Source organism: Cetorhinus maximus, chromosome 31 (genome assembly GCF_964194155.1).
Source record: "Cetorhinus maximus chromosome 31, sCetMax3.hap1.1, whole genome shotgun sequence".
Classification (NCBI taxonomy): Eukaryota; Metazoa; Chordata; class Chondrichthyes; order Lamniformes; family Cetorhinidae; genus Cetorhinus; species Cetorhinus maximus.
Genome location: NC_135909.1, coordinates 16,662,797 through 16,734,885, shown reverse-complemented (window position 1 = coordinate 16,734,885; position 72,089 = coordinate 16,662,797). Strand labels below are relative to the sequence as shown.

The 72,089-nt window shown below is 44.9% G+C and overlaps 2 protein-coding genes, 5 non-coding genes and 1 pseudogene across 7 annotated transcripts; 6 read left to right on the top strand and 2 right to left on the bottom strand.

Moving 5' to 3' along the window:
* Window positions 1-4,428: 4,428 nt before the first annotated feature.
* Window positions 4,429-4,511, bottom strand: trnal-cag (transfer RNA leucine (anticodon CAG)). Its single transcript has one exon. It is a non-coding gene; the product is annotated as a tRNA-Leu (tRNA).
* Window positions 4,512-10,588: 6,077 nt separating this feature from the next.
* Window positions 10,589-10,670, top strand: trnas-gcu (transfer RNA serine (anticodon GCU)). The gene has a single exon. It is a non-coding gene; the product is annotated as a tRNA-Ser (tRNA).
* Window positions 10,671-11,230: 560 nt separating this feature from the next.
* Window positions 11,231-11,302, top strand: trnaw-cca (transfer RNA tryptophan (anticodon CCA)). Its single transcript has one exon. It is a non-coding gene; the product is annotated as a tRNA-Trp (tRNA).
* An 8,751-nt stretch (window positions 11,303-20,053) lies between these two features.
* Window positions 20,054-20,136, top strand: trnal-uag (transfer RNA leucine (anticodon UAG)). Its single transcript has one exon. It is a non-coding gene; the product is annotated as a tRNA-Leu (tRNA).
* A 9,289-nt stretch (window positions 20,137-29,425) lies between these two features.
* LOC144670429 (histone H2B type 1-M-like) lies at window positions 29,426-29,876 on the top strand. Its single transcript, XM_078532911.1, has one exon. The coding sequence runs from the start codon at window positions 29,426-29,428 to the stop codon at window positions 29,801-29,803; it is 378 nt and encodes a 125-aa protein (XP_078389037.1). The 3' UTR covers window positions 29,804-29,876.
* Window positions 29,877-34,504: 4,628 nt separating this feature from the next.
* LOC144670490 (histone H2A-like) lies at window positions 34,505-34,948 on the top strand (annotated as a pseudogene).
* A 1,476-nt stretch (window positions 34,949-36,424) lies between these two features.
* Window positions 36,425-37,379, bottom strand: LOC144670276 (histone H1.5-like). The gene is made up of 2 exons (XM_078532764.1): window positions 36,786-37,379; window positions 36,425-36,451 (listed from the first exon to the last, which is right to left on the bottom strand). Exons 1-2 carry the CDS (start codon window positions 37,377-37,379, stop codon window positions 36,425-36,427), a joined length of 621 nt encoding a protein of 206 aa, XP_078388890.1.
* Window positions 37,380-42,931: 5,552 nt separating this feature from the next.
* trnam-cau (transfer RNA methionine (anticodon CAU)) lies at window positions 42,932-43,003 on the top strand. Its single transcript has one exon. It is a non-coding gene; the product is annotated as a tRNA-Met (tRNA).
* Window positions 43,004-72,089: the final 29,086 nt, after the last annotated feature.

Below are 72,089 nucleotides of genomic sequence, written 5' to 3'. Positions count from 1 at the left end.
CAATTGTACAGGACCTTGGTGAGACCACATCTGGAATATTGCGTGCAGTTTTGGTCTCCCTATCTGAGGAAGGATTTACTTGCTATAGAGGGAGTGCAACGAATGTTTACCTGACTGGTTCCTGGGATGGCGGGACTGACATATGAGGAGACTGAGAGGAGGAGAAATTTCTTCACCCAGAGAGTGGTGAGCCTGTGGAATCCGTTACCACAGAAAGTAGTTGAGACTAAAACATTGCATGCTTTCAAGAAGGATTTAGGTATAGCTCTTGGGGCGAAAGAGATCAAAGGGTATGGGGAGAAAGCAGGAGCAGGTTATTGAGTTGGATGATCAGCCATGATCATAATGAATGGCGGAGCAGGCTCGAAGGGCCGAATGGCCTACTCCTGCTCCCAGTTTCTATGTTCCTATGACTCAAGTCAAACTCGAAAAACCCAGTGGATTTTTAGAGGAAAATTTAACCACTGGACAATGGCAGCTGAAATACAGACCAAAAAAGTTCCTGCACTAATTCCCTTTATTTCAAGTTGTTTACAATAAAATGAAGAAATAAAAACTGTTGGAGGGTATTTCCATGATTTATGGAAACACCAACAACCGCCAGTTGTCAATCACTCAGCCCCATCAGACCCACCCACACTGACGGGAGGTTCCTGCATCCAGCACTGGCCCTGTCGCACTCACCAGCTGCTCACCCAGACCCCACTCTCACAAACACTGAACATTTTTATCCAGGATCTTCAATTTATTTATAAAATGAGAAAAAAAAAATATTCACATTTCATCGCAGTTTGGTTGAACGGAACAAATGTTCAACTTTTCACCGTCACTCGGTAACCACGCTCGACATTCCTTCAATCAGTTGTATAAATTATCGGCTGTAAGGATTTATTTCACTGGGTTAAACAATTTCCATGTGAGGAATGTTCCAGCGTGAGAATAGAGGGGGCCGGGCTGACTGAGCTGTGTCTTCACCGCTTCTGGGCAGTGGGAATGTTCACCCTTCATTCTGCTCCGATTCACTTTCCCAAAGGGAATCTGCAGATTCTCCAATCTGGGCTCTGGGATTTATTCTTTGGTTCCTTTTGATTTGTCCCTTTTCCCGAATGACAATATTTTCCAAAGCTCGGGGTAAACATCCCGCTTGCATCGTGCCTTAGTCTCGGCTGGAAGCGGTCGATAGTGACCCTGAACTGGTCACCTCCACACTGACAGATACAACACTGTCACACTCTGCTTCACTGAGATTAATGCCGAGAGCGGTTTCTGGGTCCAATGCAACAGCGAATACATTTCATTTGAAGGAATTGTGGGTGGTTAAGGTGTTTTGAAAGTCCTGATTTTTTGTAGTGCATCCATCCCAAATGCTTTGGGATTTTCCTGGAGTGATACCAAATATCCCTCTTTGGCATAGATTAAAGTTAATTGGAACGTGTTGACCAGGTTGTGAGGATAACTCCTAGAAATTGTTACGTGCTGCCAGCTTAACAACACCTCAACACTTGATACTTTTATAAAAACAAAAAACCACTGCGGATGCTGGAAATCCAAAACAAAAACAGAATTACCTGGAAAAACTCAGCAGGTCTGGCAGCATCGGCGGAGAAGAAAAGAGTTGACGTTTCGAGTCCCCATGACCCCTCAGCAGAACTGAGTAAAGTTAGGAGAGGGGTGAAATATAAGCTGGTTTAAGGTGGGGTGGGGGCAGAGAAGTTGGGGGGGGCGGGGTGGTGCTGGTTGTAGGGACTAACAAGCAGTGATAGGAGCAGATAATCAAAAGATGTCACAGACAAAAGGATCAAAGAGGTGTTAAAGGTGGTGATATTATCTAAGAAAATGTGCTAATTAAGAATGGATGGCAGGACACTCAAGGTACAGCTCTAGTGGGGGTGGGGTGGAAAGACTGACAGGGTATTACAGTTATAGATTTAAAAATAATGGAAATAGTTGGGAAAAGAAAAATCTATATGAATTATTGGAAAAAACATAAGGGAGGGGGAAGAAACGGGAAGGGGGTGGGGATGGGGGAGGGAGTTTAAGTTCTAAAGTTGCTGAATTCAATATTCAGCCCGGAAGGCTGTAAAGTGCCTAGTCGGAAGATGAGGTGCTGTTCCTCCAGTTTGCGTTGAGCTTCACTGGAACAATGCAGCAAGCCAAAGACAGACAAGTGGGCAAGAGAGCAGGGTGGAGTGTTAAAATGGCAAGCGACGGGGAGGTTTGGGTCTTTCTTGTGGACAGACCACAGGTGTTCTGCAAAGCGGTCGCCCAGTTTGCGTTTGGTCTCTCCAATGTAGAGGAGACCGCATTGGGAGCAACGAATGCAGTAGACTAAGTTAGGGGAAATGCAAGTGAAATGCTGCTTCACTTGAAAGGAGTGTTTGGGCCCTTGGACGGTGAGGAGAGAGGAAGTGAAGGGGCAGGTGTTACATCTTCTGCGTGGGCAGGGGGAGGTGCCATAGGTGGGGGTTGAGGAGTAGTGGGTGATGGAGGAGTGGACCAGGGTGTCCCGGAGGGAACGATCCCTACGGAATGCCGTCAGGGGGAGTGAGGGGAAGATGTGTTTGGTGGTGGCATCATGCTGGAGTTGGCGGAAATGGCAAAATGGCAATAAATGGCAACTTGATACTTTTGTTCACAAATGAATTATAAACCAAATTTCGGCCCCGATGTAAATGCAGAATATTCAGTAGTTTAACCGGAGTCGGAAACAGGTTAATCACAGATATTCAGTGAGTTCCCGGACAACAGGATTTAGAAACTGCTTGTTCCAACGTTCATACAGTAATCTGCTTTGATCTCTCTTCCTCTTATTTCCCAGGGTGATGTTTGAATTCTGACCCAGTGATGTTCCCCTTGTCTTTCAAAATCTCGATGTTCGTGTTCCGGGCATCAATTGTTAAATAGAATTTAGCCCAGCTCTTCCAGTAGCGGCACACTGGGGAGAGTTTCTCATTGTGTGTGGTAACTTTCACAAGGTCTCTTCTTCGACGGTCACAGAAAGGAAAACCTGTCATTGTTAAAGCCTTTGCAGATAGTCCACTGTAAAAGGGGAGACCATTTTAACCTTAAATTCCAGATTTGGCCCTGTTATAAAGCAAGCGCCCAACTGCCCAGATGAAATCCAAGGAAGTCAAGTTCTGCTGGGATTTGGACCCAGGATCTCCTATTTACCCGGCAGGTGTTTTAACCAATTAAGCCACAGAACCTAACGATGCTCAATTGCCCGCAAGGAATTGCTAGAACCCCTTCACAGATCTGGTAGTATTTGTGAAGAGTGAAACAGTTTAAATTTCAGGGCGCGAACTTGCACCAAAAAGACCTGAAACGTGAATCTGTTTCACTCTCCACAGATGCTGCCAGATGTGCTGAGCAATTGCAGCATTTTTTGGCGTTGTTTCAGATTTCCAGCATCCGCGGTATTTTGCTTTTGTACCAAAGGACAATGAGCTGCCTTTCCTGCCCTGTGGGTTATTGCAGGACAAAACAAAAACCTTTAAAGATGCTGACCAGAGTCAGTCTGCTCAGCTTTCAGAAAGATTTCAAATGATGATGTGAATCTGCACCACTGAATATCAAGGCCATCACTGTTTAGACAGCTGTAATGAACAGCTCCTGTTACAGCTTTAAATCAGACAGTGGAGGATTATCACAGGCGCTCTGTCAGACTGCATGTTCCTTCAGACAGGTTTCCAACTGGACACATGGAATGAGCGGCTGTGTGAACATTAGTGGTTGAGGTGGAGATTTCTCATTGGCTGAACTGGAGTTCCAGTTCCATTCCCAGACATCTCCCTTTCTCTTTCTGAATCTATCTCTGTCCTCTTGCTCATTTACACTTTTCATTATTTCATCATTAGCGGCCACATCTTCAGCTGTCTGAGCCTTTAGCTCTGCAATTCCTTCTAGAAACATCCCCAGTTCACTCTCCCCCTTAAAATCTATCAGTTTTACGAAGGTTTTGTTCAGTTGTCCAAATATGTGACTCGATGTCGAATGTTGCTTGATAAAACTCCTTTGAAGCGCTTTGGGGAGTTTTATTAAATCTCGGAGCTGTTGCTGAAATCGATCAGTGAAATAAGCTGTGTTCTGGTGACCAAGAGCCTTTGTTTTATTCTTTCACGGGATGTGGGCGTCGATGGCTCGTCCAGCATTTATTACCCAACCGAAATTGTCCTTGAGAAGCTGGTGACCAGCTGCCATCTTGAACCGCTACAGTCCATGTGGTGTTGGTACACCCACTGTGCTGTTAGGGAGGGGGTTCCAGGGTTTTGCCCAAGCGACAGTGAAGGGACGGCGATCCAGTTCCAAGTCAGGATGGTTTGTGGCTCGGAGGGGAACTTGCTGCTGGTGGTGTTCCTAAGCATCTGCTGCCGTTTTCCTTCCAAGTGCTGGAGGCCTCGGGTTTGGAAGTTGCTGAAGGAAAATTAATGTCAGGAGTGGGATTCGAACCCACGCCTCCAGAGGAGACTGCGACCTGAACGCAGCGCCTTAGACCGCTCGGCCATCCTGACGCTTCTGTACCAGCTGCTCGGCCACTAAATCCATTGCATTCTGTACAAATGTTTCTGAGTTCCACATTCATCGTCACTGTTTTAAAACACTCGATGTGATTTTGCTTTTTTCAGCACCTGTCAGGTTCCTGTATCTGAGTCTCATCCTTCCCCAAGCCGCCGGGGGGTGAGGAGCTTCTCATTGCTGCATTGCTCTGTTTGCTCAAATCAACAAAGATCCAATTCCCGCCCGACCTGTTCCTCACACGAAGGTGTTGGGAGTGTAAGGTCTGAGCGGCATGAAGTATCCAATTGGAGAGTTACATCCTGGATTAGAAAGTTTGCGGATGACACAAAGATTGGCCGGGTGCTTAACTGTGAGGTTGAGTGTCTTGGGCTACAGGAAGATATAGAAAGGATGGTCAAATGGGCACATAAGTGGCAGATGGGATTTAACCCTGAAAAGTGTGAGGTGATACACTTTGGAAGGAGTAATTTTACAAGCAAGTATTCAATGCACGGCATGACATTATGAGGTTCTGAGGAACAAGGGGACCTTGGCGTGCGTTTCCATAGATCTCTAAAGGCAGAGGGGCAGGTTAGTGGGGTGGTGAATATGCATTTGAGACACTTGCCTTTATCAATCGTGGCATAGATTATAAAAGAAGGGAGGTCATGTTTAAGTTGTATAGAACCTTATTGAGGCAACAGCTGGAGTACTGTGTGCAGTTCTGGTCGCCACATTATAGGAAGGATGTGATTGCACTGGAGGGGGTGCAGAGGAGATTCACCAGGATGTTGCCTGGGATGAAACATTTAAATTATGAAGAGAGGTTGGATAGACTTGGGTTGTTTTCCAAGGAGCAGAGAAGACTGAGGGGCGACCTGATGGGCAGAGTGGATAGGGAGCAGCTGTTCCCGTTAGTTGAAGAGTTAGTCACAAGGGGACATAATTTCAAGGTTAGGGGCAGGAGGTTTAGGGGGGATGTGAGGAAAAACTTTTTTACCCAGAGGGTGGTGACGGTCTGGAATGCATTGCCTGGGAGGATGGTGGAGGCGGGTTGCCTCGCATCCTTTAAAAAGTACCTGGGTGAGCACTTGGCACGTCACAACATTCAAGGCTATGGTCCAAGTGCTGCTAAATGGGATGAGGTAGGTAGGTCAGGTGTTTCTCACGTGTCGGTGCAGACGCGATGGGCCGAAGGGCCTCTTATGCACTGTGATTCTGTGTGATTCCGTGACTGAGGAAAATCACCAGAAACTGCTGCACACAAAGAGCTTACTGAAAGGTCAAATTATATCCTCTCAGTGAGTCATTAAAGCCTCCTTCGAGCAGATTAAGCAGCATTTCCTGTGTTTCAGTGATACATTCTGATCTGAATTTAAAGGAAAGGGTAAATATTTCTCATACTCATAAGATCCGTCCGCCGCATGACTGAGGCGAGCTCACTTCTCGATCTCATCACTGACAGATACGAACACGAATAAAGCATAAAAAACGAGAGGGAAATGATAGATTACAATCCGCTCCCCCCGATTAATGTTAACCAAAGCACCAATGAAATGGATCAATCGGCAGATTTTTCAGGATTTACATTCCTAATGGTTGATCAAGGAATCAGCAGCTGGGAACATATAAGACCATAAGAGCATAAGACATAGGAGCAGAAATTAGGCCATTCGGCCCATCGAGTCTGCTCCACCATTCAATCATGGCTGATAAGTTTCTCAACCCCATTCTCCCGCCTTCTCCCCGTAACCTTTAATCCCTTTACAAATCAAGAACCTATCTATCTCGGTCTTAAATACACTCAATGAACTGGCCTCCACAGCGTTCTGTCGCAATGAATTGCATAGATTCTCCATTCCTGACTAAAGAAATTTCTCCTCATCTCTGTTCTAAAAGGTCTTCCCTTTACTCTGAGGCTGTGACCTCGGGTCATAGTCTCTCCTACGAATAGAAACATCTTCACCACGTCCACTCTATCCAGGCCTTTCAGTATTCTGTAAGTTTCAATCAGATCGTCCCTCATCCTTATAAACTCCATCGAGTATAGACCCAGAGTCCTAAAACGTTCCCCATATGTTAAGCCTTTCATTCCTGGGATTGTTCTCGTGAACCACCTCTGGACCCTCTCCAGGGTCAGAACATCCTTCCTGAGCTACGGGGCCCAAAGTTGCTCACATTATTCTAAATGTGGTCTGACCAGAGCCTTATAAAGCCTCAGCAGCACATTCCTGCTTTTATAATCTAGTCCTCTCGAAATAAATGCCACCATTGCATTTGCCTTCCTAACTACTGACTCAATCTGAAAGTGAAGCTTAAGAGAATCCTGGACTCCAGATTTCTGAATTATCTCCCCATTTAGAAAATAGTCTATGCCTCTATTCTTCCTACCAAAGTGCATGACCTCACACTTCCCCACATTGTATTCCATCTGCCACTTCTTTGCCCATTCTCCTAACCTGTCTAAATCATTCTGCAGCCTCCCCGCCTCCTCAATATGACCTGTCCCTCCACCTATCTTTGTAAAATCTGCAAACTTAGCCAGTATGTCCTCTGTTCCATTAGCTAGATCATTAGTGTATAAATTGAAAAGTTGTGGTCCAAACACTGACCCCTCCGGAACTCCACTAGTCACTGGCCGCCATCCTGAGAAGGACCCCTTTATCCCTGCACTCTGCCTCCTGCCTGACAGCCAATCTTCTATCCATGCTAGTACCTTGCCTGTAACACCATGGGCTCTTATCTTACTGAGCAGCCTCCTGTGCGGCACCTTGTCAAAAGCCTTCTGGAAGTCCAAGTAGATAACATCCATTGGCTCTCCTTTGTCTAACCTACTCGTTACCTCCTCAAAGAATTCTAACACATTTCTCAGGCATGACCTCCCCTTGATGAAACCATGCTGGCTTTGCCCTATTTTACCATGCACTTCCAAGTATTCTGAAATCTCATCCTTAATAACGGGCTCTAAAATCTTACCAACAACCGAGGTCAGGCTCATCGGTCTGTAATTTCCGGTCTTTTGCCTCACGCCCTTCTTAAACAGGGGGGTTGCATTAGCGATTTTCCAGTCCCCTGGGACCCTCCCTGACTCCAGTGATTCCTGAAAGATCACTACTAACGCCTCCACTATCTCTTCAGCTATCTCCTTCAGAACTCTGGGGTGTAATGCATCTGGTCCAGGTGATTTATCCACCTTCAGACCTTTCAATTTTCCTAGCACCTTCTCCTTGGTAATGGCGACCAAACTCACCTCTGCCCCTCGACTCTCTTGAACTTTGGGGATGTTACTCGTGTCTTCCACCGTCAAGACTGATGCAAAGTACCTATTCAGTTCCTCTGCCATTTCTTTGTTCCCCACAACTATTTCTCCAGCGTCATTTTCCAGCGGCCCAATGTCCACTTTTGCCTCCCTCATAGCCTTTATATATCTAAAAAGCTCGTGCAATCTTCTAATATATTGCTAGCTAGTTTACCCTCATATTTAATCTTCCCCCTCCTTATTTAGTTGTCCTCTGTTGGCTTCCCGCTGCTCTTCGTCACATTCTATGCTTTCTCTTTTGCTCTCCCTGACATCTCTTGTCAGCCATGGCTGCCTCGTCCTTCCTTTCGTATGTTTTTTCTTCCTAGGAACGAATTTTTGCTGTGCCAGTATTATTAGCCGAGGATGGGTTCGATCTATTGATCTCTGGGTATGGGCCCAGCACGCTTCCTCTGCGACACCTGAGAGCTGCAGGCTGGTTATGTTAGTTTAATGGAGGATGAGTTGACCAGCGCTTTTTCATATCTTTTTAGAAGTTAAACCGATCTTTATTCCAATAACGTGGACCAGCGGGCACAGAGCTGGACACGCGCAAGCGGGGAGGGCAAGTATCCGCTGCCCTCAGAAATGGGACTGCGTCTCCCCAAAAGAGACAGGCACCCTCACTCAGCAACCGGGAAACACGAAACCGGAGATGCTCAGGCGAGTCGACTTGCAACCCCTTGCCGGAACACAGTATTGAACAAGTGATTTTTAGATCATCAGTTTAACGCTCGACCAACTGAACTATTTCAGCTGACAGAAGCGATACTTCGAGCGAGAATTTAAACAGCGACCAGGATACCAGTTTTACATTCACTGACTGTCCTCCGCTTATATTAGAAAACATGACCGCATAATGACAAAGGACAGCCATCACCTCGTTTCAGTCCCTCCAGATTTCGATTTTTTTCTTGACAAAGAGGGGGTCCAAAGCCCAACTAAGCATCAGTTTATTGCCATAAGCTCTCGGCCAATCGCTACACTGGAATTGTCCGACAAACAGCCTTCTTCATCCTTTGAGTGAATTGTTTGCTGATGTCACCGTTAAATGTCTTAACTCTAAGTTTAAGGTTATATACATTTGTTCTGTATTCCCCCAAAAGAGGAAATTGTTTCTCCACATTAAAACCTATTAATCATCTCAATTACCTCAACCAGATAGCGCCTAAACCTTCTCAACTCACGGGTATGTAAGTGTCACAGCGGGAGCACATCTAACTGCAGATCAGAAAACTGTGTGTGTATCGCACATGGTCATGGCTACTTTTGCAGCAAACCTGTTTCTGAATTAATGGGACCCACTTGTGATAAACACTGTCATATTTCACTGTTTAGCAGGTGAGTTTCATGGAGCCACAAATGTGATTCCCTCAGTTCCGCTTTTGCACAAAGCTGGGGAAATGCATCACAGATGTCAGTCTTCAGCTAGCTCCATTCACTCCAAGTGAAATCAAGAGATGGCTGAAGGCACGGGAAACTGCAAAGGCTTTGGGCCCTGCAGCAGCACTGAAAACCTGTGCTCCAGAAATAGCCTCGCTCCTCGCCAAGCTGTTCCAGTACTGGCATCTACCCGACAATGAGGAAAATTGCTCAGGTCTGTCTTGTCCACAAAAAACAGGAAAACCCAACCGGCGAAAACCGCCCGATCAGTCTCCTCTCGTTCATCGAGAAAGTGGGTGGAAATTTCTTCGACAGCGCGATCAAGTGGCACTTATTCAGCAATAACCTGCTCACTGAAGCTCAGTTTGGTATCTGCCAGGGTCACTCAGCACCTGACCACTTTGCAGCCTTGGTCCAAACATGGAGGAAGCAGCTGAACTTAATACCTGAGGTGCAAGTGACTGCACTTGAGTCCAAAGAAGCTTTTGACCGAGTGTGGCATCAAGTAACACTCGCAAAACTGAAGTCAATAGAAATGAGGCGGGAAACTGTCCACTGGTTGGAGTCGAGCCCGGGGGTTCCAATACATTCTAAAAGATTTCCAGCATTAACAGGAATTCGCTTTTGGTTGATGCACTGTGGGTGGCAATGAAAGGATCCATTGAGAGCAGTTTATCGTGCAGGTGGCTGGTTGTTCTTGGGTTTCGATTCTCGCTTTGGGCTTTTCAATGAGTTCGTATGCAAGAGGTCCCGCTTTCATCTCCAGGACGAGCCCAGCAAGCATTTTAATGCAGTATTTTTTCGCGCTCGTGGTGGTGGCGGTTCCGGAAATCAGGACCAAGTTTGAACACCCGGGAAGTCATTGCAGAGAATGCATCACCTCAACACACGTGAAGAAAATGAACACAGGGTTTAAAGAACGTTTCTCCGTTTAATGGGACTCTGAAATTATCCGAATGTATCAAATAAGGGAACTGTCTACTTCTGGATTCAGGTGGGAGGCTGATTGAACTCAGTGAAAATCTTGACTGAAAGGCCAAGCAGAGCTGGGATCTCCAAAGATTTATTTTCATTTCCCACACTTTAGCTGTGATCGGGCACTGGCAGTGAGCTGGGAAGGGGTTCTTCTTACTGCCAAATGCTTGTATGTTCCGGTCTTTCCGCGGTGGGTTTTCACACTGTGTAGAAACATGTTGGATATCATGTTGAAGTGTTGAAACGATTCACATCAGCCCATTTACAACATCATCTGATCTGATGTGGTGGAAATGCATTTTATTGACAGAAAATACATTTCCATCTTTAGACACCTGGCCGAATATTCAGGACCTGTACGAAAGAGGATCATTTATTTCAACAGATCATGAATGTAAAAAGCATAGAAGGAGGTTTACTAACTCGAAGTTGCGCGACGAGGTGGCCGAGAGGTTAAGGCGATGGACTGCTAATCCATTGTGCTTTGCACGCGTGGGTTCGCATCCCACCTTCGTCGTCACTTTATTAACGTTTACGGCTGTGGGCCAAGTGCTGGTAAATGGGATTAGGTAGGTGGGTCACGTGTCGGTGCAGACACGATGGGCTGAAGGTACTCTTCTGCACTGTGTGATGATGTGACTTCTTGAAATCCTGCATCGTTATTTCTTACTCCCTGTCCGTTAACTTTCAGTTTTATAATTAGGGCCTCTGCTCCTCCATAGTTTGCAACATCTCACCAATTAAAAACAAAACGAAGCGAAACTCGTGCATTCGTGGCCTCAATCAGATTATGGTTCATTGTGAATCCAACTGCCAAAGTATTTCTCACTCATTTAAACTATTTATGAAATTTGAAAATAAACTTCTCCACGGCTTATTGTTGTGCTTTTGCTCTCTCGTTCTTTGCTTTTCCTGTTAGTCGTCCTTGTGATGTAAATCCACAGAAAGCAAAGAAGGCCACGAGGAAGGGAGGGAAAATCATGTTCCCTTTCATGATCCCTGTTTGATTTTCAATGCACTATGATCAAGGTTTAAGAAAGTGAATCTAGGACAAGCAACAGCTGGCTTTTTATAGCTGGGCTTGTGGCGCAACGGTAGCGCGTCTGACTCCAGATCAGAAGGTTGCGTGTTCAAATCACGTCAGGCTCATGGCTCTGCACTATACCTGAAGCTTTTGTCTGGACACAAATTTCCTTGTGTCTGGATTCTGGCGAAATGTTGAATTTCAGAACAATGGTTCTCTTCCGATTTTCCGGCTCAGTTTTCATTTTGCACAATTTTACATTGGAACAATGTTTCAGCGATTTGGGGTATCTACTGTTTTTGCAATTGCTCTGTTACCCAGCATGAGAAGGAAAACACAAAGTGTCCATCATGGGGGTTGAACCCACAGCCGCTTCCATCCATACAGCTGCTTAATTCCGTTAGCTAGAGTTGGTTGTGTAAGCTATAATCGCCCGACTTAATTTTATCTTTCAGTCAGGAGATTCAAACTCGTCCTTTTAAAGCAGAGCGACAGTGAGTTCAGTTAAAACAAATGTCTCAAAACAGCAGCAATTTCTTTCTGCTCGCGGCATCCAGTTATAGCGACCTGCATTAAACAGCAGGAGCGGAAACCGCAGCCCGACACCCGCCTCTTCACATTAACGGGCAGCCTGAATTTCAGTTTTGGGATTTTAGAGAGAGCGGATGTTTTTGTGGAAACTGAGGTCACTTTTCCTGTGAATGGAGCCGGTTAAAGAGCCCGGGCCGGCCTGAGAGTCCCCGAGCCCGGGGTCAGTGGGAGCCTGGGGAGAGGACAGATCCAAGGGAAAGGGAATGAGATTAGAGAGAAGGAAGGTTATTGCGGGGTTGAGGGGACTGAACGGTTGGCGACGGGAGGAATAGAAACGGGGGAGAAAAGGGGAGGGGTTGTGGGGGACAGCATCTGTCAGAACGAGGAAGAGAGCGACGGAGGAAAAGAGGGAGGGAGCTGCGGGGAGGGCGGGAATGAGGAGGAACTTGCATTTCGCTAGCACATTTTGCAACCGCAGAAAGATCCAAATCCTCACAGCCAATGGGTGGGTATTTTGGGCAAGGGGGTTGATGGGGGGTCTTGGTAGTTGAGATTCGTGCTTGAATGTGCACAGCAGGATCCCACAGGCAGTAACCTGATCAATATTTGGATCACCTGTTTCAGTGATTCTGGATTAGGGATTATTAATGATCCCAGGACTCCGGGAAAAACTCCTCTTCTCTTGCTGTAAATAGCTTGGTTGGATTGTTCACATCCCTCCGAGTGGGGAAGATAGGATCTCGTTTTTAAATGCCCTATTGTGTGAACTAGGATTCAGTCAGTTGCTCTCAAGTTTTTACAGGCAGAGGGTTGTGAGTTCAAAATCTCTCCAGAATTCTGAGCAGAAAGTCCGGCTGACACTTCAGTGCCGCGCTGAGCCAAAGTTTCACTGTTACAGTTGCTAGATTTGAGATGCTATGGCAAACTGAGGTGCCATCTGCCTTCACATGTAAAATTACCATAGCGCAATTTCGGACAGTGGCACGGGAGTTATTCCATCGTGTCGGAGCCAACATTTGCCCCTCAATTAACACCACTTCAAAACAGATTCTCCTGCCTTCATCACATTGCTGTTCCTGGAAGCTGGCTGCTGCAAACCCTTTAATAATATAGTTCAAAAAACATCGTGATTGAAACGCTGCGAGGAAAAGACAAGGAGTTAATGAGAATTCTGATCAGAGAGCTTCATTGGACAGAAAATCGGGCGAAAAATTCGAGGAATCGATACCAGTGAACCAATCAACATCAAAACTGAATCAACTCCTGTGAACTCAATGAGTAAAAGCTGAGAGCTCCGAGCACCATCAGCTCATCACCCAGAGACACTCACAGAAGGATTTAGCCTCCTGTCTTAGGCAGTGCCTCGTGACTGAGAATGACTTCCTTCCACTCCGGGGCTGTGGGTTCTGAGGAGACTAAAAGTCCAATGCTGGCTCCGCACACTCTGCCACAGGTTGGGGCAGGTAGTGTTTGAGGAGGCGGGTGTGTGAGATGCTCGGATTTTGCTCCGCTCCTTCCGCTGTTTGCGCTTGGCCTCCACCTGGGCCTGTCGGAGACGTTCCAAATGGTTGGCACCTTCGCGGATGCTTCTTCTCCAGTTTGGGCGCCTCGAGCAAGAGACTCCCACAAATCATTGGGGGTGTTGCATTTTATCAGGGAGGTTTTGAGGACGTCCCTGAAACGTTACCTCTGCCCTCCTGGTAACCGCTTGCCGTGACGTACCTCTTGAGTAGAGAGCTTGTTTTGGGAGTTTTGTGTCAGGAATGCGGATGATGTGGTCCGGCCAACGTGGCTGATTAACCATAACCAGTGCCTCGATACTGGGGATGTTGGCCTAAGAGGAGACACTGATATTGGGGCACCTCTCCTGCCATTGAATTTGCAGGATTTTGTGGAGGCGCTGCTGGTGATATTTCTCCAGGGATTTAAGGTGTCTGCTGTACGTTGTCCAGGTCCCTGAAGCACACAGGGGGCAGGTAGCACTGCAGCGCTGTAGAGCAGGAGCTGGGGGCCGGGTTTGACGTCCTTGCCATCAAACACTCTTTTAAACTGTCGGCCGAAGGCTGCGCTGGCAAACTGGAGGCGATGTTTAGTTTCATTGTCGAGATCTGCCCTCGCTGACTGGAGGCTCCCAATGTATAAGGCCCAATGCTACACCGTGGATCTTGATTGTCCCGGGGGGGCTGTGAGGGAGGTGGGGTGGGGTGCGGTTGGCAGTGTGCGCAGCGGGGAAAGTCTAGTAGAGAACCTTTGCCTTCCACATGTTTAGTCTAAAGTCCTTCCTATCACACAGCTCAGTGAATGTGTCGATGATAGTTTGGACCCTGGCTCTGAGTTTACGCAGACACAAGTGTCGTCAGCGCGCTGCAGTTCGATGACAGGGGCTGGGGTGATCTCGGTTTTGGAATGGAGGTGACGTAGTTTGAGTCGTTTCCTGCACGTCCTGTAGAGTAGCTCCACCCCGGCGGGGATTCATGGAGATGGGGTGGGGTGTTGCAGCGAAGGAGGTGGAAAAGAGCTTCGGTGCGATGACACAGACTTGCTTGACCCCAGTTTGCCCTAGTGTGGGTCTGCAGCAGATCCATTGGTAAGGATCACGGCCTCCATGTCATCCTGCAGCAGGCACAGGATGGTGACTAATTTCTGTGGCCAGTCAAATCTGAGGTGGATTCTCCACAGCCCCATCTGGTTGATAGAGTTGAAGACCTTTGTGGGGGCAAAGAAGGACATGAATAGAGGTTGCTGCTGCTCGCTGCATTTTCGTGGGCTTATCTTCCTGTGAAGATCATTTCCACTGTGTCACTTGATGGACAGAATCCGCATTGTGACTCTGGTAGGAGCTCTTCAGACATGGAGAGAAGGCAATTGAGGAGGACTCTTGTAACTACGTTCCCTGTGGTGGACAGCAGAGATTCCCCTCTATAGTTACCGCAGTCAGTCTGATCTCCTTTTATGAAGATGTTCACGATTAGGCATCTCAGGGATACCCTGGCATTGCCCTTCTTCCAGATGAGGGAGATGAGGTCATGCATTTGCTTTAAGGGAAATTCTCCACACTATTTTAGCATTTCAGCGGGGATTCCGCCTGCGCCGGCGGCCTTGATGGTTCTTAGCTGTCGGATGGCCTTTTCAACCTCATGTTAGGCTGGGATTATGCTGAGCTGGTGGCGGGTAGCATGCTGTGGAATGTGGTCGAGGGCACTCATGTTGAGGACTGAGTCTCAGTTGAGGAAATCGGAGAAGGTCTCCTTCCAATGAGCCGGATTTCATCTCTGTCCTTGAAAAGCGCCACTCCATTCTTAGCTCTCAGTGGGGTAGGTCCTTGGGTGCTTGGGCTGCAAATGGTCCTGACTGCACTGAAGAACCCACACATTCCGAGGCTGCCCGCGAGTTGCTGTATTTACTGCGATCCTTGCAACAACCATCTGCTCTTTAGTTCACGGGTTTTTTTTTTCTATTAAGAGATTGTTTTTCTTTTCTTTCTGCTGTTGAGATACTGATGCAACGAGAGAAGTCCATTCGGACAATGGCCTGAAATAAAGGAGAAATCCGCGGCTGGTGTAAGGATGTCTGAGAGAAAGGAGAAAGGTGTATTTTTGCAACATTTATTGCTTGCGTCCGTGTGCGAATGAAAGCAATTTGAGTGGTTGGTTACAGATTGAAGCGTTTCCTGGAAGTAAGAAGCTGATACAAAGTTACTGCAAAAAAAGTAACCAGATTTTGGATCGCAGCCCAATCCTTCTTTCCCGTCTGTGTGATGGGCCCAGCGCGCTTCTGCTGCGCCACTCACAAGCAGCCGCTCCCGACTGCCTATTAATGCTGTCTGGCGGCGAGGCAACGGTTCACTTGTTCATTTTTGTTTTAAAAAGGACATCGGTTGGGAAGCTCAGCCTGGCTACACAACCCCACTTCACACCACCGCGAACAGAGCACAGAGCGAAAGACACACAGAGAAGCAGTAAGACACGACCAGGACACACACAATGACAAACAGGAAGATGCTGAGATGGAGAAACTGATCATTATGAAAAAAGGTGTTTGCTGTTACATAAAGATAAAGATCGGCCCTTTTTATAAAGGATTTCCTGTTGTGTAACTGTGCTCTCTGCTGTACAACTGTTCTCTCTGTCGGGGAAAGGTGACAGACCTTCACTGTGGTTGTATAAAATGCTTCCCTCTTGTGCAAATAAGTTCCCGGCTGTGTAAACGTGTTTTATGTTTTGTAAAAGTGTTTGCTATGGTGTGATAATGATCTCTGCTGGTCTGTGAAGATGAGTTCTGTGGAAAATATTTTCTTCCTGGTCTCATAGAACCATTAAAAGTTTACGGCACAGAAGGCGGCCATTCAGCCCATTGTGTCTGCGGCGGCTGAAAAAGAAATACATGAAATCCAGCCGCCCATTCCAATCCCACCTTCCAGCACACAGCTTTGCAGGTTGCAGCACTCTAGGTGCAGATCCAGGTGCCTTTGAAATGAGCTGAGGGTTTCTGCCTCCAGCACCAAAACAGGCAGCGAATTCCAAACAGCCACCGCCCTCTGTGTGAAGAACTGGAACCTCATGTCCTCTCTCATCTTTCTCCCAACACCTTAAATCTGTGTCCCCTGGTAACTGATCTCTCTGCTACGGCAAACATGTCTTTCCTGGCTACCCCATCTCGGTCCTCATAATCTTGTAAACTCAATTATGTCACGTCCTCCGCCTCCAGAGTTCCAAGGGAAGGAACCTAAGCCTATCCAATCTTTCCTCATAGCTGCAACTTTAAAGCCCTGGGAACATTCTTGTAAATCTCCTCTGCACTCTCTCCAGAGCAATTGTGTCCTTCCTGTAATGTGACAAACACAACTGTGCACAAAATTCCAGCTGCAGCCTAACCAGCGTTTAATACAGTTCCAGCATTACACCCTTGCTTTTGTATTCGATACCTTGTCCAATAAAATAATGCATACCATATGCTTTCTCGACCATCGTATCCATATGTCCTACCAACTTCAGGGACCCGTGGACAAGCGCTCCAAGGTCTCTCACTTCCTCTACCCTCTCCAATTCCTCCCGTTTATTGTGTATTCTCTAGATTTGTTTACCCTCCTCAAGTACATTACCTCACACTTTTCTGGATTCAATTCCATTTGCCATTTTGCCACCCACTCAACCAAACTATTGATATCACTCTGGGGACAACAGCTTTCCTCTTCACTATTAATCACACGGCCAAGTTTTCTGTCATCTGCAAGTTTTCCAATCATGCCTCCCATTTTTCCTTCACTGCTGCACGGTCAATATCCTGGAACTCCCTACCGAACAGTAATGTGGGTGTACCGACACCACATGGACTGCAGCTGTTCAAGAAGGTAGCTCACTACAGCCTTCTCGAGGGAAATTAGGGATGTGCAATAAATGTTGGGCTAGAGAGCGACACCCCCATTCTGTAATTGAATAACGCAATAAAAACATACAACAGGCGGCAAGGGACCCAAAACTGAGCCCCGTGGAACGCCACTGGAAACCGCCTTCCATTCAAAATCACCATCGACCATTACACTTTGTTTCCTGTCGCTGAGCCAATTTTGGATCTAACTCGCCACATTCCCCTTGTCTCCGATGCCCTTTACCTTTCTGATCAGTCTGTCATGTGAGGCCTTGTTAAATGCCTCACTAACTTCTCCGTAGACAGCATCTGCTACACTACCCTAATCAATCCTCCTTGCTTATTCCTCAAAAAAATCGACTAAATTAGTAAGACAACTTTCCTTGAAGGAAACCATGCTAACTATCCCCCTCCTTCTACATGGTCATCTGTTACTTGTTCTCATATTTGCCTTCGGAGAGCGCTGACCCTTGTTCAGCTGTTAACACTTCTGTAATCTTACATTTATGCCCCATTTTAGCATTTACTATAGTCTTTAACACTACCTTTAACACTCCCCTTGTCTTGTGACCATGATATCCTTGTCAACTCTCTGCTGAGGTCCCTACTATCCCTGACCTTCTGTTTTGCTCCACCTGCTCCACCCGCTCTCTTCCACAGTGTAAAATCCATCACATTTCTACCTCTCTTCAGCTCTGAAGAAGAGTCAAACGGAGCCGAAACGTTTCTCTCTCCACAGATGCTGCCTGGCCTGCTGAGCTTTTGCAGAAGTTTTTATTTCAAGTTTCCAGCACCTGCAGCATTTTGCTTTAATTTTAGTGCACGATTCCTGGATTCCCAGCCATCAGAAATAGTTTCGCTCTCTGATGCTATCGCCTTAACATGACGGAAAATTCGATCAAATTACTCGTTAAATGGAAAGAAGGACTTTCTTCAAGGAGTGGTTTAAATGCTCCGTGGACTAATTTCTGGAATTTATGGAATAAATACAACCACATATTTATTCACATGGGACCAGTAGCGGTAGGCCGTGTAATGACCGCGTGGCCTAGTGGCTAAGGCGTGTAATGATGCTATCAGAAAATTGCAGGTTCGAATCCTCCCACAGTCGCTTTATAAAGAAGGAACCTCATCTACTGGTAAGGCAATTTACAGCCTTCAAGACTTAACATTGAGTTCTTGTTCCTTCCATTTGCGTTGGGCTTCACTGGAGCATTGCAGCAGGCCACAGCGGAAATGTTAGCCTGAGAGCCAGATGGTGATTTGAAATGGCAAGTGACTGGAAGTGGGGGTCATGCTTGCGGACAGAGCAAAAATGTGCCTTAAAATGGTCACCCAGTCTGCGATTAGTGCCCACAATGCCGCTGACCCAAATGCCATCTGAAAATCTAAATATAGCACATACAATATTTCCATTTATTCACGGAAAAGAAATCCAACAAACTGGTTAAAAATGATTCCCCTTTTCCCAAAACCATGTTGACCATGCTGATTGCCTTGAATTCATCTAAGTGCCCTGTTATAAATCCTTTAATAATAGCTTCTAAAAATTTCCCTACGATGGATATTAAGCGAACTGGCACATTGTTTCCTGCTTTCTGCTTCCCGGCCTTTTTGAATACAGGTGTTAAATTAGCTATTTTACAACTGAATGTAGCCTTCCCCGAATCTAGAGAATTGTGGAAAATTAAAACCAACTCTTAAATACATCACTAGCCACTTGTTGAAAATGTTGTTTCTGTCGGTAAATTACATTTCCATCACATCAGGTCACGGGTTTTTATGAATGGGCTGATGTGAAACACTGCAAGGCCATGTGCAACATGTTTCGTCACATTGTAAATAAAACATCGCGGAATAACGGGAAGATCCAATCATTGGATCGGATCAACATGACCATCGCCCAGACGCCTTCAACATTAAGCCATTGTCGAAGTAATGACTATTCTAATATGTTTTGAAATGCCAACTGACAATTCGAATTGATTTAATTCCACATGATTGGCGAGGCGCAGCCTCAAGCCGACGAGGCGGATGGTGCTGCGGATCTTCACCAGAACAGACAGTTAGACGGAACATTGATCATCAACCAGGCCTTGAGAGAGTTCAACAAACTGTTCATCATGGGGTTAAAACCCACAACCTCCGCCGTTTATACATCCGCTTCTTTCAGTTCCTGGGTGAGAGCGCGGTGTTAATCTTTTATTATGTAAGCTACATTCACGCATTATTATTTTTCCAATATATCAAGAGATTCAAATTCGTCCTGTTAAAGCAGAATGACAGTGAGTTCAGTGAGAAATGTTTACAAACAACAGCAATTTCTTTCTGCTCACTGTACACACATAGCGATTTATTTTAAACAGCGGGAGCGGAAACCGCAGTCCGCAATCTTCACTTTCACGTTCACGTTGACCTGAATTTCAGTTTTGGGGGTAAGGAGAGCTCGGATCTTATTGTGGAAACTGAAGTCAGTTTTCCTGTGAATGGAGCCGGTTAAAGAGCCCTGGCCGGCCCGAGAGTCCCCGAGCCCGGTGTCAGCGGCAGCCTTGGGAGAGGACAGGTCCCAGAGGAAGGGAATAAGATTTGACAGAGAGAGGGGTGGGGTGCGGGCGGGGCGGTGTGCGGCGGGAATTTGGGGGGAGGGCAAAGTCGATCCAAGGAGGGAGAGAGGGAGGGAAACAGCTCAGGAGAAAGCAGGGGAGAGATGGTGGATGGTGCTGGTGATGTTGGGAGGGGGGCGCGGAGAATGAAAGCCATGACGCAGAGTGACTAGTCTGCAAACAGCCGACTTTAAAGCTCACAGAAAAGATGTGTCTGGAGCTTCCCTAGAGACAAGTTTTGGGTTGTCAGTAAAAAGGAACTCCTGTAATGAATGTACACAATCAGAAACAGTAAATGCTGGGAACATTTAGCAGGTCCAAAGCAGCTTTGGGGACAGCGCAATGGATCAGTGGCCCATCTGTGACCTTGAAGCAGTCAGGATGGCCGAGCAGTCTAAGGCGCTGCGTTTAGGTCGCAGTCTCCTCTCGAGGCGTGGGTTCGAATCCCACTCCTGACAATATTTTTTCCCTCAGCACCTTCCAAACCCGAGACCGCCACCACCTGGATGGAAAAGGGCAGCAGATGCATGAGAATATCCCCAGCAGCAAGCTCCCCATCTGAGCCACACTTGATACAGTTCCTGACTTGGAACTGTATCGCTGTCCCTTCACTGCCGTTTGGGCAAAATCCTGGAGCTCCCTCCCTAACAGCAGTGTGGGTGTACCTACACCACATGGATTGCAGCGGCTCAAGAAGGCAGCTCACAGTCAGCTTCTCAAGGGCAATTTCGGCTGGGGTAATAAATGCTGGCCGAGCCATCGACGCCCACATCCCGTGAAAGAATAAAACAAAAACTCTTGGACACCGGAACACAGCTCAGAAAGTTCACTGATACCAGAGCAAAACAGTGCGAATGCTGAAAATCAGAAATAATAACAAACAGAAAATGCTGCAAATTCACAACAATTAAACAGCATCTGTGGAGAGAAAAACAGAACTAGCAATTCAGGTCTGTGATATGATTATTTCCTCCTCTTTTAATCATTTGGCTGATAAATAGCAAGAAAGCCAATCACCAGTCAATAACCCCTCCCCTTTCTACAGCACCTTTCTATGCAAGTGCACGAGACACAACACTTGCCTTTGTACCTCAACATCCAAGGCTTCAAGTACTCATTCCAAGTGAGATAGCGATACACTTGTTCATCTTTCAGTTTAATGTACAGTATTTGCTGCCGCAATATGTTGTCATCTGCTTCAGTGGGGTGAGGGCTTTGAGGAATCTCCCTTCAATCCGCAAGCCTGACTCTGAGCTTCCTGTCACTTGTCATTTCAATTCTCCGCCTTACTCCCACTCCGACCTTTCTGTCCTTGGTCTGCAGCAGTGTTCCAGTGAAGAATAACATAAGCTCGAGGAAGAATACCCCACCCTACACATTTCCGGCCTCACCATCGAGTTCAGTGATTTTAGATTGTAAACTCAGTCTCCCTCTTGTTTCATTTGTTTCTTTCAGGTGTTTTTTTTATATTTTTAGTTCCTTATTTAACACCTTAATTCCCCGGAGGCGATAGCGTAGTGGAATTGCCATTGGAATGATAATCCGCAGTAATGCTGGGTTCGAATCAGCTGTAGCCGAGGTAGCTGTGGGAGTCGGTAGGCTTGTAATGAATATTGGTGGACAGTCTATCACCAGAAATTGAGACAGAGAGGTCAAGGAAGGGAAGTGTCAGAGACGAACCATGTGAAAATGATGGAGGGTTGGAAATTGGAAGCACAAATAATAAATTTTTCCAGGTCCAGCCGAATGCATGAAGCAGCACCGAAGCAATCATCGATCTACTGGTGAAAGAGTTGTGGGAGGGGGCCGGAGTAGGACTGGAACAAGGAATGTTCCACATACCCCATAAAGAGACAGGCATAACTGGGGCCCATTCAGGTACCCATAGCAATACCTTTTATTCGGAGGAAGTGAGAGGGGTTTAAGGAGAAATTGTTCAGTGTGAGAATAAGTTCAGCCAGACGGAGGAGAGTAGTTGTGGGTGGAGATTGTTCGGGCCTCTGTTCGAGGAAGAAATGGAGAGCAATCAGACAATCCCGGTGGGGGTGGAGGTGTAGAGGGATTGCATGTCCATGGTGAAGAGGAGGTGGTTCGGGCCAGGGAACTGGAAATTGTTGATATAATGTAGTGTCAGAGGAATCACGGATGTAGGTGGGAAAGGACTGGACAAGGGGAGAGAGAATGGAATAAAGATAGCAAGAATTGAGTTCCGTGGGGCAGGAACAGGCTGACATGATGGTTCTGCCGGGACAGTCCTGTTTGTGGATTTTGGGTGGGATGTAGAAGCGGGCCGTCCGAGGTTGGGCGACTATCAGGTTGGAAGCTGTGGAAGGAAGATCTCCAGAGGAGATGAGGTCAGTAACAGTCCTGGAAACAATGGCTTGATGTTCAGTTGTGGGGTCATGGTCCAGGGGGAGGTAGGAGGAAGTGTCTGTGAGTTGACACTCAGCCTCTGCAAGGTAGAAGCCAGTGCGCCAGACAACAACAGCTCCACCCTTGTCAGCGGGTTTGATGACAATATCAGGGTTGGACCTGAGAGAATGGAGTGCAGGAAGTTCAGAGAGAAACAGGTTAGAGTGGGTGAGAGGAGCAGAGAAATTGAGATGACTGATGTCACGCCGACATTTCTCAATGAAAAGATCAAGAGCAGGTAAGAATCCAGAGGGAGGGGTCCAGGTGGAGGGAGAATATTGGAGGCGGTTAAAAGGATCCGTTGAACGGGGAGAGGACTCCTGCCCAAAGAAGTGAGCACAGAGACAAAGGCAGCGGTAGAAGAGTTCAGCATCGTGCCGAGCCTGAAATTCATTGAGATGAGGACATAAGGGAATGAAAATAAGTCCTTTGCTGAGCACTGAACGTTCAGCATCGGAGAGGGGAAGGTCAGGGGATATAGTGAATACACGGCCGGGGCTGGGATTGGAAGACGGGATACGGACAGAGGGACAGGCAGGGGTGGAGGGTCCTGGATGGAAATTGGTGTCGATGAGTTGTTGGAGCTTGCGTTCCTTTGCACCTGAAAGAAAGAGACAAAGTTTCTTGTTGAGGCGTCGGATGAGACGAAGAATAAAATGAAACTGGGGGCACGGACAGCTTTGAGATAGGATGATTCGGTGCTGCTGGAGGGAGAGGTCGAGTGTGTTCATATGGCGGCGCATGGCACTGGGTGTGGATCTCAGGACGCGACCAGAACAGCAGCCCGAGAAGCGTTGTATGTCCCGGGGATACCTGTAATCCTGGGTGGGTTAATTTGTTTCGGAGTTTTGCGCATGCGCGCGGCATAACCCACACAGTCGTCATTAAGGCGAAGAGCGCATGCGCACCCCTCCCCCAACACATTCCCTGAGCGTCATTCACTCAGTGAGTGGAAGATGGTTTCATTCAGCAGCGACCGGAGACATCGTGGTTCCGCGGGTAAGTGAACAAACAGCATCTGCTTCCAGCAGCACATCGGTTTGGGACCGCGTCCGCAGAGATGCTCAGAGATTGGGATTGACTGCCGGGCACGTTCGGGGGAGTCGGGGTCTGTTTGCAATCGGCCCAGTGGGGCAGGATCTGGTCCCGGAACATGGAGTAAGCGGGGGGAAGGGAGAGGCAATTCTCAGCCAGTGTCTGAACAGGGCCAGGGAGACAGAATGGCAAGAACTCGCTATTGAAGATCATTGCTGTTCTCTCTCCCCAAACCGCAGTCAAGGTTCCTCGTTTAGTTCCCGTCTCCCACTGTTTGTTGTTATTGGACAATGAACAGTGGAAAAAATAAACTGCACAAAAATGATGAGAAAAGTTGTACAAACAAAATCTATTGCAGGTATCAGGTGAGACGTGTGAAGGACACATTTAAAACAGCGGCTGCTTGTTTGCGGTTGGATACTTAGTTCAAATGGGAGCGGGAATTAGAAACATGACCCGAGCAAAAGCTCCATCGGACAACTCAACTCAGGGAACAGTGCATGGATTGGGCTGTTTCTGAATGTCACAAAATTGTTGTAAAATCGCTCAAAACACCCGGTCAGCAGAAGCAGATTGGTGTCTTACTGCAGTGGGGTCAGACATTGGTTGTGCTAAAAGGTTTAATTATCCGATGGTTCCTAATGATTATTATTTGAAAGGTTATATTGATAACTTTTGTATCTTTTATTTCATCTATTCTTCGGTTAGATGAGTTGTTTTTCTTTTTGCAGGCAAATATTCGGAGGAACCAGGTTATTCCTCGACATAAGGGAAATGTCACCAAGCCAGTTCCAACACGAAGCAGGTATAGCATCACTCACAATGCACAAGGTACTGACAGCTCATTAGATCCACTCTCACAAATAAAATGAGTGTTCTGTCCCACACTGTTCCCAAAGTAAGAGACAACTTTTCAATCCCAGATTCAACAGAGCAGACAAAGCTGATTTTCTATTCATTCCCGTCCAACTCAGCTAACATCATCCACATGATTAAAAAAAAAATACACGCCCAGAGGCAGATGTAAATACACTGAGTCACCTTGGTCACAAATTAAATAAAAAAGCCTTAGCTAGAAAAGACAACAACTAACTGATTGTAACATAATGAATATTTTGCAATTAATTGCCTCATAATTTAGACAGGGCTACATATTGCATACCAACCCAAAAAGTCTCACCATGATTAAGATGATTCAACAGCAATTCCTTTGCTACAAACTGCAGAAATTACATACCAGGCTATGTACCCAATTGAAGTGGATGTCACCATTCACAATTGTTTTCACAGAGCTACAAATTGAATACCATTTGACAACTCCCACACAGCTACTGAATATAACCTATGGCCATAAAATATATAAATTCCATATAATAAATTAAATGTCAAGGTAAACATTAAGAGGGTGTTAAACAAATAGTTTCCAACATGATACCTGAGGTGCATGTATAGTCCAGGCACAGAATTATCACACACTTACAACACCAGAGGCACATAGAAACAGAATGAATCCTACACTCACTCTGATAACCGGAGAATTACAGAGGTTAAACTAATCCCACAAAAACCTACTCCCAATAGATTTATGAAAATAAGGGAATTGCAAAACATGTCAGAGAATGACAAATACAGAATTTTCTTACATCCACATGCTGTACCAGCGGCTGAATGATCCAGAATGGAGCCCAGAGTCATAGAAATACCCAGGACTGAAAACCATATAATAAATACCACTCTCATTTACACAACCTGAAGCTGAATGATAGAAAAATAATCTCATGAACATGGAGTAGTGGAGATTAGAAAATACAGAAAGAATCCCACAATCACATTAAGAACCAGATACTGACTGGTACAAGTTAACCTTGAACTCATGCACTGCACCAGGCACTGAAAAACATAAAGCGAGTGGTACATTCACATACAATAGTAGAGACAGAGAGAGCTTGAATAAATCATATACTCACTGTCAGCAAGGTGCTAATGAAAACTGAGTTAATCCACACTCACATTGGAAGCATGTCCACACTCACATAATGTTCCAGAAACTGAAAAGTACTGAATTAATCCTACTTCATACAAGGTACCAGCAATTGAAATGTAGAGCTCAAACCACAGGCATACACAAAAACATAAGAAAAGAGCCTGAAAAACAGAGAGTCCATCCAACAGTCCCAAAATATTGCCGCAGGTTGGCACTCAAAAAAACTCACTCAAAATGTTTGACAGGATCAGTATTAACTTCAAGCTCACATTTAGTTCCAGATATTTATAGATTCAGATAGAATATCAATCTCACAGATAGTACCAGGTAGAATCAATTGCACTACTGCAAGCAGTTACAGAGACAGAGTGATACAGAGATGAAAAACACACATTCACATACTATACAAGATGCGGCAATATAGAATTAATGCAACACGATCACAGTACACAGGATAGTGGAAGCACAGAAGGAAACACACTTTCTCAATTAATAAGAGAAATTATGACACAATGTATTCCACACACTCAGAGTATCAGAAAATGTGATTAATAGAATTAATCCTGAAGCCCTACACACCACCACAGACTGACAGGTGCAAAAGAAAAACAACATACAGAGGCAGCACCAGAGACTGATATATGCAGAACGAATCAGCCACTCAAAGACTGATGATTGCAGAACCAAGGTCAAACTCACTTTCACTTTCAGACACTGGCAGGGGCAGAACTGGCCCCATATTAACATACAGTAGTGGAGACTGGCATTGTCCATGAATCACACAATCATGTTCTATTCTGACAGATGCACAATTCATCTCACACATTCACACTGACCATAAACAACCAAATACACAATTCAAATTTCTTTCACATAAAGCATCCAAGACTGAGACACACACCATTAATCTCATTCTGCACAACGGATTGAGAGTTACAGTCTGAGTCCTTGCACTCTACTTTACCAAGTTGTTGCATTGTGTCTCATAGATCGTACACACTGTTCACTAGTGGTTGAGGGAGTAAATGCTTAAGCTGGTGAATGGCGTGAAAGTCAAATCCGCAGCTTTATGGATGTTTTCAAGATTCTTTCGTGTTGTTGGAGGTGCACTTATCCAAGCCAGTGCAGAATATTCCATCTCTGATCTGACTTGTGGTTTTTAAGTCGTGGAAAGGCTTTGGGGGACTAGGAGGCCAATCACTAGCTGCAGACAGGCTCTGATCTGTTTTTGAAGCCACAGTAATATTGTAACTGGTTATAAAATGTATCTAGTACACATTTATCATAAACTAACCATCACTGAATGATGATCAGACTGACAGAAAAAAAGAGCAAACTTACTTGTCATAGATAAAAGATAAAGTATAATTACCCTTACTCACATATCAATAACTGTGAGGTACATGGTAAGATCCACATTCAAATGTGAGGAACAGGCAGGGAAAATTTAAAAAAAAACACACTTTCACAAATCAAGTACCAAGTAATATTTACATTTACATCCACATCCCAGAGACAGGGAAATAGGGATTAAAACCCACAATCTATTATTGGGGCCAAAAACAGGTACGGAATAATACATATTTGTATTGTAAAACTGACAGTTACAGAATCAAATCGGAAACAGGCAGGTACAGAGTGAAACCAAAAATAAACTGATAGATACAGAATGACGCTAAATAAACTTGCCAGAATATAAAAGGTAAAGAAGAATGATCTTTCTTGCAGACTATAAACTGACATGTGCAGAGTGAAATGTATACTTAAATAGCTGTACCTGACAGGTACTCAGCAGAATCCAGATCCACCTATTACAGACTAACATGTAAAGTGCAAATACAAAATAATTTATCAGTCTCTGACAGGTTAACAGTGATCCCAAATCCACATGCCAGAAATTAACTGTTGCAGAGTTAAGCCCCTCTTCCATGTCAGAAATTGCCAAGTCCAAAGGAAAACCCATATTCACATATCAGCAATTGATAGATCAAAAGCAAAACCACCATTTAGTGCAGCAGTAAGTGACAGGGACAGAAGAAAAGAAACACTCACCTAACAGAAATTGGCAAAAAGTAAATAGTCGATGTGCCTATAACAAACTAAGTGGTACAGATTATCATTCACAATCATTCATCTGAAAGCGAAATGTGCAATAAAGCCCAGGTTCTCATAACAGTGCTGAGCAGGCACAGAGTGAAAACCAAGGACACATGACACACCAGAAACGGCAGTTACAGATCCAAACTCACACTCATTTATCAGAAACACCCTGTTACAAATTAAAGCCAACACAAACGTGACAGAAACTGGCAGAGTCAGGGAAAACACATATTGACATACCAGTGACAGTCAGTACAGTATTAACCAGCTCTCACATACCAGAAACTGACAGGTCCAGAGCAAAATAAAACTCAATGAGCCAGAAACTGACGAGGACAGATACGATTATAATTTCAGTTATCAGAAACTGCTCAAAACAAAACAAAATAATGCAGCTGCATACAGTAGCTTGGCAGGAGTGGATGAAAACACACTGCCACACTTCATAAATTCTGACAGGTACAGAGTACAACCAAGATCTTTCACACACTGACATATAAAGAGCAAAAACAACACTTGCATTACAGTTAGTAACATATTCAGTGTAAAGCCACACAGACATACCACAGGCTGAGAGCTACAGAGTTTTTAAAACATCCTTGATGCCAGAAACAGAGGGTTAGGGAATAATACCCTCATATTAACCAAGAAAATGTCTTGTACAGATTAAAATCCAAATTAACATATCGAGAACTGACAGATAGTCTATTGATCACTAGCAGAGCTTTTCAGGTATTGAGTACAGACCATACACTGGCATTTGATTTTCAGTCACGTTAGGAAGTTAAGTGGGAGGGGGATCTTTTCTGTATCTCTGTGTATTAGTTACTGACTAAGTGACGTTTAATCAATGTTGATTTCAGTCTGTTAAAGGACAAGTCTTAAATTGTGAACCCCTATTGTGTGATCCTTTGAGATGTTCACTGGGAATTCAAATACATTTCAAAGTTTATCAATCTCGATGGGGGTCAGACCAAAACAACTAACTGAGGCCTTCAGAAACAGTTGTAGACACACACTCCAAATAATAAAATGACAGGGATGGGAAAATGCCACTCACTTATACCAAAGATTGACTTGGACAGATTAAAAACCCACTCACATGGCAGACATTAACATGTGCAGAGAAAAAACGCACAGGCATACCAAAGACTAGAGCAGTACAGGGAGAAAAATAATTATAAAAATAATTTTAAATAACAACAGCGTGTGCTGAATGAAATGCGGAACAATATCCCGGGACTGACAGGCACATTGTAAATGCAACACTCACTTGAAAACGGAATAATATAGAGGAAAATAAACAGACATTTTTAAGAGATTGCAAGTTATGAATTAAATCTCAATATCACTGACCATAGACCGAGAGATAGGGATTATAATCCTCACTGAAAAAGCACATAATGATAGTCAGAGAATGAAACCCACAATCGCGTAGCCTACAGAGAAGTTATTTTTAACAGAATGATTGTATCCTGTTGTGGACTAGATCTTGCTTTGTTCCCTAAATATAACCAAATAGATTATGTGTTTGATCCCCCTCAGTGACATCATCCCTCTCCAGCATTATAATAGTTTATTTGATCAATGCAATCCCCTCTTCACCCTCCGTGCTGTTTTTTTTTTGGTGACTGGGCTTTCCTGAATAGTTTGTAGCCAGAAATATTGAATGCTGCTATTGCCGCGATATCAATGTCACATGTGGGACTTGTGGCTGCTGCTTATCAAACTTATTTCCCCCTCACATGCACAGCAAAGACCACATGAACCCCTGTCTGACCCCTAATATTCGGGACTGCTCTGTCCTGCTGATGGGCGGAAGTAAAGAAGAGCAGTTGGTCCTGGTGAGGAAGGGAAAATGTATGAACAGCATCAGCAGGATTATAGAGTGATGTGGTATTCCCAGCAGAGAGAATGTGCTGGTGCGACAGAGGGAGTCAGAAAGTCTGGGATTTGGGCGGATGGGGCGGGCAACGGGAAAGGAAGGTTTGACTGCTGAGAGAGTTTGTGGACTGAAGGACCAATAAATGTGATTGTGTTTTCAAACAAACTAATCAGAAAGATGTAAAACATCACGAATTGACCTCATTGTGAAATAGCCAATCGGGAACATAACATTCATCCATCCTTCATTAGCATAGGTCTCGGGTTTTGTCTATAAAATGCGAGTTTCGACAGCGCCTTGAGTTATTGTGTGTCTGAAGTTGATTGTGATCATGGTTGATGAGAAGAAAGCGCAGGTTTCCAAGAAGGGCGCCAAGAAAGCGCAGAAAAAGTTGCCCGCGAAGGGCGGCAAGAAGAGGAAAAGATCCAGGAAAGAAAGTTACTCCATCTACATCTACAAAGTGATGAAGCAGGTTCACCCCGACACCGGCATCTCCTCCAAGGCCATGAGCATCATGAACTCGTTCGTGAACGATATTTTCGAGCGCATCGCGGGTGAGGCTTCCCGCCTGGCCCATTACAACAAGCGCAGCACCATCAGCTCCCGGGAGATCCAGACCGCCGTGCGCCTGCTGCTGCCCGGGGAACTGGCCAAGCACGCCGTGTCGGAAGGTACAAAGGCGGTGACCAAGTACACCAGCTCCAAGTAAAACCCCACAATGGACTGAACAACACCCGAAACACAACGGCTCTTTTAAGAGCCACTCACAATCTCTCCGAAAAAGCTATATCATCTCTATTTTTAAATTTGTCATGTATCGATTATGATAAGTTTCGAACTGTTATTTTAGTCAGCCATCAGTACAGATATTCTAGGTAATGTAGATTTATCGCCTGGTCGATCATTGGGTCTTGTTTATAATTCTCCATTAAATAATGACTGCCCGCTGACTCTCTGCGCTTTGTTCTCAGACGCGTTCATATTCGGCCCCTTTCCCTGGCTTTGGAGAGAGAATAGAACAGTTTCAGACAGCATCAGTTTCCAGTTCTGGTCAAGTTTGGTCTCAATAATCGATCAGTTCATTTCCTATCTGCCCCAGATGTGTAGGAACCTTCAGTCTCAACGCTGGCAAATTTACACCAACAATGTTCACTTTTGACTCACGAATATCTACAATATACTGTCCGTTTGTAGAACGATGAGGAGAGGCTTTAAGCCCGCTAGTTATCGGATTTATAATAGGACCGAAATTAACCGCAAATGGACCCTTGGATTTTAAAGGGAATCTGGAACTTGGGATAAAATATGAAATAGTCCCATCAGGGACGGATATTTTAAAAACTTTGTCGTCAGACCGAGTTAGCTACTAAAGATTTTTTTTCTCTTTATGAAATAGATTTCTTGCTTTATAAATATATCGGCGGAGTTTTCGATATCGAATAAAAACTATTGGTTGGATTCTGTAATCTTGGCGCCGTTATTTTCGGCTTGTTTTAGAAACAGATAAACTCAGACTGATAATCAGAAACGGACAGATACCGACAAACTAGACTAGGGAAAGAGACAGCGATACTCTCCTTTATTCATTGCATTACATTTTGGCGGTCTTTAAGCATCTGAAAAAAGAACAGTTGGAATCTGATCATTAGGCGCCGTTATTTTCCGCCCTCACTCCGTGGAGTCTCCGGATTGGTGAGTTCAGTAGATATCTGATTGGTGATATGAAAAACACTATGAGATGACGCAAAAAGTGACCAATCAGCAATGCCCGCAGCAGCATTCCCCCCGAAGCTATAAGAAATGCGAATGTGAGAGGATTTCCTCATTCTTTGTGAAAGTGTTTGTGAGAATTTGAAATGTCTGGAAGAGGAAAGACCGGCGGTAAAGCTCGCTCCAAGGCCAAGTCTCGCTCCTCCCGAGCTGGACTGCAGTTCCCGGTGGGCCGTGTTCACAGGCTCCTGAGAAAGGGCAACTATGCTGAGCGTGTGGGTGCCGGAGCCCCGGTCTATCTGGCTGCTGTGCTCGAGTATCTGACGGCTGAAATCCTCGAGCTGGCCGGTAACGCGGCCCGGGACAACAAGAAGACCCGCATCATCCCCAGACACCTGCAGCTGGCCGTCCGCAACGACGAGGAGCTCAACAAGCTGCTTGGAGGGGTGACCATCGCTCAGGGAGGGGTGCTGCCTAATATCCAGGCCGTGCTGCTGCCCAAGAAAACCAGCGCCGCTGTGGGCTCAAAGACCAAGTGAAGCGGCCATTCTTTAATCTAATAACACAAAAGGCTCTTTTCAGAGCCACTCACAGGATCAGTGAAAGGGTGACCTATTATCTGTCCGCTGCATTCCGAATTTGTAAGTGATTGTGCACCACTATTTAATGGCGAAGCAGGAACTCTCACTGGGTTTGAGAAGTGCTTAGATAAGCACTCGAAACACCATAACATACAGGGCTACAGGCCAAGTGCCGGAGAAAAGGATAAGAATAGATAGGCGCTTGATGGCCGGCAGGGATAGGATGGGCAGACGGGCCTGTTTCTGTGCTGTATAACGTTTTGATCACTCTAGTGCAATAATATCCTTCCTATAAGGGCAAATGAGATGGATCTCAGGCTGCTGTGGGAGGCAAGGGAGATTGCAGGGACCCTGATATTAATTTTCAAATCTTCTCTGACCACAGGAGAGGTGAACGGACTGGAGGACAGTAAATGGGCACCATTATTCAAGAAGGGTGGTAGGGAAAAACCGGAGAACTATAGGCCGGTGAGTATAACACCAGTGGTAGGGAAACTTTTGGAAAAGGTTCTGAGGGACATAATTAATTTCCACTTGGAGAGGCAAAGGTTAATTAAGGATAGTCAGTCCGGCACGGACACGAGCGGTCTGATTCTTTGCTGTATAACTGTGACTAATGACAACCATCAACTATATCCGAGCACTGGAGGGTTACTCTCGGACACTCGCTTCATGTACATAGTGTTGCCTTATAATGAAAATGGGTGTTAACTTCCAAATCGTACCTCACCCTGTGCACGGAATTTATTTATGCAGCATTATAAATGCCGCAATTTAATTTTTTTTAAAAATCCCAGATCCCTTCGGCAGTTCTAATCTGCGCTACAGTTGACAACGGCATCGTCGGTAATCTCGCAATTCTACAAGAGCGATGTCGACAAGACAAAGGAACTGGTGCAAGAGAATCAAATATCATCGAGCGGGCTAAGAGCTGGTGTGTTTAACAGGAGATCGCAGCTCTTTCACTTGTCGATTTAGTGGCTCTTAAAAGAGCCGTTGTTGTACTTGGTGCTGAAGCCGGATTTTAGGCGCGTTCCCCGCGGATGCGGCGGGCCAGCTGGATGTCTTTGGGCATGATGGTGACTCGCTTGGCGTGGATGGCGCACAGGTTGGTGTCCTCAAAGAGCCCCACCAGGTAAGCCTCGCTGGCCTCCTGCAGGGCCATGACGGCCGAGCTCTGGAAGCGCAGGTCTGTCTTGAAGTCCTGAGCGATCTCTCGCACCAGGCGCTGGAAGGGCAGTTTGCGGATGAGCAGCTCGGTGGATTTCTGGTAGCGGCGGATCTCCCTCAGAGCCACAGTGCCGGGTCTGTAGCGATGAGGCTTCTTCACTCCGCCCGTGGCTGGAGCGCTCTTCCGGGCCGCTTTGGTAGCCAGCTGTTTGCGGGGAGCTTTCCCTCCGGTCGATTTGCGCGCTGTCTGCTTGGTCCTGGCCATTTTCTGAAGTGATACACCACAGTGCGAGATACAAGGACTATTAATACAATCTGCTCTACAATCCGCCTTTTTAAACTCTGTGAGGAACCGCCCCGAACAGTAATTGGCTGCAGCCTTACGCCCAGGCAGTTTTACCCAAAATCTAACCAATGAATTAATCCCTGAAAACTCAGGCCCTCATTGGTCGAGTTGTTTTCAATTGTCCGTTTCAAAAATTCCGCTTTTTTTTTGCAGCCGTTTCCCGTTTCCACAATAGACTGCGTTCTTCCCTTTTTTTAAAATTAAAAATACGATTTTTCACTTTCTCTCACTATTTCCTAACCCCAATGAAATTCCAGTTCATTCAACCTGTCCCGGCAATTTTTAAACCCGGCATCATCCTGGTGAATCTGCTCATTTTTGGACGGAAACACCAGTCTGTTGTTTGAACTGTGTAAAGTCAGTGCTGAATTTCCCAGGCAAAATTGAAGGCCTGTCCATTGCTCCATACAGCACCACCAACCCTAAAAACCTCCGCTCGCTGATAGGGCTGGAATGGGTAATAAAATAGAAACGGCGCTGGGGGCATCAGACCCCTTCCCATTGTCCTCATTCTGGGCTGTTCATGCCGATAAAGAGCGGGAACGGGAGCGGCTGGAATCTCCCCCTATTCCCGGTCGGAGTCGAATATTGGGATTAGGAGCAGGAGGAGGCCACTCAACCCATCGAGCCGGCTCCGCCATTCAGTGAGATCATGGCTGATCTGATTGTAACCTCAACTCTACTGGCGGACTGAACGGCTGATGTCAGAGGAACCGCCGGGTCCTGTCATTACAAACCGACCCATTATTCATCTAGAACAAAACCTTTCGTAAACATGAAGCAGTGGAGAGACATTTCAGTGTCAGTACAGAATGTGCCATCTGGGTAAGTAAACAACGAGCAAACTGAGAATCTCAGTACGTTCCCCGTCAGAACAAATCAGACACTAACATTCCCGATCACAGCCCATCCCAGCTCCCGCTCCCAGGTCTCTGCTCTCTCTGTGAGGCGGTGGGTGGCTCTGAAAAGAGCATTTGTTGTGTGTTAAGAAAGAATCGAAATTAACCCCGAATGGATCCCGGATTCCAAAATCGAATCTGGAACTCGGGATAAAATGTGAAATATTCCCATCAGGGACGGGATAATTTTAAAACTTTGCCGTCAGACCGAGTCAAATATTAATGTGACTTTCCATATGAAATCTATTTCTTGTTTTATAAATATATCGGTGGTCTTTTCGATGTTGAATGAAAGAACAGTTTGGATTCTGTAAATTTGGCGCCGTTATTTTCGGATTGTTTTCAGATATAGATAAACACAGACTGAAAATCAGAAACGGACAGATAAAGATAAACTGTACATTTGGGAAAGAGAGATTCTTGCATTTCTGCACTTTAAAAATGAAGTAATCATTGCCTATTAGTACAATTTTCAATTGTATTTTGTTGCCTTACGTTTGGCGGCCTTTTAAAATTTGAAAAAAATCGGTTGGAATCTGATAATTTGGAGCCGGTATTTTCCGCCCTCACTCCGTGGAGTCTCCGGATTGGTGAGTTCAGTAGATATCTGATTGGTGATATGAACAACATTATGAAACGCAGCACAAAGTGACCAATCAGCAATGCCCGCAGCACCATTCCTCCCGAAGCTATAAGAGAAGCGAATGTGAGAGGATTTCCTCATTTTTTGTGAAAGTTTTTGTGAGATTGTGGAAATGTCTGGAAGAGGAAAGACCGGCGGGAAAGCTCGATCCAAGGCCAAGTCTCGCTCCTCCCGGGCTGGACTGCAGTTCCCGGTGGGCCGTGTTCACAGGCTCCTGAGAAAGGGCAACTATGCTGAGCGTGTGGGTGCCGGAGCCCCGGTCTATCTGGCTGCTGTGCTCGAGTATCTGACGGCTGAAATCCTCGAGCTGGCCGGTAACGCGGCCCGGGACAACAAGAAGACCCGCATCATCCCCAGACACCTGCAGCTGGCCGTCCGCAACGACGAGGAGCTCAACAAGCTGCTGGGAGGGGTGACCATCGCTCAGGGCGGGGTGCTGCCTAATGTCCAGGCCGTGCTGCTGCCCAAGAAAACCAGCGCCGCTGCGGGCTCGAAGACCAAGTGAAGCGGACATTCTTTAATCTAATAACCCAAAGGCTCTTTTCAGAGCCACTCACAGAGTCTGTGAAAGGGCTGCTCACTGTGTGAACTCATTTCATTCTGGCTCTGAAGAAGGGTCATGCCCATTCGAAACGGTAACTCTGTCCCCACACAGATGTTGCCAGACCTGCTGAGTTTTTCCAGCACTTTCGTTAAAAGTACTTGCTTCTCTTCACAAGACACTAGTATGAAATCGCCCGACATGCCTTCTTTACCTGATCTGTTTATAACAGGCGGGTAGAAAGCTCCTATTGATGGGCGAAATCACCGTGAATGCCGACAGTTCCGGGTCTCACACATAAAAATCATGAACTGTATGAGTTTTATTCAGGCCACGTTTCAATAGATATTTAAGAGAAAATGGGTCGAGTCATTTTTCCACTATGTGGGAGTGGGGTCTGGGGAGGTAATACACCGCTCCACTCCCCACTGAAGACACCGGCAACCTTAATAAATGAACTAGTGACCGAAAGAGGTCGAACTAATGCTAAATCTGTCTTTGATTCATCTTTAAATTGCACGATCCCGTCCCCAGGTCAGTGCTCTTAATGTGATGTTTTTGGTGGCTCTTAAAAGAGCCTTTGTTGTGTGTTTGGTAGAAAGGGTCGAGTTGTTCAGCCGCCGAATCCATAGAGAGTCCGGCCCTGGCGTTTCAGAGCGTACACCACATCCATGGCAGTGACCGTCTTGCGCTTGGCGTGTTCAGTGTAGGTGACCGCATCCCTGATCACATTCTCCAGGAAAACCTTCAGCACCCCGCGAGTCTCCTCATAGATCAAACCCGAGATCCGCTTGACACCGCCACGGCGAGCCAGGCGGCGGATTGCTGGTTTGGTGATGCCCTGGATATTATCACGAAGCACTTTGCGGTGCCGCTTTGCTCCGCCTTTACCCAATCCTTTGCATCCTTTCCCTCTGCCAGAGATGATGATTATTCACTCAGATCACCGCAGAATATGAGACGAGCTGCTTCACGTTCCTCTTTTCTACAGCCCGCCCCGACCTGACTGGGAAATGGTCAGAGTGAGAGGCGGGGCGTGGAGGAGACTGAGTGACAGACAGAACAGAGGAATGTCTTTGATAATCCAGCTCCGCCCCCTGCCTGCTCGAACCGAAATTTCTTTTTAGATTCTCGACAACGGAAGTCAACACAGCGCTCGGCACAAAACTTAAAGATTGGAGCTTCATGTTCAACGGTTCTAGAAACCCGCAGCTTTTAAATACAGAGCTTTACAAATAAAATTCAGTACTACTCCCGCCCAAGTACTAACACTATACCCTGTCAAATCCGCCTGTTTCCACTACACTCCCAGCTTCTGTTCTATCCCCACTCACCTCCCCTCCAGGCGGGTTGAGCAGTTTACCGACACCTCACTCCAGCTGAATGAGACAAACTCATGTGTTGGGCTTTGAGTTGTAACGCGGGGTTTCTGCGCCCGGGTTACTGTCTTACACACTCACCCTGAATCTGTGAAAAGGAAACGAGCAGAAACTGACAGAGCAGCTGAACAAATCCCCAGTTACAATGGGGCACGGACACCGCTCTGTTTTATTGCAGAGTGGGAGAGGGGCTGGGTATAGTGCATGTCAGTGAGATACCGGGAATTTTCAATTCAATATAAATCATTTCAGTATGAAACCTGCTCCCAGCGCCGGGACAGGGACATTTGATTCGGGGATCAGCTCTTTCCTGAGAGACGTGGGCGGCTCTGAGAAGAGCCTTTGTGTTCAGAGGTTTACAATTTGCTCGGCTGGTTTCATTTCTTTCCTGGCGCTGCTTTCTTAGCCTTTGCTGCTTTCACTTTGGGCTTGGCCTTCGATTTATCCACTTTTTTTAAAGCCTTTCCGCCCGTGAGCTTCTTGACGGGAGATTTTTTCTTCAGCGCTGCTTTCTTCACCGCCTTTTTTGGAGTTGCCGCCTTCTTGCTGCTTGTTTTCTTGACTGTTGCTTTCTTCGCTGGGGATTTCTTGGCTGGAGATTTCTTTGTTTTCACCTTCTTGGCCACTGGTTTCTTTACTAAAGATTTCTTGGATGTTGGTTTCTTCTCCTTCTTTCCCACTTTCCCCTGGGATTCCTTCTTAGGGATTTTGAAGGAGCCGGAGGCGCCCTGTCCCTTTACCTGCACCAGGGAGCCGCTCTCCACCTTCCTCCTGATACTTAGCCTGATCTGGGAGCCGAGCTTCCCCACATCGACACCGCTGCCAGACAAAGCTTTCTTTATCGCGGCCAGGGACATCCCCTTGCGATCGCTGCAACCCGCCACAATCTGGAGGATCTGTTCGCCTAACTTGGGAGCGGCTGCCGTCGATCGGGAAGCCGCCTTCTTCTTCTTGGGAGGTTTGACTTGAGCGGCAGCGGCTGGTGGAGCCGTTTCGGCGGCTGCAGTATCAGTCATATCCGAGACTGTGTGGAAAATCTCTCTGACAGTCAGAACTGGATCAGAAATGAAAGCAGTGGTGGCGGCTCAGAGCAACTTAAACACAGAGAGCGGACGGGGCAGAGACAACCTGCTGTCAGCTCCCGGCTCCTCCAGCCTCTCTGTGTTTCTCTCTCCTCATAAACTCCCCAATTCCACTTCAAATTGGACATTTCAGATTCCCACACTCGCTTCCTTCTGTTAACAAAATCCGACTGTTTGTCGTCGAGAAATTTCCATCCGAATTAAATGCAGCATTTTCGATGTAAACCCGTTTCTTTGCGGCTTTGATCGCGCCCTCTCAGCCGAGCGCTGACTTCTTCTCTGTGTTTCCACTGAAATCTTGAAATTAACGAAATATTTCCCTTAAATTCTCTCTTCAGGACTGAGCAGGGGAGCAGAGCGATCCTATGACAGGGAAATCTTGTGATTTTACACAAGATGGACGTGGAAACCTGGCGCTGAGGCCGGACACACAAACACAGTGACATTAGTCTAACCCGCCCGCCCCTTTAACACACTCTCGCTGATACAATGTTCACATCTACACATTGACAGGACAAACTGTGTCTCAGATTTACAGCTCCCAGGACAGGCTTTCCTCTACTCTCGGCCTGTGCTGTGGATTCTCGGGAATTAGTTGTAGTTTCCCAGCTCAGTAACTGTTAAACCCTCTGAGACCGGAGCTGCTCACAGTGTCTGTTCCCCAGATTCAGGAGGCTGCAGCCAATCACAGCTGTGCCTGCGTTAACCCGTAACTGGTTTAAATTATGATCTTGTTCAGAAGCAGATTTATTTTTTGGTCATTTAAAGACACAGATTGTGTGCACTCAGCAACTAAACAACACTATCCCGCCTTCATGTGGAGTTCAAAAGAGAGGGGGTGGAGGGATTGATAGAGACAGAGTGAGTGAGGGCGGTGAGACACAGACAATGCATCAGTTGCAGAAATCCTTGTAAGCTCTGGTTTTACCCAGAAAGATTCTCATGGAGAGGCAGAAGCTGCAGTCTCAGATTGCAATGATATTGTAACAGAGACATATTATTAATCCCACACTCAGGAAAAATGCTGTATTTTAACAGAAGAGAGGCAGTATAAACTATATGGTCCAGTTCTAAAGATTGCGCAAAGGTCAGAGGGACCTTTTGATCTTTGAAGGTGAGAGGAGATTTTGAGGGAGTGGTTAGGAAAGCAGATGGGATCATTGGTTTCATCAACAGAGGTACTGAGCATACAAGCAGGAACGTTATGTCTGACATTTATAAAGCTCTGGTTAGGCTGCAACTAGAATATTGCATCCATTTCTGGTCACCATACCTTTGGAAGGATGTGAGAGTCTTTGAGAGGGTGCAAAGGAGATTTACTAGAATAGTTACAGGCATGAGGGGTTATAGCTGCAAAATTTGTTTGCGGAATCCGGAGCTGCTCTCCTTGAAGCAGCCAAGATTGAGGGGAGGTCTGAGAGAGGTGTACAAGATTGTTTAGATCAGGTAGACAAAGGAAAGCAGTTCCCATTAGCTGAGAGTAGAAGGATTAGGAGACACGGATTTAAAATTTAAGACAAGATGTGCAGGGGGGATGTGTGCAAGAACTTTGTTATACTGTGGGTAATGAGCTGGATCTTGATCCCTCTGGGCATTGTGGAAACGGAGATGGTGAATGATTTCAAATGGAAATTTGGTGGGCGCCTGTGGGTAATAAAGTTGCAGGGATAGAGCAGGAGAATGGGACTGACTGGATTATTCTACAGACAGTCAGTATGGACTGGATGGGCCGAATGGCCTCCTTCTGAGCCGCAATTTCTCCAAGACTCTATGACTGTATGTCTCCATGACAGTCTCAGTGAGTGAGAAATAATGGCCCATGTTTAAACCTCAGTTCCCTGTTGTACACCCTGCAGCTCAGGGCCGTTAAGTTTCACTCTCAGTGAGTGAGTGTTTCACTCAGATTGAATTAATCTGGAGAGTTCCTGTCTGATATTAACTCCTGTCCGGTCCCAGCAAACACCCCGACTCCCGGGTTCCTCCAGTGATTCTGTAGGATTGCTTTGTGAAGACAGGTCCCTGAACATCAAACAAGCTGAACAGAAAGATCACAGGTTGAGTTTCTTAAGTGGGCGAGTCCCAGTTTTCACCGTCCCCTTTCCCATGAGCTCCAGATCATTTATTGATCTCGGATAAAAGTGAATTGGAGAACGTTTCACTGCAAACTTGTTTCATGTAATAGTGTAGAATTCTGCGCATGCGTCATTCCGACCCACCAGAGCTCAATGGGTGGGAGCGGAAGAGCGCATGTGCCCGGCTCTCCCCCAGCTCCACCTGGGACAGGAAGAGCCGCCAATGGAGAAACCCCGGTCCTGGGGGGAGGGAACAAAGAACAGCCTCCTGGGAGGAGGGAGACAGAATGGCAAGAAGCTGTTATTGAAAATCATTGCTGCTTTCTCTCCACAAAGCAGCAGTGAATATTCCTTGTTGAGTTCCAATTCCCCCGGTGTTTTGATACTGGACAGTGAGGAGTGGGAACAGAGCCGGACAGTCAGGGTGTGGGGGAGTCAGACAAAGAGCAGCTATTGTAGGCACAAGCTGTGAAGACACGTACGTTTTAAACAGCGGCTGTTTGGTTTCGGTGGCAGTTTTATTAGTGGAGATGGTGGCGTAGCGGGAATCTAGAGTTCCAGGTTAATGAACATAAGAACAGAAGGAATAAAGAGCAGGAATAGGCCACTCGGCCCCTCGAGTTTGCTCCACCATTCAGTAAGGTCATTTTTGATCTGATTGTAACCTCAACTCCACATTCCTGCCTCCCCTCGGTAACCTCTCACCCACTTGCTTTCAAGAGTCTACCCCTGCTTTAAAAGTATTCAGAGAATCCGCTTCCACCCTCTTTTGAGGAAGAGAGTTCCAAGGACTCAAGACCTTCAGCGAGAATAAAAAGTCTCCTCATCTCTGTCTTAAATGGGCGACCCGTTATTTTTAAACTGTGACCGTGAGTTCTAGATTCTCCTCCAAGAGGAAACATCCTGTCCACATTTGCCGTGTCAAGACACATCAGGGCCCCCTCAGGATAATGTTATGGAGGCGCAGGATCAAATCCCACCGCCGGTGACATAATTTTTAAAAATCTTGAAAGTCACATTGATAAAAACCCATCTGGTTCATGCACTCTCCTGCTCCGTTTGAACGAATAGACATTCCGGAGACTTGGGCTCAGTTCCAGTCTAACTTAGTGCTAACAAAAACAGAAAATGCTGGAAAAACTCAGGAGGTCTAACAGCATCTGTGGAGAGAAAGACAGACTTAACGTTTCATGTCTGTATGACTCTTAAACGTTAACTCTGTCTTTCTCTCCACAGAGGCTATGAGACTTGCTGAGTTTTTCCAGCATTTTCTATTTTTCTTTCAGATTTCCAGCATCTGCATTATTTTTCTCTTATCTTACTGTGCTGTTGGTGCTTGTAGAACTGATGTCTCTGCTCTCTGTGAGTGCTACTGTACTTACTGTGTGAGAAGGAGCTGGCTGCACTTCTACTTTTGTCACGGAATCACTACTTTGATTTTGCTGCTGTCAAATATTTGCCTGTGGGAAGAAAAAGGTATTTATAATAATCCATGGAGAGAGGAGGTAGCAAATACAAAATAGACCAAAGCATTTGTTTCAATTAATAGTCATTGCGAAAAAACAATGACTAAAATTAAAATTAAAAGCAGCAACTCAAGCAGTTCTGGTCTGAAGGGCAGTTAGGGCGAGGCCACAGATTCTGGCCTTGTCAGCGACTCCTACATCCCGTGAACAAATAAAAATATAAGTGGATCCTGAGAGTGGGAAGTAGTAATTTGACTTGTGCAATGCTCCATGCTCTGTCACTCAGTCCCATTCATGAAGCAGTGGATTGTTTATGGTTGGCAGGAAATTGTTGTAAATAATCCAAATCCTTGGTCAGCAGTACCCGGGTGCTGCAGCACTGTCGTGGAATCAGACACTTACTCTGTTCAGAGTGGAAGAGAGAGAGATAGAGAGAGAGAGTGGAAGCAAATCATCCTCTATCCCGAAGGTCTGAATAATTATAAGAATAACGGAGACATTCAGATACAGAATTAACCCCACTTCCCCTGGCAGTAATGCGGTCCGATAGACACAGAATGATTCCAACATTGACATTCAGTAACACTGCCTGATACAGAATTAATCTCACCCTCACATATAGTACCAGGCATTGACCCATAAAGAAGAAATCCTACTCTCACAAACTGTTCCAGTGAAAGAGATGCAGAATGAATCCTACACTCACAAACATTATCTGTGATGAACATATACAGAACAAATCTTGCTCACGTCTACTAACAGAGTTCTCAGGATGTATCGCACAATCACATTCACTCCTAGAAGGTAACAGATACAGTCAAGAATTGACGACTTTTTTCCAGTTGTGGCTTAACCAGATTTTCACACAAGAAGAGGGAACATCTGAACACAACATGGAACACGTTAACATGACAGGGAACATCAAGGCCCCAGGAAGAAAATATTTTCCCAACAGAAAACATCTTCACTGAGCAACAGAGAACATATTTACAGAATAGGAGCATCTTGAGACAACAGAGAACATTTTTACACAGCTGGCAACACGTTTGCACGACAGGGAGGCACGTTACACAACAGTGAAGATCTCTCAACAGCAGAGTGCACAGTTACACAACAGGGAGCACACTTTACGCAACAGGGGCACAGTCACACAACGGAGAACACAGTAAAAAAACAGAGGACACAGTTGCACAATAGAGGGCGGAGTTACACAACAGAGAGCACAGCTCTACAACAGAGGGCACAGTTAAACAACAGAGGGCACAGTAACACAGCAGACAGCACAGTTACACAACAGATAACACAATTACACAACCGACAGCACAGATAAAAAAAGTGGGCACAGTTTCACAATTGAGGGCGGAGTTACAGAACAGAGAGCACAGTTACACAAGAGAGCATAGTTGCACAACAGGGGGCAGACTTACACAGCAGAGGGCACAGTAACACAACAGAGAGCACAGTTGCACAACAGAGAACACAGTCTCGCCAACAAAGAGCAAAGTTATTCAACAGAGAGCACAGTTATACAACAGGGTGCACATACACAAAACAGAATGCACAGTTACAAAAGAAGGGCACAGGTCCACAACAGAGATCACCGTTACACAACAGGGTGCACAGATACACAACAGGGTGCACAGTTACACAGCAGGACTCATTATTACAAACCGTGGACATCTCTGACAAACGGAATGGTTTGGACAAATGATCAGTTTCTCCACCTCAGTGTCTTGCTAATTTGCTCGGCATCGTTCTCTGTCATCTTGTGTATCCTGGCAGCCTCTTGCTGCCTTTTTTTCTGTGTTTTTTTGTCTTTTTCTGGTGTTGCAAAGTGGAATTGCGCAACCAAGGTGATCCTCCCAACACATCGCTCAAAAGCACAAAGCAAGTGACTATTTATCTCCCTAATACACAAAGTAACATTCATCCACAGCTGACATTGTGTAGCAGAGTGGCGCAGCGGAAGCGTGCTGGGCCCATAACCCAGAGGTCGATGGATCGAAACCATCCTCTGCTATTTATACTCCCACAAATTTATCTGATTTTTCTTTACTTTTTGCAGGTCTTAACATTGGAATCTCGCTTCCTGTAAACACTTCAGTTTGCAACAAATATCCCAAATTGTTTTTATTTACACGAGGACACGAGCTGCAATTGCTGCAAACACACAGCAGCCGAGACCAGCCCATTTCTCGCAACGAGCTGGCACAGTCTGAATATTCTTCTCTCGTTCACTATCACTCCATCATTGCCTGAATAAGAAATTTCTAAGATGGAAAAATATCGTGAAGTTGATATTTATTAGGTGCAGTATGTTCGATCTAAATGACACCCTGCAGTCATTCATCGTTTTAATTTGGACAACAGCTTCCTTCACTGTGACATGTACCATCGAGGACGAAAGAATCATCATAGTGAAGACAGCATCTTGTCAAAGGCAGTTACTCAATATTTGGGCAGATATCACAGTTCCTGCTTAATTACTGGTTTAAAACGTGGAATTCAGTTCCAAATTCACCATGAAGTGAGAAAGTGAAGTTTCCTTCCTTGGGCCTTGCGTCAGACACCTATTATACTGAAAACACCGTTGAGTGCCTCTGATTGTTTCCTTTAGCCTTTTAGTAGCTGTTCACATTTTAATCTGTTCAGCTTCCTGCTCATTCTGCCCTTACCGACCTTACTTAAGGTGAAAATTGTTACATTTCTGTGACCTATCCCTGCCTCTACCATATTGTGGTCACTCATTGCCAGATGCTCATTTACTTTCAGAATATTAACTCTCTCTCGTTAGTTATTAATAAATCTAATATAAAATTTTTCTCTTGTGGTTTCCAAATCTGGGTGGATGGCAGGAGAGGTTAAATGACAAAAGAGTTGATGGTGCAAGGTTAAGGTAAATGTTCAAGTAACAAAACCAAAGATGTGTCGAATGGAGGTGTGAATGATGGGATGATGAACAGCTGCCATCCAAAAGCATAAACAAGATAAAAATGTGAATATCCAATGGAAAAGATACATAATGGGGATTGAGTTTACATTCTCAACTTGTTGTACTCAATGTTGAGACTGGAAGGTTTTAACGTGCTCAATTTAAAGATGAGACACTGTTCCTCAAGTTTACACTGAGATTCATTAGAACACTGCAGGATACCAAGGACAGAAACGTCAGTGTAAGAACAAGATGTAAAATTAAAATCACAAGAGATCGGAAACTCAGTGTCGTATTTGTTGACCGAGCAGATGTTCATCAAAGCAATCACTGAAACTGTCTAACATCGATCAGACCACCATTGTGAACAGTGAATACGGAGTGCCAAATTGAAGAAAGTACACATAAATCACTGTTTCAGCTGGAATGAGTGTTTTGGTGAGGACAGGTAACATTCCATACCAACACTGCTAATTTACCTTCCTTTTTTCTAAACGGGTTATCTCTCCTATCTGTGATTGACAGGGCCCTCAAGCATTTCTGTTCCATTTCGCGAGCTCTGCTCTCATCAATTTGCTCTCTCCCAGAACGCTTTTAGGCTTCCCTTGTCCTCACCCTCCTCCCCAACATCTTCCACATTGAATGGATCATCCCTTGTCATTTCTTTGTAAGGCAGCAAGTTGTTGTGGTCTTGAATGCTCTGCCGAAAATGGTGGTGCATGCGAATAAATATAAACTTTCAGGAGTAAACACAGGAGGGACAATGTTTTAAGGCTATTGTAAAGGAGAATCGGAGTCGGGCTGATTTGCTTCTAAAGAGCTTGCACAGAAACTATTAACACAAAAGCTTCCTCCCGCGTTAGAGTTTATAATGACATGGCCGTTAACACTTCCCAGAATGCTCTGGGTGATATTAAACGGCCTATCTCTCCCAGATGGGCCGCAGTGCGCAGGCGCGACCATGTCTTCCACCGGAAATCCTGTCTACGCCGAGCATGAGCCGTACAGCTCGAGCGTGGTTGAGCGCAGCGTCACTAATACCGAGTCTTCGCGGCTCTCAGAGCCCGAATTAGAGCCGCCAGGTTCCCTGCTCTTCCTGATATATATTGTTGACCGACTCCATGGTGTATGGGACACCATTGCAAAATTTGCGGATGACATGAAACTTGGAGGTATTGTGAACTGTGAGAAGGATAGTGTTAAACTTCAAAAGGACAGAAGCATATTGGTGAAATGGGCCGATAAGTTCGACCTCAGAATGACCCGGGGCCGGCCCTGGGGAGCTCTCAATGCCGGGGAAGTCAGTGCATTTGATAGAGCCGTTTCTGGGATGCAGGGAATTGTGGGAACTGCAGTCACCATGGGCAGATGTTAGTAAGTGTTTTATTGCAGGTTGATTGTCAGTGACCCGAAATATGAACTCCTTTTCTTTCTCCACAGATGCTGCCTGACGTGCAGTGTATTTCTAGCATTTTCTCTCTTTATTTCAGGTTGCCACTATCCACATGATGTTTTCAGTGAATTATTGCAGGTGTTGCTCACAAAACCAAGGTCAGAAACACAAACTGACAAATGAAGAACGCTTTTGAATCAGAATGGATGTTGCACGTGGAAGCCGTTCCTCGCTTACTTTGAAGGTATGTTCTTGTTGGCTGACTTAGAACTGGAGAGTAGAGAGAGGAGAAGGTGATGGGTTTAACCGCGAGCACTTTTGAGAACAGTAGGGCCCAAGCATTTCTGATATAAGGTCATTAACTGCTTCCTGTACAGTAACAGAGACTGACAGGGAGTTGATTTCACATTCACATGTAATAGCAGAGAGTCACCGACAGTGTTAATTCCACCCACACTCATATATTGTAAGAGATATTGATGGAGAGTTAATTCATCGAATCATAGAATGATTACAGCACAGAAGGAGGCCATTCTGCCCATTATGTCTATGCTGGCCTTCTGAAGGAGCAAATCACCTCATGCCACTTCACCGTCTTTTCTACATAGCCCTGCACATTTTTCCTTTTTGGATAATAATTCAATTCTCTGTTGAATTCCTTGATTGAACTGGCCTCTACTACATTCTCAGGCACTTCTCTGATCCACAAACTGCATGACAAGATTTTTCCTCATGCTGCCATTGCTTATTTTGACAATTAGCTTAAATCTGCGTCCATTGGTCCTCTACTTTTCCATCAATGGGAATAGAAGTCTCCCTGTCTGCTCTGCCACAGTCGTAACAACAAAGAATGACAGAAAATTAATTCCACATCCATACAGTAATGCATATCAAACTCACTTACAGTGATAGACTCTAACAGAGAGTTAATTTCACACTCAGACCCAGTAACAGACATTGACAGGAAGGCAATTCCACAATCACACACAGCACCCAAGACTGTTAGAAATTAATTTCACACTCACTCACAGTAACTGAGACTGGCAGAGAGTGAATACCACACTCACAGCATAATTGAGGCTGACAGGTACAGAATTAATTCCAAATTCACGTACAGCCACAGAGGTTGACATATAAGGTACAAATTCCACACCCACAGACAGTACCAGGGACAAAATGATAGAGATTCAATTCTTCACTCACATGACAGAGACTCCGAGTTAATATCGCACTCATATACAGTAACGTAGATTGACAGATGATGAGTGTGGAATTAACTTTCTTGAAGTAGCAGATCTTGAAAAGGAGTTATATCCATGGTCTGATACAGTAACCGAGACTGTCAGATACATAATTAATTCCACACTCTGATACAGTGACAGAAGCTGACAGAGTTAATTCTATATTCACCTACAGTAGCAGACTGTCATACAACGAGTTAATTTCACACTCACGTACCGTAACCGACATGATTAGATAGAAAGCTAAATCCGCACTTGCACACATGACAGAGATTGAAAGTTAAGGTTAACACAATAGGAAGGATCTGAATGCATTGGAGAGAGTGCAGAAGAGATTTACGAGAATGGTTCCAGGGATGAGACACTTCAGTTATGAGGAATGATTGGAGAAGTTTGGACTGTTTTCCTTGGAGAGGAGAATGCTAAGAGGAGCCTTGATAGAAGCTTTCAAAGTCATGAGATGTGTGGACAGAGTAGATAGAGAGAAACGGTTCCCATGTAAATGGTTCGAGAATCAGAGGGCATGGTTTTAAAGTGTTTTGCAAAAGAAGCAGCGAGTCGTTAGGTTTTGGAATGCACTGCCTGGAAGTGTGGTGGAGGCAGGTTCAACTGAGTCATTCAAGAGCGCATTGGATGATTATTTGAATAGAAACAATGTGCAGGGTTATGGATAAAAGGTAGGAGATTGGCACTAAGTTAAAATGCTCAGAGAGCCGGTGCAGACACGATGGGTCAAATGGCCTCCTTCTATAGCGTAACAATTCTGTGATTCTGTGAATTCACACCCACAATAACAGAGGCTGACTGACAGAGAGTTAATTCCACACACTCAGTAACAGAGGCTGACAGATTGTTTGTTTATTCCTCAATCACACACATTAACACAGACAGACTAATATGAGAGTGTGGAACTAACTCTTTTAATTTCTCTCAGCCTCTGTTGTTGTAAGTTAATCCCTCACTGAAATATTAATGGAAATTGGTAGGTTCTTAACTGGACTCCCAGATGTCATAACAAAGACTGGTAAAGAGAATTCCACACTCACAGTAACTGAGAATGATCGATAGAGAGGTAATTCCACATTCACATACAGTAACAGAGACTGACGTGTTAATTCCATATTCTCAGACAGCTAGAGGCTGACAAAGATTGAATTCCACACTCATATACACTATCATAGGCTGTTCGAGAGTTAGTTCCACTCTCATAACCGTAAAAGAGACTGACAGAGATTTAAATTACACACTCACATTCAGTGAGTGATGGACAGAGAATCAATTCCACACTCACACGCAGATCAGACTGAATTATTTCCACACTGAAATACAGTAAAAGAGACTGACAGACAGAGGGTTAATTCCACACTGACAAATTAAAAATATAAGAAAGAGAAACAAGAGGAGGCCATTCAGCCCATCAGGCCAGCTTTACCATTCAATAAGACCATGGCTGATCTGATTGTGGCCTCAAACCCATTTTCCCACCTGCCCTATAACCCTTGACTCTTCTGCCGATTAAAAATCTGTCTAACTCAGCGTGAATATATGTAATGACCCAGCCTCCACTGCTCTCTGAGGTGGAGAATTACAAAGATTAAGGACACTCTGAGAGAAGAAATTCCTTCTCATCTTCATCTCAAATGGGAGATGTTTATTTTTAAACTGTGCCCTCTGGTTCTAGTTTCTCCATAAATGGAAACATTCCTCTCAGCATCTACCCTGTCAAACTCGAAACCTTCGTCGAAACTCCTATGTGGTTCAGCCCAACCTGCTTAAACATTCCTCATAAGACAACTCCTTCATCTCTGGAATCAGTTTAGTCAAACTTCTCTGAACTGCCCCCTATGCAATTATATCCCCCTTTAAATAAAGAGACTACAACATAACACAGGACTCTCGATGTAGTCTCACCAATGCTGTGTAGCTGTAGCAAGACTTCCCCACTTTGATACTCCACACCGCCCCCGCTTGGAATGAAGGCCAACATTCCATTTGCCTTCCTAATTTCTTGCTGCAGCTGCACATTAACTTCTTGTGATTCATGTACAAGGAGATCTTGATCCCTCTGGACTGCAACATTCTGCACTCTCTCTCCACAGTATCGAAGGAGGCCATTCGGCCTATCAAGTCTGCACTGGCTTTCTGAAAGAGCTTTCTACCCAGTCCCACTCTCCTCCCTTGTCCCCGTAACCTTGCACGTTCTTTCCTTTCAGGTAGCAATCCAATTCCCTTTTGAATATCTCAAGCAAACCTCCCTCCACCACCCTTTGAGGAAGTTTGTTCCAGACTCCAGCCACCCTCTTGGTGAAAAAAGTTTACATTTTAAATTAAACGTCATGAGTCTATCTCACATCACATTTACTCCTTTTGCCAATTATTTTGAGTCTGTGCCTTGTGGTTCTTAATGTTCTATTGAGTGGGAACAATTTCTCATTATTTACTCTGTCCATGCCCCTCAGGATCTTGAATACATCTATTAAGTCTCCTTTCAGCCTTCTTTTCTCCAGGGAAAACAGTCCCGACCTCTCCAATCTATCCTCGTAGCTACAGTTCTTTATGCTGGAATCATTCTCGTGAATCTCCTCTGTACTCTCTCCAATGCCTTCACATCCTTCTTTAAGTATGCCACCCAGAACTGGACCCAGTACTCCAAATGAAGCTTAAAAAGCGACCTATACAAGTTCAACATGACCTCCTTACTCTTCACAGTGATGGAATCTTGTACTCAGTGCCCCTGTTAATAAAGCCTAACATTCTATATGCTTTATTACCTGCTCCCTCAACATGCTCCACCATCTTCAATGACCGATGTACATATACAATTAGGTCCATCTGTTCCTGCACGTCCTTTAGAGGCTCTGCCTTTATTTAATACAGACTCACTACATTTTTCCTACTGAAATTAATCACCTGACACTTCTCTGCATTGAACTTCAGTTGCCACTTGCCTGCCTAATCCAGCAACATGTCTATGTCCTTTTGAAGTTCAAGACTATCCCATTCACAGTTGACGATGTTTCCAATCTTCCGATCATTTGCAAATTTTGAGTTTCCTCATCTCCCTGCACACCACAGTCTAGGCCATTAATATATATATCATTTGAATAATGTTTTGTTTTTCTATTCTTCCCATCAAATTTCTCCACCTTGTATTCCATCTGCCAAATGTTTGCCCACTGACTGAACCTTTTTATATCCTTTTTCAGACACTTTGTGTCCCTCTCACTACCTGCTTTCCCACCTATCTCTGTATTGTCTGAAAATGTGGTGATGCTCTCTCCATTCATCTGAGTCATTAATATAGATTGTAAATAGCTGATAACCCAGCACTGATCCCTGTGACACTCTACTGGTTACAGTTTGCTAACTTGAAAGTGACCTACTTCCATAGGATAACAGAGGTTGACGGACGGAGAGTTAATGACACTCACGTTATTATAGATTGACGGAGAGCAAATTCCACACTCAGACAGTAACAGAGATTCACAGTGTGTTAATGCCACACTAAAAGTATTGGAGACTAAAGGATACAGAATTAATTCACACTCACATAAAGTAACAGAGACTGTCAAAGAGAGAATTAATTTTGTATTCAGTTACTCTCATCGAATGAAAGAAATGCTGCACTCATATACAGTAACAAAGACTGACAGTTAATTCCACTCTCACATGCAATAACAGAGATGAACAGAGAATTAATGCCCTACTTACATACAGTAATGTAGAATACCAGATACAGAATTAATTCTGCCCTCTCACACTAACGAAGATGGACAGAGAGGTAATTCCACACTGAAACACAGGAACAAATACTGACAGATGAGAGTTCATTGTGCACTCACACACAGTTACAGTGATGAGGGAGAGTTAATTCCACATTGACATACAGCAATAGAGGCTGACAGATACTGAATTAATTCCACACTCATGCAGACTAATGTTTAATGATAGGTAGAAAGTTATCATAATTCTGCCCTGAAACATAGCAACAGAGATTGACGGATAGAGAGTTAATTGTGCAGATTGACTGATATTGGGGATTAATTAATTCCACATTCACATACAGTAACAGAGATGGACAGAGGGAGAGTTAATTCCACACTCTCATACAATAGCAGTGACCTGGTTCACACTTGAAGAATTCATCTGACATGCATCATACGGCCTCTTCATTGTTTCATCATATTTTCTATCTTCCTCATTATCCAAGGAGCCCTGGCTTTGGTTCCCCTCCCTTTCCCCCTCATTGGAAAGTACCTAGTTTGTACCTGAAACATCTCCTCCAGAAAGATCACCCATTGTTCTGTTACAGTTTTTCCTGTCAGTCTCTGGTTCCATTTCACCCTGGCTAAATCCCCTCTCCCCCCATTGAAGTTCGCTCCCTTCCAATCACTCTTACCCAAGGGTTCACCCACAGACACTTGGTTCACTTGGCCAACCTTGGCCCACCTCCTTCCCCAGCACCAGATCCAGCAATGCCTCCTTCCTAACTGGACTGAGAACATTCTGGTCGAGGAAGTTCTCCTGAACACATTTCAGAAATCCCCAGATATCACCGCTTTATAGTTCTTATACATCTCTGTGATTTCCCTGCGTATTTGTTTCTCTATCTCTCTCACCACACCTCCATTTTTTTCCTTCTCTCTCTTTTCTGAATACTTTGTAGCCTTGAATATGAACCTGATCCTCACCATTTTTAAACCACGTTTTCATCATTGCCCCCACATCATTTTCCCACATGGCTCTTTGTGCTTCTAGCTCACCAGCTTTATTCACCAGACTTTGTGCGATCACGCACATACATTGTAAACCTGTCCTTGTATTCCTCTTAGATTCCTTCTTCATCTACTCCTATCTTATATGGTTCTACTTCCTTCTCTAGTTATTGCTCTTTTCTACTTCTTTATAGTGGTGCCCATCCCCCTGCCAGTTCAGTTCAAACCCTCCCCAACCTCACAAGTGACCCTCCTCACGAGGACATTGGTCCCAGCCTTGTCATGGTGCAACCTGTTCCTTTGGAATAGGTGTTTCCTGTCCCAGAACTGGTCCCAATGTCCCAAGAATCTGAAGCTCCCCCCCCCACCTCCTGCACTGGCCTCAAGCCATGTATTGATGCTCCCTATTTATTTCTACTCTCGTTATCACGTGGCACTGGCATTAATCCAGATATTACCCCCTTCGAGTGCTACATTTTAACTCCCTCCCCAGCTACTGAAATTCTGACTGAGGGACCTCAATACCTGTCCCCGCTGTGTCATTGATACTGACGTGTACCACAACCTCTGGCTCACTCCCTTCCCCCTGCTGAATATTCTTCACCCTCCCCGTGATGTCCTTTACTCTGGCACCAAGGAGACAACACACCATGCGGGACTCACAATGATGGTTACAGAAATGCCTGTCTGTCCCCCTGACTTTGAAATCTCCAATAATGACTGCATTTCTACTCTTTGCTGTTCACTCCTGTGCAGTTTCTTGCCCATTGATGCCATGATCTGGACTGCACTCCTTCAGGGTGTCACCATTCCCAGCAGTCTCCAATGCTGAGTACCAGTTTGACACTGAGAACAGTGACTACGGGAAGGTGAGGTTAAAACAGCGAGACTTCGGGAAAGAGAGCTTAACACAGACAGACTTCGGGAGGGAGAGGTTAAAACAGCGAGGATTCGGGACGGAGAGGTTAAAATGGCAAACTTTGGGACAGAGAGGTTAAAACACAGACCCTTCCGGAGGGAGAGGTTAAACAAGCAAGACTTCGGGAGAGAGAGAGGTTAAAGCAGCGAGACTCAAGTAGGATTAAGGGTAAAATAAAAGCAGGAGCCCATATTCTATTTAGTTAAGTTATGCTTGGGGAGCTCAGTGCTGTGCTTTGCACATCCTGCGCTATGTGGGAAATCCTAGACTCTCCCGGCGGTCTGGATGACCATGTGTGCAGGAGGTGCCTCCGACTGGAGGAACTCGAGCTCCTGGTTTTGCAGCTTGAGCGGCAGATGGGGGCACTACGGTGCATCCATGAGGCTCAGAGGCTCGTGAATAGCATGTTTCAGGACGTGGTCACCCTGCAGCTGAAGGAGGTGCAGGCAGAGAGGGAATGGGTGACCACCAGACAGAAGAAGGGGACCAGGCAGGTAGTGAGGGAATCCCCGAGTGCACCACACTTGCAAACTGTTTTTCGGTCATGGAAAAAAGACTTCAAAGGTGGTAATCTCCAGATTACTCCCGGTGCCACACAGGAGTGAGTATCGGAGCATAAGGATAGAGCAGATGAATGCGTGTCTGGAGGGATGGTGCAGGTGGGAGGGCTTTAGATTCCTGGGGCATTGGGACTGTTTCTGGGGTAGTTGGGACCTGTACAAGTTGGACAGGAAAGGGAGCAGCATCCTCACGGGGAGGTTTGCTAATGCTGTTGGGGTGGATTTAAACTAAATTGTCAGGGGGATGGGATCCTGCAAAGTGGTTCAGAGGGGAGAGAAGCTGAAATGGAATTAGAAGTTAAAACACTAGTAAGTGAGTCTGGAAGGCAGAGGAAACATAGGCTGGTTAAGAAAGAAGTGAATTTAGCAAGGCTAAGTGGAATGCATTTTCATGCATGGAACCTGAGGAATAAGACAGACGAGCTGAGGGCACAAATTGGCATGTGGGAGAATGATATAGCTATGACCGAGACTGAGCTAAAAGATGTGCAGGATTGGCAGCTCAACATTCCTGTTATAGGGTAATCAGACATGATAGGGGGAGGTGGGGGGAGCGGGTGGATAGAAGAGGAAGAGGGTAGCAATATTGATCAAGGAATCAATTATAGCAGTGAGGAGGGATCAAATGAAGCCATACGGGTAGAAGTAAAAAACACAGAAAGGGCAAACAAGCTGTTGGGTGAGATAGGGAGAGATAGAGGATTAAATATGTAATCAAATTTCAAAGATGTGTAAGAATAATAAGGCAGCAATAGTCGGGGATTTTAACTACCCAAATATAACTGGGATATTTTCAATGCGCAATGTAGGGAGGGAGCAAAATTCTTAAGTTGCATCCAGGAGAACATTTTTAGCCAGTGCGTAGAAAGCCCAACAAGGGAGCAGGCACTTTTGGACCTAATATTTGGAATGCACCCGGGCTGGTGGAAGGCACATCAGTAGGGGAACATTTTGGAGATTGTGACCATAACTCAGTTTGGTTCAGCAGAGTTATAGAAAAGGATAAGGTTGGGCCGAGAGTAAAAGTTGTAAACTGGGGAAGGGCTAATTTTAACTAAGATGAGTTACGAATTGGCCCAAGTGGACCGGGAGCAGCGACTTGCAGATAAAACTGTGTCAGAGCAGTGGGAGGCATTCAAGGAGGAATTAGCGAGAATACAGGGCAAGTATGTTCCTGTAAAGACAAAGAGGGGGACCAAGTCCAGAGGACCCTGGATGTCAAGCGACATAAAGGTTAGGATTATGGAAAAAAGAGAAGCTTCATGACAGATAATGAGGGCTCAATACAGCAGATTCCTAGAGTATAAAAAGTTCATGGGGAACTTGAAAAGGAAATTAGGAAAGCTCAGAGAGTGCATGAGAAAGCATTGGTGGGTAGAATGAAGGAAAGCCCAAAGGGTTTTTTAAAAAACATAAACAGTAAGAGAATAAGTAGGGAAAGAATAGGCCCAATTAGGGACCATAGAGGTGACCTGTGTGTGGACCCAGAAGACGTGGGTACAGTCCTCAAAGAGTACTTTGCGTCGATCTTCACAATGGAAAAGGACAACGCAGATAAAGACATCAGGGTGAAGGACTGTGAAATATTGGAGGAAATTAGCGTACAGAGAGAGAGGAGGTACTCGAGAGTTTAGCGGCCTTAAAAGTGGATAATCAGCAGGCCCGGATGAGATGTATACCAGGCTGTTGAAGGAGGTGAGGGAAGTGATATCAGGGGATTTGGCAGTTATTTTCAAATCTGCCCCGACCACAGGGGAGGTGCCAGAGGACTGGGGGATTGGTAACATTGTCCCATTATTAAAAACGGGAGGAAGGGATAGATCAGGAAATTACAGGCCTGTCAGTCTAACCTCGGTGGTGGGGAAGTCTTGAGAAAGAACTCTGAGGGACAGAATATATCTGCACTTAGAGAGACTCGGATTAATCAGGGATAGTCAGCATGGGTTTGTTAAGGGAAGGTCGTGTTTGACAAATTTGATTGAATTTTTTGAGGAGGTAACCAGGAGTGTTGATGAGGATTATGCATTTGATGTGGTCTACATGGACTTTAGCTAGGCTTTTTTTTAAGGTCCCTCATGGCAGACTGGCCAAGAAGATATAAAAACAAAAAACTACTGCGGATGCTGGAAATCGGTTTGGTCAAGAAGATAAGTGCCCATGGGATCCAAGGCAGCGTGGCACATTGGATCCAAAATTGGCTGAGAGGCAGGCAGCAGAGGGTGATGGGAGAGGGATGTTTCTGTGGCAGGAAGTTTGTTTCCAGTGGGGTTCCGCAGGACTCAGTGCTGGAGCCCTTGCTGTTTGTGGTGGACTTAAATGATTTGGACTTAAATGTAGGGGGTATAATCAAGAAGTTAGTGGATGACACGAAAATTGGCCCCGAGGTAAATAGTGAGGAGGATAGCCATAATTTGCAGGAGGATATCAATGGACTGGTCAGGTGGACTGAGCAGTGCCAAATGGAATTCAACCTGAAAAAGTGTGAGGGAATGCACTTGGGGAGGGCTTACAAGGCAAGGGATGACACTGAACTGTTGGACCTTGGAAAGTACTGAAGATGAGAGGAATCTTATTGTGCATATCCACAGATCCCTGAAGGTCACAGTGCAGGGTATTTATTACCCATTCCTAATTGCCCTTGTTCACAGGGCATTTCAGAGTCACCCACATTGCTGTGGGTCTGGACCAGCTAAGGATGGCAGGTTTCCTTCCCTAAAGGGCATTAGTGAACCAGATGGGTTTTTACGATGATTGACAATGGTTTCAAGGTCATCATTAGACTTGCCATGATGGGATTCGAACCCGGGTCCTTAAAGCATTACCACTGCGCCACTGCCTACATGCCATTATTAGCTGAGGCATAGAATACAAGAGGTTATGCTGGAACTGTATAAAACACTGTTTTGGCCTCAACTGCATGCAGTTCTGGTCACCATATTATAGGAAGGGTGTCATTGCACTGGAGAGGGTCAGAGGAGATTTACCAAGATGCTGCCTGGGCTGGAGGGTCTGATCTATGAGGAAAGATTGGATAGGCTGAGGTTGTTTTCCTTCGAGAAGCAAAAGCTGAGAGGGGACCTGATAGAGGTAAATAAGATTATGAGGGGCACAGATAGGGTGGGTAGGAAGGCCCTTTTTCCATTAGTAGAGGGGTCAATAACCAGGTGGCATAGATTTAAGGTGAGAGGTAGAAGGCTAAGAGGCGAGTTGAGAATATTTTTCACCCAGAGGGTGGTGGGAGTCTGGAACTCACAGCCTGAAAGGTGGTTGAGTCAGAAACTCTCCTAAATTTAAGAAGTATTTCGATATTCACTTGCGTTGTCCTAGCCTCTAGGGATATGGGCCAAGTGCTGGAAAATGAAATTAGTGTCGTCAGATCTTTTTTGACCCGCGCTTACACGATGGGCCGACTGGCGTCCTTCTGTGCTGTAAACATCTCTGAGTCAATGAGTGGCACAGACCCCAAAGTCTCCTGCATTTCTTGCCTCTTCCTACTCTTGCGATGGCCGCCCATCTACTACCCTGAACACACTCCCTTTGGGGTGTTTACCACCTGGAACGTTCGATCCAGGAAACTCTCATCCTCCCCGATGCTCTGCAGTGACTCCAGCTGCCCCTCAACTTCGGAAATCCTGAGCTCGAACTCGAGCAGCTGCAGGGACTTCCTACACATGTGGCCCCCAAGGCCTGAGGTTCCCAAATGGGTCAGGAACTGCAAGCAACAGGTCTCAGCTGCCCATCCGTGATCGAAAACAAACCTCTATTCCTTCTTATAGAATCGAATGAGTACCTTGTTTAAACTCTAAATTGTATTTAATATCTCTAGACCTGCTCTGCACTAATACTCTTATTACACTTACACTGACTGTCACACTTACCCTGATTGAAATGTTTAATTTTCCAGCTCCTAGTTTAAATCAAAGCCCAATTTAGAGAAATCTGCAGAAACCAACCAGTTCCCTTCTTTCCCCTGATATCATGCTTTGACTATTTATTATAAACATGGCCGGTTTGCTCCAACCCCTCCCTCACTGCTCTTTATCCCCCCCACCGCTCTCACTCTTCTCTCCTTCTCTCTCTCACTGCTGCTCTCGGGCTGCTCTGCCGCTGCTCTTTATCCACCCTCCAATCTCACTCAGCTCTCACTCTCACTCTCAACTCCTCCACAGGCCCAAGTTTCTGACTGTTTAGGAAATTCTTTGATCTTTCTTTGCTCCAAGATGGGTGACCTCACACTTCCCCATGTTGAACAGCATCAGCCACAGTTTTGTTCACTCACCGAATCTGTGAACGACCCTTTGAAACTTGCTGCTCCCGCCTACACTACTAACCATGTCACCTAACCTAGCGTCATCAGCAAACTTGGATATTGTCTGGAATTTATTAAAATTTAAAAGAGCTCTGAGAATGGGACTAGAACAGCCGCCTGACGTGACAGAGCATTGGTTCTGTCTAAATCCCTCCACTCTGAAAACAACCGCTCGCCACTACATTATCCTTTCTGCCCCTTATTCAATTTTATATCCATGCTGCCACTGCCCATATAATCCTAACTGCTTCAATTTTACTAACAAATCTGTTCTGTGGATCTTTTTCAAACACAGTTGGAAGTACAGGCTCACATCATCAAACTCACTCCCCTGGTCAATGTTCTCTGAAACTTCATCAAACACCATTAAGTATTTCAGTCCTGATTTTCTGTTCACCAATCTGTACTGGTTGACATTTATCAACCCATGTTCTACGAAGTGACAATGAATTTTATACTGGATTATTGTCTCTAAACGTGTCCCCATCACCACCATTTGACTAACTGGTAGTTTCTGGGTTTATCTCTCTCTATTTTAAACACAGATGTAGCATTAACAACCTTCAGTTCTCTGGCTTCACTCCCATATCCAAGGAAAGATGAAAAGATTGTGGCTTAAGTCTCCACTATTTCCACCCTTCCCTCAGTAATCCAGGATGTATGGCATCCAGATCGGGTGACTTTTCTGCTGTGAGCGCTGCCAACATTTTAATTGCCTCTTTATCTATTTTCATCCTATCCAGTTTCTCCACCAGCTCCTCCTTTACTGTGACATTAGCAGCATCCACTTGTTTTGTGCTGACAGATGTAATGTTCTCATTTAGTACCTCAGCCCTCTGCATCCACAGGATCTCCTATCCAGCCACCCTTTCAGTGACTGTCCGTTTTTTGGTATAAGTCTGCATTGTTTTCTCTTGTGTTACCTTCCAATCCTTCCTCATGCACTCACTCTCTGCTGATCCAATTTTCTTTTTATCAGTTCTGTGCTGTACTTCATTTATTGTGCTTGTTTCTCTAATGTTTTATGAATCTGGCATTTATCATTAGCCTGTTTGCAGTTTCTACAGAGCATAGGATGCAACTAATCTCCACTCTCAACAAATCCATGTTTTCAAGTCTTCACTCTGCAATTCACTCTCTCTGCTTGAACTCACAGGTCACTCAATTTCTTGTTTGCAATCTAATTGTACCACTTTCTTTATCACAAAGTAACTTACTTGTTCTGCAATGATGTATCTATTCCACTAAGTTCAAAAAATCCTGTTCTTAACAGAATGCTTTATCCGGACAATATTTAGAATATTCGGCTGATTCCCAGATCGTTGGTCTCGGGATCTGAACTTGGTTTTGGATCATGAAGTCAGTTCCTATTGCCCGCACCTCTCCTCAAAATGTTCCTGCAATGTTTTTGTCCTCTCTAACTCTTTGCCTCCTGACCTCCCCTCAATCACTGCTGAATTCCAGAAATTAAAACACAGAACAGCCCCTTCATATAAACCACTTCGAAATGAAGTCCTTCTTCCCCATTTAACGAGCAATTCAATCGAAGGTTCAGAGATGTTAAAACGATCGTGTCAGAGAGAGCAACTATTTCCGATGTTTGGGAATCCAGGAATTGAGTGGGGGGGGTCAGGCATGGGACGGTGGGTGGGTGATTGGGGGGTGGGGGAGGTGGAGGGGTAAATGGCGGGAGTGGAAGCAGTCAAAAATGCTGAGCTTTCCGGAGGTGAAATTCGAATACAGTGGAATTCCCCAAGGGGCGGCATCCGAACCATTACTTTTCTTGTTATATACATGACCTGGCCTTGGATATAGGGGACACAGCTGGCAAATTTGCAATGATGCAAAACTTGGCGACGTATTAAATAGAGAGCAGTATAAAGCAGCCTTCAGCAGGACATAAACATGATGACACAGGCAAACAGTTTGAATTTTTAAAAAATTTCGATAATTGTGAAGTGAACTTTTGGAGAAACACACGGAGATGTTGAGGATGGTCGTGTAAGTCCATTAGATGGATAAGAATGTGTGTTGGCTGTTTAACTTCGTAAGTAGAGACATAGAATACAATACACGGAAACGCCTTCAAGAACAAACCTAATAGAAGTATGTACAATAATGAGGTGCTATGAATTAGCAAACAGCGAAACTGTCCTGTGAGCAAGTGGCTCGGTTGCCAGAATCGTTGGTTGAAAATAATTGGCCAAAGAAGCAGAGGGTTAATGAGGAGAAATGTCTTTGGACAGAAGGTTGTTAAGATTTGGAATGCACTCTCTGAAAGGATGATGGGATGAGATTCTGTAGGAACTTTCAAAAGGCAATTGGATCTGGACTTGAAGATTCCAATTTACAGGGTGATGGGGAACAGCTGGATTCTGGGACCAGATTGACCACGCTATCAAAGACCGACATTGGCTCGATGGGCAGAGAGGCCTCCTGAGCTGTACGGTTTATTGTAACCCCAATTTCCCCGATTAGAGTTGAAACAGCACAGAATGAGGGCACTCGACTCCATATGGGGAACAGTAAAGATTTAAAAAGATGCATCTGGCGGAGATGTAAATCGCGGAGTGATTAACAACTGCCGAGGCTAAAACCCACATCTGCGAACAGAAGGGAATCAGAATGTTGGCAGTTTTTACAGAGCGATATTGTTGAGCTGAATGTTCACACTGGAAGGCTGTAAAGTTCCTAATTGAAGGATGAGCCGCTGCTCCTCGAGCGCAACTTGAGCTTCGTCGGAACATTGCAGGAGTCCGAGAACCGAGTGATCAGGGGGAGAGCCAGTCATTTCGTTTCACCAGCTTGACTGTGTGGATGAGTTGGTTGGACTTTCTGGTAATTTACCGCACATTCTTGGCTATCAGTTCTGTCGCTGGAAAAAGCCACATCAACACTTTCTGTCAGAAGTAACCCCATCCCAACTCTGACTGCCCTGAGAAACTGCCACTTAGACATGTGATGACCAGTAATTGAAGTGAGCGCTGCCTAACTTCCCTGACCGTTAATTCCCCCTGAGCTTCTTTACTAAGTCGAATTAAAGTTGACTTTCTGCAACTCCTATAACACAGCTAAAATATGGTCAAGTAATATGAAGCTGTAACCCTCCCGCCGCACCCACCAACATCCGCCCCCACAACACGCCCCTCCCCTCACTGCATCCCCACAACTGCCACCACCCTAACCCCCACCCCCACCCCACCAGCTCTGCCAGTCTGAATGTTCTTACAGACAAGATTATAACTCCATGTTGAAATCAGGTTGTGAACATTTTGACCCGATTGGGCTGTGTACAAACGGGGTCACATGGTTTTTATGGCTCTGAAAGAAAACTTGCCTCGAAGACTGTGTTTTAAAAAGTGGGCTTTTTTTTTCCTTTGAGAAGAGAGGGACCAACTGCTTGAGCAGGAACACAGGAGCCTTTTGCAATCCAGAGTCAGTCCACAGCTAGAAGTTAGAATTAACTACTCCTGAGATGCTCTACATGCTGGAATACAGTGCTCTCGATTATTCCATGAGACCGCCTGAAAAGCAGTGCCAGAATCATTGATGTTTTCACGTATCAGTGATTGGGTAGCGATTGTATAACCCTGACTCCATCTCAAGACTCCACACCCTGTCCTTTGCCTTGATCCATTGACATTTAAAGTTTGGCCAAATTCCCCCCTTTCTGAAGAAGGGTCATAAGGACTCGAAATGTTGACTCTGATTTTTTTTTCTCCCCACAGATGCTGTTAGACCTGCTGAATTTTTCCCGCATTTCCTCTTTGTTTCAGATTTACAGCATCCGCTGTATTTTGCTTTAATTTCCCCTATTTCTGTTTTTTATGTCATGGTTTTCTATTATGAGTGTGTGTCTGCGTGTGTGTGTTCGTGAGAGAGGGAGAGAGCGTGTGTGTTTATGTGTGTGTGACTTATGGTATCTTGAAAAATTAATTCGCATAATTTCATATTCCATACTGTGTGTTGATAAGCTTTACTTTTCTATTCGGGAAGAGCTTTTTTATAATAAACAAATGAATTTGTTGTTTATCGAAATAATCCACTTTAAATTCTCTTTTCTTTTCGGTAACAGTGGTGAAGGTAAATAATTGGCCATTTTGGTGAGTGAAATGAACATTTGAGCCAATGTTGCGACCTGTGGAGTAGTGGGACTAGACCAACGGCGCACTCCTCCCATCCCGCTCGGAACAGGGTGTTCACTCAGAAACTTAGCTCCAGGTCACTGTCGATTCCTTCTGTAAAGCAGATGACATATTGGGCTTCCCATTAAACATGCAGAAAACTAAGATCCGATTCCAATATTCGTGACTGAGGAAGACCCCCAGAAACGGCTGCACACAAAGAGCTTACTGAAAGGTCAAATTATGTTGTTTCAGTGAGTCATAGAAGTGAGCTTGGAGCAGGTTAAGCAGCATTTCCTGTGTTTCAATGATAAATTCTGATCTGAATTTAAAAGGAAAGGGTAACTATTTGTAATATTCATGAGATCCGTCCGCCATATGACTGAGGCGAGCTCATTTCTCGATCTAATCACAGAGAGGGACAGACACGCAGAAAAAATAATAAACAAATGGATTAATTGGATTCCAATTCCGCTCCCCTGGTTAATGTTAACAAAAGCACCATCGAAATGGATCAATAGACAGATTTTTCAGGATTTCTATTCTCAATGACTGACCGAGGAATCAGAAGCTGGGAACATATGAGAGTTACATGGTTGTTAGCATAGTTTAATAGGAGCTGAGTTGACCAGCGCTTGTTCACATGTTTTTCAAACAAAAATAAGGCGAACCGATCGGTATTCCAGTAACGTGCACCATCGGGTACAGAGTTGCACACATGCTTTGGAGGAGGGCATGTCTCCCCTACCCTCAGAAGTGGGACTGAGTCTCCACAAAAATTATTCGCAACATCAACTAGTGAACAACACATGCAGGCACGGGAGACGTTCAAGTGAGCGGACTTGCCGAAACCGAGGACTAAACCAGGGACATTTAGACCTTCAGTCTAACGTTCCCCCAACTGAGATATTTTGGCTGACAGAAGCGCTTTCTTCGAGCCAGAATTGAACCAGAGACCTAAGGGTGTTAGTTTTACAGGCACCTACATTCCTCCACTTATATTAGAGAACATGATCGTATAATGACAAAGGACAACCATCAGCTCTTTTCAGTTCACTCCAGGTTTCCAGTTTTTCTTGATAAAGAGGGGGTGCAAAGCCCAACGAAGCATCAGTTCATTGCCATAAGCGCTCGGCCAATCGCTACACAGGGATTGTCCTACAAACAGCTTTCTTCATCCTTGAGTGAATTGCTCCCTGACGTCACTATTTAATGGCTTCACTCTAAGTTTAAGATAATATCCATTTATGCTGCACTCCCCCACCAGAGAAAATAGTTTCTCCACGTTAAAACCTATTACTCATCTCAATTACCTCAACCAGATAGCGCCTATATCTTCTCAACTCAGGGCTATGAAAGCGTCATAGCGGGAGCACATCTAACAGCAGATCAGAAAACTGAGTGCGTATCACAAATGGTCATGGCTACTTTCGCACCAAATCTGTATCTGAATTATTGGAACACGCTTGTGATAAACACTGTCACCTTTCACTGTTTAGCAGATGAGTTTCATAGAGCCACGTATATGATTCCCTCAGTTCCGCTTTTGCACAAAGCTAGGGAAATGCATCACAGATGTCAGTCTTCAGCTAGCTCCATTCACTCCAAGTGAAATCAAGAAATGGCTGAAGGGACGGGTAACCGCAAAGTCTTTGGGCCCTGACACCATTCCTGCAGCAGTACTGAAAACCTGTGCTCCAGAAATAGTCTCGTTCCTCGCCAAACTGTTCCAGTGCAGCTACAGTTTTATAAAATAATGGTTGGGCCATGAGCAGAACATTGTGTGGAACAATATCAGCACACTTTAGAAAGATGTGGCGACATTAGGGAGTGCACAGGAAACATTGGTGGGAAAATGATTTCACTGAGAAACCTCAGTTTGATGGGTACATTGGAGAAGCTGGGGCTGTTCCCCTTAAGAAGGTGATGCTGAGAGGAATGTACAAAGTAGTGGTGATCATCTGAAAGCCTGTTTGCTGCAGGATGAGGAATTTGGGAATATAAGGAGACAGTTCAACATCAATCATGTTCAACTCATGACTGGTCCCTATTTTCACTTCATCTATCCACTGTGGTTTCATAATCCTTTAATATCTTACATCTTAATAACAATAAAAACTTGTAACCAGTTTCAGTATCGAAAACTTTCAGCTGATCCTAAGCTTCAGTCGCAATTTTCAGAAGGTTCCACAGTTTTTTGAACTTTTGTGTGAAGAAGTGTTTCCTGACGTCACCCTTGAACGGCTTAGCTGAAATTGAATGTTATGTCCTCTTGTTTTGGATTCCCCAAAACAGGGAAAATTGTTTTTCTGTATCGAAACTATCAAGTCCCTTAATCACCTCATAAGCCTCAATTAGACAACCTGAACAAAACACATGCAGGAACCTGGGTTTTATGACTAGAAGAATCGAGTACAAAAGCAAGGCAGCTATGGAGAATTTTTATAAACACTGAAATAGAAAGAAATTGGAGGCGACTGACATGGACAATGTTGGATGAATGGCCTCCTGTGCTATAACCATTCTATGATGCTCTGATTCCAACCTACACACATTCTTTTAGCCTTTTAGAAACATCGAAGAAGGAGTAGGCCATTCGACCTTTCGAACCAGCTCCGCCATTCAATATCGTCATGGCTGATTCTCTATCTCAACGCCACACTCTCGCTTTTTCCCCATGCCCCTTGATGCCTTTCGAGTTCAGAAATCCATTTCTTTCCTGAATATATTCAGTGACGAGGCCTCTGTGGTAGAGAATTCCACAACTTTATCACCGTCTGAGTGAAGACGTTTCTCCTCATCTCAGTCCTAAATGACCAACCCCGAATCATGAGATTCTTACCCCTTGTTCTGGACCTCCCAGCAAGAAGAAATATCCACTATACATCCAGTCTGTCCAGCCCTGCCGGAATTGTATAGGTTTCAATGAGAACCTCTCTTATTCTTCGAAACTCCAGTGAATACAGGCCTAGTCGGCCCAATCTTTCCTCAAACGACAATCCTGCCATCCCTGGAATCATTCTGGTGAACTTTCGATGCACTTCCACTTTGACAAGTATATCCTTTCCCCGGGAAGGAGACCAAAACTGCACACAATACTCCAGGAGTGGCCTCACTAAGGCCCTGCACTGCTGCAGCAAGACACCCTTTCTACTGTGCTCAAGAGGCCTTGCAATGAAGGCCAAAAAACCATTTGCCTTCTTAACTGCTTGCTGCATCTGCGTGCTTGTTTTCAGTGTTTGGTGTACAAGGACACCCAGGTCCATTTGAACATCAACATTTCCCAATGTATCAACATTGAAATAATATTCTGCCATTGTGTTTATCCTACAAAAGTGGATAAATTCAACACTTATCCATCTAAAACTGCATCTACCATATATTTTGTCACTCACTCAACTCCCTTAATCGCCTTGAAGCCTTTTTACATCGTCCTCACCATTCACACTTCAACGAAGTTCCTTGTTGTCTGATAACATGGAAATATTACATTTGATTCGCTCATCCAAGTCAATGATATATATTGTGAAAAACTGGGGCCCAAGCACTGATCCCTGTGGTACCCTACTGGTCACCGTCTCCCATTCCGAAAAATATCCATTTATTCCTACTCTCTGTTTCCTGTCTGCCAACCAATTCTCAAACCACACCAAAATATCACCCCCAATCCCATGTGCTTAAATTTTGCACACAGACCTCTTACATGGGGCTTTATCAACAGCTTCCTGAAAATAAAAAATACTCCCGTATCTATTCTGTTAGTTACGTCCTCAAATAAACTCCAGCAGCATTGTCAAACATGATTTCCCTTTCATAAATGCCTTTTCATTTTGTCTAATCCCGTTGATGTTTTCTAAGTTTCTTGTTATCACATCCTTTATGATAGACTCTAGCATTTTCCCTCATGTCAGGCTAACCGAACTGTAATACCCTGTTTTTCCCCTCCCCCTTTTTTAAGTAGTGGGGTTACATTTGACATCCTACAGTCTGCTGGGACTATTCCAGAATCTACAGAAATTTGGAAGATGATAACCAACGCATCCATTATTTCCATGGCCACGTTCTTTAGTACCGTGGAATGTAGATTTTCAGGCCCTGGGGATTTATCGGTTTTCAGTGCCATTAATTTCTCCAGCACTGCTTTTTTAGGAATACTAATTCTCTTCAATTCCTCCTTCTCACTTGACCTTTGGTTCGCTGGAATTTATGAGAATCTACTTGTGTCTTCCTCCGTGAGGATAGAACTAAAGTAGTTGTTGAATTGCCCTGCTACATCCTTGTTCTCTATTGTAAATTTTGTTGTTTCAAAATGTAAGGGCCCTTCATTTGTCTTCATTAATCTTTTTCTTCTGCGTACTTATATAAGCTTTTACAATACTCTTTATGTATCTTTCAAGTTTACTCTCATTCTCTATTTTTCCTCTCTTAATTAACCTCTTGGTTCTCCTTTATTGAATTCTAAACTGCTTCCAATCCTCAGGCTTGCTACTTTTTCCAGCAAATTTATATGACTGCTCTTTGGAACTAATACTATCCTTAATGTATTTTGTTCGCCATGGCTGGGCCACTTTTCCTGTTGTCTTTTTGTGCCAAAATGGAATATTCACACGTAGCAATGCATGAATCCATTCCTTAAGTAGTAATCATTGCCTACCCACCGTCATGCCTTTTAATGAAGTTCCCCAATCAAATTTAGCCAAATCACTCCTCATGCCTCCGCAGTTTCCTTTGTTTTGATTTCGGACCATAGTTTTGGATTGGATTACTTCATTTTATAACCTAAGAAAGAGTTCTTTCATATTATGGTCACTGTTCCCTCACGGACTTCGCACAACAAGATTATTCATTAACCCCGTCTCATTGAAAAAATAAACAAATCTATTATAGCCTGTTCCCTAGTTAGTTCTTCGACGTACTTGTCAAAAAAGCTATTTCAAGCACACTCCATCATTTACCACAGTGTTATTGATAATTTGATTTGTCCACTCTATATGTAAATTAAATTCACCCATGACAACTGTAGCACACGTGTTACATGCATTTCTAATTTCCTGTCTAATGCCGCCCCCTACCTTACCACTTCTGTTTGGAAGCCTGTATACACCTCCCGCGAATGTTTCCCGCACCTGATTGCATCATAGCTCCACCTAGATTGATTCTGCATCTAGATTTTCTCTCAATATTGTATTGATGTCATCGTTAACTAAAAATGCCACGCCACCTACTTTTCCTTTTTGCCTGTCCTTCCTAAATATCGAACACCATTGGATATTCAGCTCCCAGCATTGGTCACCCTGCAGCCATGTCTGTGTAATCACAATCATGTCCTATGCGTTGACATCTATTTGCATTGTTAATTCGCCCACCTTATTACAAATGCTCCATGCATTCAGCTACAGTGTCTTTAGGCTTTTCTTTTTAAACATCTTTCTTTGTACTCTGGCCCTATTTGCTGCAGCCTCCGTTTCCTCTGTCTTCTACTTCTGATGTTTTTGCTTTTCTGGCTTTCGTTTCTATCTTTGTTTCCCTGTCATGTGTCTCCCCTCTCAGGTCCCCATTCCCCTGCCAGTCTAGTTCATCCGACTATCATTCTGGCAAAGCTGCACTGCAGCCTCTATGTTACAGATGTATGTCCAAGCAATTTCAGCTGCTTCATCAATGACCTTCCCGGCAAAATAGATTCAGAATTGGGGATGTTCGCAGATGATTTGCACAATGTTTAGCACCATTTGCGAGTCATGAGGCTCTGAAGTTGTCCGTTGCGTGAACAGTGAGGCCTGAACAATATTCCGGCATGGGCTGATAGTTGGCAAGTAAGAATTGCGCCTCATCAGTGGCCCGGCAGTGACCATCTCCAACCAGAGAGAATCCAATTATCTCCCCTTAAAGCTTAATGGAATTAACATCGCTGAATAAAGCACCATTCACATCCTGGATGTTACGATTGAGCAGACACTATATTGGACTAGACATACAAATACTGTGCTAACAAAAGCAGTTCAGGTGTTGGGAATTCTGCAGAGAGGGACTCCGCTCCCCCCAGCCCAAAACCTTTCCCACATCCACAAGGCACAGGTCGGACTCCTTCTGAATACTTTCCACTTGCTTGGATGCTTGAAACTCCAAGAGCACTCAAGAAGCACGACAACATACGGGACAAAGCAGCCCGCTTGCTTGGCACCTAATTCACCACCTTTTACATCCAATCCCTCCAACATCGACGCACAGTGGCGGCCGTGTATACCATCTACAAGATGCACTGCTGTAACTCACCAAGTCTCCGTCCACAACAACTTACAAACCCGTGAAATCTACCGCCTAGGAGGGCAATGGCAGCAGATGCGTGGGTACACAACCACCTGCAAGTTCTTCTTCAAGCCACACACCATCCTGACTTGGAGCTATATCGCCGTTTCTTCACTGTCACTGGCACAACATTGTGGAACTCGGTTCCTAACATCATTGTGAGTGTACCTACACCACATGGACTGCAGCGGTTTCAAGTTCTCGAGGACAGTCAGGGATGGGCAATAACTGATGGCTTAGCCAGCGAGAGCCAATTCCGGTGAAGGAAGAAATAATAATAAACAATATGAATCATCTTTTTGTAATGTTTCCATTGTCTCTCAGCCGCAGTAGCTTCTGTGGGGGAGACTTCTTGATTTCCAATACTCATCGCGTGAAGACGTTCTTCTCGTCAACGCCCCTGAACAAGGTCAATTCCCGCTTGGTTTGCAGACTGTCCGCCAGGTTAAATAACGAAGCTAGCGAGTCATTTAATCATCGTGCGCATCGCCATCAGATCAAACCTTAAATATAGTTATTCAAGGAATTACAAGAAATGTCGAGACAATCCGTCTGCCCTCATAACTTGGGTTTGATATCACAATGATAATTTCAGATTTCCATTCTGCATAACGCTGTCCCATACAAAAACTGGATTCAAACTCACGCCTGGGAAACATAATGGATTCACAGCTTTAAACTCTGGACCACCTCGCCACATGCATGACACTTATCTAACGACGTCATGGAGCGTTGGCATCCATGTGCTGTTGAACTAAATGATCCTCTTTGGCACAGGTCCTGAATATTCAGCCAGATGATCAAAATGGAAATGGAGTTTCTGTTAGCCGACGAAATTTCCATCGCATCAGTTCAGGGACTGGTGTGAATGGACTGATGCGAAACATTTCAACACCATGTCCAGCATGTATCTCCACAGTGTGAAAACCTACTGCGGAAAGACTGAAACAGACAAACATTTCGCAGCAAAAACAAACCCCTCCCAGAGATTCCTCATAGAGGAATCCATCGACCATCGAAACACACGCTTCCTGACCTACATTGTCTGATCATTGAGACACATGTATCTGCTCCTGCCTGGCTTCATTCCGTGAAGGCATAGAAATTATATTGTTCCAGTGAGCCGTGAAAGTGTGTCTAGAGCAGCTTAAAGAGAATTCCTTCTGTTTCACTGAGATATTCTGAATTGATCTTTTTCTTTAAGTCACAAAATGCTTTATTATTCAACACGTCTGTCCATTACAGGGGCCGATGAAAGATCCAATCAGTGAGGTGCGCATTCACCCTTTTAAAACATTATTTCAGGGGATGTGAGAGTCGCTCGCAAGGCCCGTCTTTGTTACACATCCCAAACTGTCCTTGAACTCAGTGTCTTTCTCAGCGGGCAGTTAGGAATCAAACTCATATGTAGGCCAGACCAGAGAAGACACCAGTGAACCAGCACTGAGGTTAGCGTTTAATTGCAGGTTTTAATTATTGAGTTTAATTTCCACCAGCAACTCTGGTGGGAAATGAACCCAGGTTCCCGGAATATTTCCACTGCTCCACTGTCTCCCCTTAGAGAGAGCTGGAAATATCAAGTCGAATGGTTCGCCATGTTAATGTTTACAAAAAGATCGAACCCGAGACGTTACAAGAAAAGTCTATGCAACCTGGGCTCATTATTTGGGTTGCAGTATCACATTCGTGATTCCAGGCAAAGCTTCTGCAAAATCACCGCACGAAGGCAGAAACAGTTGATGAAGTTACGACGAAGGTGGGATTCTAAGTCATGCGTACAAAGAAGAAGCGATGAGCAGTCCATCGCCTTAACCTCTGGGCCACATGAAACACGGGGCTTCCACCTCTGCTTGTCATTTCAGTCAACATTTCAAACCGAGTGCTATCAGCCTCCCACGTGAATCCACAAGTAGACAGTTCCCTCATTTGATGCATTGCAATTAATTCAGAGTCTCATGGCACGGAGAAACGTTGTTTAAACTTGGCATTCGTTTAAATCGCGTGTGTTGAAGCGATGCATTCCCTGCAATGACTTCCCGGGTGTTCAAACCTGGTCCTGATTTCCGGAACTGCCACCACCTCGAGCGCAAAAAATAAAGCTGCATTAAAATGGGCTCGTCCGGGATTTGAACCCGGGACCTCTCGCATATTAACTCAACGAAAGTCCCAAAGCGAGAATCATGCCCCTAGACCAACGAGGCACCTGCATAGCAAAACGCAAACAAAGAATCCTTTCATTGTCACACAAAGTGCATCAAACAAAAGCGAATTACAATACATGCTGGAATTCTTTTCCAATGTTTTAGAAACCCCGGGGACGACTCCAACCAGTGGAGAATTTCCCGCCTTATTTCCTTTCACTTCAGTATTGCTGGAGTTCCTTGTTGCCACTTTAGGTCAAAAACTTCTTTGAACTCAAGTGCAGTCACTTGCACCTCACATCTTGAGTTCGGCTGTTTTCTTCAGGTTTGGACCAAGGCTACAATGAGGCCAGGAGCTGAGTGACCCTGGCAGGAAACAAACTGAGCTTCAGTGAGCGTGTTATTGCCACTTCATCGCACTGTCGAAGACATTTTCCCTCACCTTCTTGATAAACTAGAGAAGACTGATGGGGCGGTTTTTGCCTGGATTTTCCTGTTTTTTTTGTGGACAAGACAGACCTGACCAATTTCCCACATTGCCGGGTAGATTCCAGTCTTGTAGCTGTACTGGAACAACTTGGTGAGGAACGAGACTATTTCTGGAGCACAAGTTTTCAGTACTGCTGCAGGAATGGTGTCAGGGCCCAAAGCCTTTGCAGTTACCCGTGTCTTCAGCCGTTTCTTGATTTCACTTGGAGCGAATGGAGCTGGCTGAAGACTGACATCTGTGATGCATTTCCCCAATTTTGTGTAAAAGCAAAACTGACGGAATCACATACGTGGCTCTATGAAATCATCAGCTAAGCGGTGAAAGGTGACATTATTTATCACAAGCGGGTTCCATTAATTCAGACACAGATTTGGTGCAAAAGTAGCCATGACCAAATGCGACCCACACACATTTTTCTGATCTGCAGTTAGACGTGCTCCCGCTGTGACATTTACCTACTCGTGAGTTGAGAAACTCTTTCCACTAATCAACAGTCACAGATTGCAACTCTTTCGATTACATTCACAGTTCGTGGTTTTCCAGGAGTGGGACATGAACCCACAACCCTCTAATTCACAGGCAAGGGTGCTATGAACTGAGCCTCAGCTGACACCTCTTTGTGAGTTGAGAAGGTGTAGGCGCTATCTCGTTGAGGTAATTGAGATGATTAATAGGTTTTAATGCGGAGAAACGATTTCCTCTTGTCGGGGAGTGCAGAACAAATGTATAAAACCTTAAGCTTAGAGTGAAGCCATTTAATAGTGACGTCAGGGAGCAATTGGATTTGCACCCCCTCTTTATCAAGAAAAACTGGAAACCTGGAGGGAACTGAAACAGCAGCTGATCCTTCAATGAGGAACTTTACAGCCTTCCAGTGTGAACATTCAGCTCAACAATATCGCTCTGTAAAAACTGCCAACATTCTGATTCCCTTTTGTTCGCAGATGTGGGTTTGAGCCTCGGTTTCACTGAGATGTTCTGAATTTATCTTATTCTTGATATCACAAAGCGCTTTATTATTCAACACGTCTGTCCATTACAGGGGCTGATGGAAGATCCAATCAGTGAGGGACGCATTCACCCTTTTTAAAACATTATTTCAGGGAATGTGAGCGTCGCTCGCAAGGCCAGTCTTTGTTACACATCCCAAACGGTCCTTGAACTTAGTGGCTTTCTCAGCGGGCAGTTAGGAATCAACCTCATATGTCGGCGAGGCCAGGGAAGACATCAGTGAACCAGCACTGAGATTAGCGTTAAATTGCAGGTTTTAATTATTGAGTTTGGTTTAATTTCCATCAGCAACTATGGTGGGAAATGAAACCATGTCCCCAGAATATTTCCACTGCTCCAATGTTTCCCCTTCGAGAGAGATGGAAATGTCATGTCGAATGGACTCTAAGTTGGATGCCCATGTTATTGTGAAGAAAAGTATTGAATCCAAGATCTTCCAAGAAAAGTCAAAGCAAAATGGCCTCATAACTTGGGTTGGAGAATCATATCAGTGATTCCAGGCAGAGCTTCTGCAAAATCACTGGAATCAGGCAGAAACAGTTGATCAAGTAACGATGAAGATGGGATTCAAACCCACGCATGCAAAGCACAATAGATTAGCAGTCCATCACCTTAACCTCTCAGATATACTTTTTGCATGCATAAGCCTTTGAAATAAATGATCCTCTTTGGTACAGGCCCTGAATATTCGGCCAGATGTGTAAAGATGGAAATGTAGTTTATGTCATTAAAATAAATGTGCCTCACGTCAGATCAGGGACTGTTGTAAACCGACTGATGTGAATCACTTCAACAATTCAACCTAATATCCAACATCTAACTGCAGATCAGAAAAATGTGTGTGTATCGCACTTGGTCATGGCTACTTTTACACCAAATCTGTATCTGAATGAATGGAACCCGTTTGTGATAAACACAGTCGCCTTTCACCGCTTACCTGATGAGTTTCATAGAGCCACGTATGT

Coding starts and splice junctions, on each gene's coding strand:
- LOC144670276 (XM_078532764.1), bottom strand. CDS start 37,379: ATGACTGATACTGCAGCCGCCGAAACGGCTCCACCAGCCGCTGCCGCT. Junction 36,452..36,785: donor AATCGAAGGCCAAGCCCAAA/GTGAAAGCAGCA, acceptor TCCTTTTCACAG/ATTCAGGGTGAGTGTGTAAG.
- LOC144670429 (XM_078532911.1), top strand. CDS start 29,426: ATGGTTGATGAGAAGAAAGCGCAGGTTTCCAAGAAGGGCGCCAAGAAA.